This window comes from Gymnodraco acuticeps, unplaced genomic scaffold (assembly GCF_902827175.1).
Source record: "Gymnodraco acuticeps unplaced genomic scaffold, fGymAcu1.1, whole genome shotgun sequence".
Taxonomy (NCBI): domain Eukaryota; kingdom Metazoa; phylum Chordata; class Actinopteri; order Perciformes; family Bathydraconidae; genus Gymnodraco; species Gymnodraco acuticeps.
Window position 1 is genome coordinate 3089672 of NW_022990513.1, and position 72089 is coordinate 3161760.

The 72089-nt window shown below is 43.0% G+C and overlaps 2 protein-coding genes across 4 annotated transcripts; both read left to right on the forward strand.

The window, feature by feature from the left end:
* The first annotated feature begins 18495 nt into the window (after nt 1-18495).
* On the forward strand, nt 18496-47648 carry tango6 (transport and golgi organization 6 homolog (Drosophila)). 3 transcript variants are annotated; one of them, XM_034227111.1, is made up of 18 exons: nt 18496-18965; nt 19414-20051; nt 20146-20268; nt 20964-21219; nt 21422-21528; nt 22264-22426; nt 22860-22927; nt 23043-23155; nt 24485-24661; nt 25108-25234; nt 25530-25730; nt 31468-31611; nt 32136-32624; nt 35472-35529; nt 35662-35820; nt 37243-37394; nt 38614-38722; nt 47270-47648. In XM_034227111.1, the coding sequence occupies exons 1-18, from the start codon at nt 18914-18916 to the stop codon at nt 47278-47280; spliced, it is 3147 nt and encodes a 1048-aa protein (XP_034083002.1). In that variant the 5' UTR covers nt 18496-18913; the 3' UTR covers nt 47281-47648. The 3 variants fall into 3 exon arrangements, with proteins under 3 accessions (XP_034083002.1, XP_034083001.1, XP_034083003.1); XM_034227110.1 differs by having other exon boundaries at nt 18497-18965; nt 38609-38722; XM_034227112.1 differs by having other exon boundaries at nt 18498-18965; nt 19748-20051; nt 38609-38722.
* Nucleotides 47649-55663: 8015 nt separating this feature from the next.
* has3 (hyaluronan synthase 3) lies at nt 55664-69770 on the forward strand. The gene is given in 7 exon segments (XM_034227106.1): nt 55664-55835; nt 64186-64279; nt 64371-64921; nt 65719-65820; nt 67220-67657; nt 67660-67711; nt 67714-69770. Coding segments are annotated over 6 exon segments (1677 nt in total). The 5' UTR covers nt 55664-55835; the 3' UTR covers nt 68154-69770.
* Nucleotides 69771-72089: the final 2319 nt, after the last annotated feature.

Genomic DNA, 72089 nt, shown 5'->3' on the forward strand with positions numbered 1-72089 from the left:
AATTAATTGGTAAATTCCTCGGTAAAATAAGTATTTGGTCACCTACAAACAAACAAGATTTCTGGCTCTCACAGACCTGTAACTTCTTCTTTAAGAGCCTCCTCTGTCCTCCACTCGTTAACTGTATTAATGGCACTTGTTTGAACTCGTTATCAGTATAAAAGACACCTGTCCACAACCTCAAACAGTCACACTCCAAACTCCACTATGGCCAAGACCAAAGAGCTGTCAAAGGACACCAGAAACAAAATTGTAGACCTGCACCAGGCTGGAAAGACTGAATCTGCAATAGGTAAGCAGCTTGGTGTGAAGAAATCAACTGTGGGAGCAATTATTAGAAAATGGAAGACATACAAGACCACTGATAATCTCCCTGGATCTGGGGCTCCACGCAAGATCTCACCCCGTGGGGTCAAAATGATCACAAGAACGGTGAGCAAAAATCACAGAACCACACGGGGGGACCTAGTCAATGACCTGCAGAGAGCTGGGCCCAAAGTAACAAAGGCTACCATCAGTAACACACTACGCCACCAGGGACTCAAATCCTGCAGTGCCAGACCTGTCCCCCTGCTTAAGCCAGTACATGTCCAGGCTCGTCTGAAGTTTGCTAGAGAGCATTTAGATGATCCAGAAGAGGATTTGGAGAATGTCATATGGTCAGATGAAACCAAAATATAACTTTTTGGTAAAAACTCAACTAGACGTGTTTGGAGGAGAAAGAATGCTGAGTTGCATCCAAAGAACACCATACCTACTGTGAAACATGGGGGTGGAAACATCAAGCTTTAGGGCTGTTTTTCTGCAAAGGGACCAGGACGACTGATCCGTGTAAAGGAAATAATGAATGGGGTCATGTATCGTGAGATTTTGAGTGACAACCTCCTCCCATCAGCAAGGGCATTGAAGATGAAACGAGGGCTGGGTCTTTCAGCATGACAATGATCCCAAACACACCACCCGGGCAACAAAGGATTGGCATCATAAGAAGCATTTCAAGGTCCTGGAGTGGCCTAGCCAGTCTCCAGATCTCAACCCCATAGAAAATCTTTGGAGGGAGTTGAAAGTCCGTGTTGCCCAGCGACAGCCCCAAAACATCACTGCTCTAGAGGAGATCTGCATGGAGGAATGGGCCAAAATACCAGCAACAGTGTGTGAAAACCTTGTGAAGACTTACAGAAAACGTTTGACCTCTGTCATTGCCAACAAAGGGTATATAACAAAGTATTAAGATGAAGTTTTGTTATTGACCAAATACTTATTTTCCACCATAATCTGCAAATACATTCTTTAAAAATCAGACAATGTGATTTTCTGGATTTTTTTTCTCATTTTGTCTCTCATAGTTGAGGTATACCTAGGATGAAAATTACAGGCCTCTCTCATCTTTTTAAGTGGGAGAACTTGCACAATTGGTGGCTGACTAAATACTTTTTTGCCCCACTATAGATGGAAGTAGGCGGTCCTTGAAATTGATTTTATGTGGGCGTTAAAGGATAAATCCTGATCAAATATAACACCAAGATTCCTTATAGTCTCACAATTGTATCACTGCTACTTTGAATGATTGTGGAACATAGCCTGATAATAAAGACATATTCATAATATTTAATAAAGAAGTGCTAATTAATGGAAAAACTTCCTTCAACAGCTTAGTTGGAATTGGGTCTAAGATACATCTAGAACTATTAATGAAGAGTAGTAGGCTGCTCTCGCTTTACGCAGTGCTTTCTTATATTCATTGAGAGTAATATGCCAAATTAAACGAGATTCTTCAAGTTTAGTGGAACGCCATATCCTTTCAAGTTGTCTCGACTTTTGCTTTATTTTGCGGGTTTCGGCATTATGCCATGGAGCTAATCTATGAAGGTAGATATGGTGCAAAATGCGAGAGCGTGAAAACCTGATGTGAGCACTTGCAGAAAAAAAATCTGAGTTTGTGTGCATACATTTACACTTGTATAAAATATCCAGGTAACTGTGAACCAAATGTACACTTGTATAAAATATCCACGTAACTGTGAACCAAATTTACACTTGTAAAAAATATCCACGTAACTGTGAACCAAATTTGAAGTCACAGAAGAAAAAAAAAAGTTTTGTAGCTTGTATACAAAAAATGAACTTAGTTATGAAATGTTCACTTGCAGAAAGATACATATTTTTAAAATATATTTTCCATTACAACTGCAACTTTATTTATTACAACCTCTCAAATCAGTCATTACAACTTGACGAATCTGCTCTGTGGCAGTATAAATCGACGAATCTGCGGTCTTGACTTTTGCTACACTTCTTGCGATAAATGTGTTGCAAAAGTAATTTTCACCTGTAGATGTGGGGGGAGGGAGGGGGGTTGGAGCGAAGGGGCGGAGCTATCAGAAGGACGAGGCTCGGGTGACTGGAGACTGCGGGGCAAACGGTTCGTGTCGCTACCAGTCCGCTGACATGGCGCATCAATCAACGGTACATTTTGCCCATTACTTGCCCAGTATTACTACTACTGAATATTATTATTGTGATTGAGGATTAAATCAGTCAGCCAGCTAACGCTAGCTTTGTTGAGTTTATGCTAGCTAAACAAGTAGTGGTTGTAGTCTACAGCAGTAATTAATATATTATAGCCTACTGCTTTGGCACTAACGGTTGATAACCGTTTATGAAAATAAAACCAATTGAACTGTACTGAAATAATGACAAGTTTTATAATTGTCTTGGGCTCCTGCTGTGTTTTTAAAGCCTTTGTAAATTATCCATGCTATTTTCTATTTAGCTAACGTCGAAGTAGTGTATGTGAAATCAGCCTCACAATAAGATGTGTGTATATTACAATTATTAATGTCATATTTCAAGATGATTACTTAGATATTACAATATGGTTGGTTGAGGTGGAGTTCATTATTGAGCTTACACGTTAACGTCACAGTCATCTGAAGAACGTTGTTGTTTTTATTAATTGTATTACCAAATGGGTATCAAATAAACAGTAAGCATTGGTAACACAATTTCCAAAGTTACAGTAAAATAAAAAGGACCCTGACTCGGACAATACACAATCCAACATGTTCAACAGAAGATAATCAGTTATATTGTTTGTACACATGGTTCTTTACATATATATATATATATATATATATATATATATATATATATATATATATATATATATATATATCTGTTTGTTTAAGGTGTCCAGGTGATGCAGACAGGCTGGACCAGAGAGTGAGAGACAGAACTGGACTCCTCACAGCAGTGAACTTCAGCTCAGGTACAAAGACTCTTTTTTCATACTGTACAAAGAATCAAGAAAGATATTGGTTTAAATGAATGAAGTATTGACTTGAATACACTGATATACATTCCATTAAACAATACTAAATACTAGATCACCTACACATCAGTGAAGTTGAGTTTTTTTTCCATGCAAAAGGTTACATTTAGATGTTAACAAGCAATATGACTTTGTCAGCTTTCTAATTTAATGTATTGAAGGCAAAGATATTTAACACATAGTGAGAACTGCTACTATTTATCTCTCAATATTGTCTGTAAAAAACGTGGTAAAAGTTATTCTTTCAGTGAGACAACAGAGCAAGCTTCTACAGTTGCACGACGTTTTGATAACAGTTCAATATTATTTTGATAATAACATATATTTCAATGTTGATGAATTTCATACTGTTCAGTCATAATCTGATTACAATTAAAAAATAATTATATCAACAGCCCCTAAACACATAAACACACCTCTTTCATAAATAACACACTTGTTCTGCAATAATGTTTTATGTTTCCTGTAATTTTTGTTAGCGAAGGACATGCCTGAAAGACACGACATATTCTCCTTCTCTGAGGGTCAAGAAGAACATCCAAGAGGAACATTAAAAGCTGATGTTATGAGATTTTAAGACCAGTACAGGACATTCACTAAGAAACTACTTTTATTGTGAAAAAAAAGATCTGCACACCGAATATTTTTGTAGTCTATCAGGACCATCATTTGTTTGTTACGCTGCCTGCACCTCAGAGAAGAGGTGGTTATAGTCTGGCTTATAAAGTGTGGCGAAAAACATAGTCAGCTGATGGGATGCATCTATTTCCACATCTACACTCCATCAGCTGATTATTTCTATTTGCCTCACTTTATGAGCTTCACATCACCTGTGCCTTGTACCGCAGAGTTTGCAACGTCACAAATAAATGGGGCCAATCTTCAGTCAGATGTGAATGTGTAATCTAACATTTTCAGTAAGAATAATGGACAAAAGGAGTGCAAATACAAATACAATTTATTGAAATGTGAACCAAAAGTTAATCAAATGTTTTAAATAAAAAGCACATATGGACAGAAGGTGTAAACCTATTAAATGTATAAGTAAACACATTTTGTCAAATAAAGTGACAGACTAGGCCTGTGCAGTTGGTATCAGCTTTGCCCAGCATGGGCTCCTCCATCAGGCCTGGTCCTCCTCGCTGAGGAAAGACCCTCAGTCCTCTCCAAACCAACAGACAGGACGTCTATCACACGGAGGTTTCTCCATGAAGTCTCTGCAGCTCTCTGGACACCACGCTGTCTCAATCCGTCCACACTGAATATGAGAGGGGGAAAATGAAAATAATAAATGCTTTAGACAATAAGAAATATAAAGTTGACTGTTGAGTTGCTCAGTTTTTTTAGATTGTCAATACTATTACTGTATAACTAATATCTCAGGTTAAGAGGCACCTTCAAATAAAGATTGGTCCTTAAATACATGTTGTCTTTTGAATTGTTTGTCTAAAGTCAAGGATCTAGAACTGGTACTTAGTTTTAATGATAGTCTGGTTATTATGCTGTTTGGAGGAGGCCTCACAGGTAAGAGCACTAACTAGCTACCATCACATGTACCTTAGCTTGACTTAAATGTATTAAACGTATAGTTCAGTGATGGCAAAATATAAATAACTAATGTCATGCAAACATATTAATATTTGCTTGATTCCAGAGTTGAATTTAGCACAATTGCATACAAACGTTAAGGGATTTTAAGATTCTGAAGTCTTCGTTCTAAATAGAAAATAGCATGGATAATTTACAAAGGCTTTAAAAACACAGCAGGAGCCCAAGACAATTATAAAACTTGTCATTATTTCAGTACAGTTCAATTGGTTTTATTTTCATAAACGGTTATCAGCCATTAGTGCCAAAGCAGTAGGCTATAATATATTAATTACTGCCAGGGCCGCCCCTCCCTACAGGCCAATCACGCAGGCTGCATGGGGCCCCACCTTGCGCAGGGGGCCCCGCCCAGAGGGCCTCAGCTGCTGTGCTCAGTTCTCCGTTTAGTTCTCCGTCATTGCGGTGACAAGGGGAGCACGTCTGTAACCCGACACCGTTGCAATGAATCGACATCTGACCAATCACGGCTTTGATACGGCCACTAGTGCAGGTGAAGAGATGTCGGTGAAAAGACAGTTTCAGTCCGGCGCAAGCAAGAGGGGAAAAAAATAAAACATGAAGTAACTAGAGCATCACTCGAAGGTGGGTTATTGTTTGAGTTAAATGTACAACTTGCGAATGTTGTATAAGTCAAATTGCCAATTGCCATATTAAAACATCAGCTGCAATTCAGGACATGAAGAAGGCAGTCTCTGCAGAGCATATAGGCTAATGGAGATGCAGTTATTTCCAGCATTCTTTATTTAACATTCATTCAAGTATTTTATGCCTTTTATCTGCTAATGTACAGGTGGAAGAGTGATAAACTGTCTAGTTGGCTTATGTAACAGTTAAAGTTTACAGCCTAAAAAACATGGAGCATTTTTTCCCCTTTTATTCATTTTTATGTCAATTTGCACATTTCATGGTGACGCTCAGCCTCTCCCCTTAACTCCTAACAGTCATCATCATGGTGATGCTCAGCCTCTCCCCTTAACTCCTAACAGTCATCATCATGTCAACCACAACACAGAGAAATACTGATAGAAATGTGTGTGTAGTTGTTGACACATTGCTGACAGAGGGAACTACATTTGAATACAGATTTAAGAAATATCAGTTTTTGAGCATGTCATAAGCATGTTTTGTATTACAACTATATTATAATAAAATAATATAGTATTTATATTATTGAATTGATTATGATTATTATTATTAGTAGAAGTAGTTTATTTGCATTCATTATATTTTAATCTTTTTGAGGCTAGTATTTGGCAGGAAATGCAGACGTATTCACCTGTAAACGCATACTGAACGACATACATGCACATTTACCATTTACCTCACTGTATACAAAAGTAACTGTGTTGATAATAATAATAAACAGGAATGATATTTGCAAAGTAGCCTACTTTGTTTCCAAAACTTTTTTTTTCACTCCTGTCGGTTTGGGGGGGGGGCCGCATCTCACAATGTCGCTTGGGGCCCCAAATTGGCCAGGGGCGTCCCTGATTACTGCTGTAGACTACAACCACTACTTGTTTAGCTAGCATAAACTCAACAAAGCTAGCGTTAGCTGGCTGACTGACGTTATTTTGCCGCTAAACTGCACGATATAAAACGGTGGTCTTCAAAACGGATTTAATCCTCAATCACAATAATAATATTCAAAGTAATACTGGGCAAGTAATGGGCAACATTTAGCGTTGATTGATGTGCCATGTCAGCGGACTGGTAGCGACACGAACCGTTAGCCACGCAGTCATCCGGTTCGACGTGACTGACTGTGGCTGTGACTGTGTGACTGACCCGAGCCTCGTTGTTCTGATAGCTCCGCCCCTTCGCTCCAACCCCCCTCCCTCCCCCCACATCTACAGGTGAAAATTACTTTTGCGACACATTTATTGCAAGAAGTGTAGCAAAAGTCAAGACCGCAGATTCGTCGATTTATACTGCCACAGAGCAGATTCGTCAAGTTGTAATGACTGATTTGAGAGGTTGTAATAAATAAAGTTGCAGTTGTAATGTAAAATATATTTAAAAAATATGTATTTTTCTGCAAGTGAACATTTCATCACTAAGTTCATTTTTTTTCTACAAGCTACAAAACTTTTTTTTTCTTCTGTGACTTCACATTTGGTTCACAGTTACGTGGATATTTTATACAAGTGTACATTTGGTTCACGGTTACGTGGATATTTTATACAAGTGTAAATGTATGCACACAAGCTCAGATTTTCATTCTGCAAGTGCTGACATCAGGTTTTACACACTCTCGCATTTTGCACCATATCTACCTTCATACTAATCTATGTTGTTTTATTTTCTTCTTTTTCAAAGGAGCAACAGAGTCCAATTTTATTCGCAGTGCATCTGTAGCACTATCAACAACATGATCAATTTGGGGTGGTGTACATTTTGTATAGGTTTCCTCCCTTACATGCAGACATGCTATCGAGTTAAGTATTGGTGGAATCTCTTCCGGTCTGTGTTTGAGTGTGGGGCATGGGCACTTGCACTCTCCCTGTGGTCCTTAGGGACTCGGAGAGGTGGTGCACAGTGAGCCCATACAGGGCTGGGGATTGTCTCCATCTGCCTATGGGCGGAGGGAGGGAGCCCTCAGCACTGTTTTTCGAGCACACTTTCTGCGAGGCAAGCGCATCAGAGTGTGCTCTGTCAGCCGCGGCCCAGACTTCTCCATGGTCACAACCGGGGTAAAGGAGTGTGTGGGACAGCAGCTGCTGACCAGAGAAGCCGGTCAGGGACAGTGGGGTGGAATGGTATTGTTGGACGACAGTGCACGTGTACATCGGGGTTCCACCCACTGTACCTATAGAGTCCAGTAGAGGGCGGAGCCTGTGAGAGATATAACGCCGGGTTACGTATTGTAACCCTTGTTATATAAGCACAGGTGGAGCCCTCTACTCAGGGCACTGTCTGTCCTATTCCGCTCGCTGAAGAGGTGTAGGATGACGGTCAGGAGACGAGGCCTCCTTTTATACGGTAAGATGCACGCGCATTCAGGTAGGCCCGCCCCAAGGCCGGCTACGTCTATAGAAATCTCAGTAGGAGAATGCTCGCAGGAATAAATGCATATCTGTTAAAGCAGGGGTTCTCAAAGTTTTGATGAGTGAGGGCCAATTTAGGTACCCAATATTGGATTCAGGGCCGCCCAAGAAAAAACGGAACACAAAATAATTCCAAAACAAATCCTTTCTTTATTGTACTAAACAATTACCGCAACTCGCGAGATGCCTAGTTGCCATGCAACCAGTAGTCTAGCAAACTTTCCACAAGCTGTCATTCATAATTTAGGAATGACAACCCAGGGGGCGCAGTTTTACCATTCTTAACCCTCTGGAGTCTAAGGGTATTTTCTCGATTTTTAGATGTTTTCTTAAATCACCTTTTAAATGTATTTCTTCTAACATGGCACCCCATGTGTTAAATATCAAAATGTTCAGGACAATCTCTGGTCTTGCTATATATGCATATTGCTCACCTTAGAGCACTGTTTGATGAGATAAGTAGCTCAAAAGCTTAAAATGTGAAATCCGATTTTTGGAAAATCTTCAAAACTCTTGTGAAAACACAAATTTACTCATGTGATCGAATTGTTTTGGTGTTTTAGATTTGGTTACCAAAGTCCTAGGATCACAAAAGCAGTGCAATATTTGAATTACACTGTATATAAATGTGTTATTCATGTCTAAAATGAAAAACATTCAATTCAAATGTTGAGTAAAATAGGTGTTTATCACTCTACTTTCACCACAGCAGGGACTGCGATACATTAGGACTGAATAATGACTTCATATTACATACCAAGGTTCATGTGATGTGTACAAATACAAATTGAGCATTCAACCTTTTTTTTTTCAACCAACAATTTATTATAAATATGTTTTTTTCAACCAACTATTTATATAAATATAAGAAACTGGAAAATCTCACTATTTACAATATTGAACATCAGAACTTTCAACCAACTATTCATTATAAATATCAAGACAGTGTCAAGGTTTTTGTCTGTCTTCCAAGACAGTGGGTCTGGCTGCTGTGTAGGTGGGGGTGATGGTGCATGGGCTGCTGTGTAGGTGGGGTGTACAAGTGCTATACGAGACCTCCACGAGACCTCCTTGCTGGCTGGGTTGAAGGTGATGGCTGTGGTGGAGCCTTTGTGCTGAGGTGTATCTTGACCTGGTGGCAGCCACAGATGGAGGTGGAGGCAGCTGTAGTGATGATGGTCTGCTGGTCCTTGGTGGTGATGGCTCTGGTGAAGGCCCTTGAGCCACAGTAGATCTTGACCTGGGGGCCGGCACAGATGGATGTTGTGGCTGCTGGATAAACGCTGCCTGTGTAGGACAATAATTACAACTAATTTCATTGAAATAAAGTTCAAGTAAAATGTTGCTCAAGCACAAATAACAATGCACACATCAAAATAAAGTTTGGGAGGTTGCAGAAGGAGTCTCTCTTGATCTCGATCTCTCACACACACACATACACACACACACACACACACACACACACACACACACACACACACACACACACACACACACACACACCACACACACACACACACACTGTAGAGTTATATTTGTATTTATTCATGTTAGCAAACTATGGATAAGCTTAAAATGAGAATAATTTGGGTAAAACTGTGAGCTGCATTTGGGGCCTGTTGACATGTGTTTTTGAGGACAAAGGAAGATGGGGGAAGGTGAGAGCATGTCCTGATTTGCATTCAACTTAGAACGAGCTACAGTGGTTGTGATATTAAGAGAGGTCCCTTGGGTTTCTCTGGTGGTTATCAATAGTAGCAGTTAAGTGAATACTGTTCAAACAATACCTGTTTGTGTTTTATATTGATTTCTCTGTTTTATCCTTTCATAAATGTAAGGACTACAAATGGCTATAAACATTCTGGGCTGGTTGGAGTAAACAGGGTTTTATTGCTCTGTGGGGGAGGTGTAGGTATGCAGGCCTTGAGACCTTTTGTTGTAAAGTGAGCCTGTTTGGTTTCCTGCTGGCCAGCGTTGCATCTCCCAATGAGATGACCTGAAAAGATGACCAACTGACCTAACACCAAACCCCTCCTTCTTACTCTGGTATATATCCGGTGGATCCCTGGCGTTCGGTCTCTCTTCACATGCTGCCCGAGCGGAAGGATCTCCGCAGCACGCGAACCAGGGCAGGAGTAAGCCGGCATTACTCCTTAAGCATTACAATATAACTGTAATATATCATGTTGTATTGTAATGATTGTATTGCATTGTCATATTGCCATTAAAGTAGATTATTGTTAACGGTTACTTTGTAGATATGGATTCCTTCCTGTATTATAACCAGCTTCATAGGAACGCGCGGAGATTTGAAAAGCGGATCAGTTATCCCTTTTAATCTCCAACAACACACACACACACACACACACACACACACACACACACACACACACACACACACACACACACACACACACACACACACACACACACACACACACACACACACACACACACACACACACACACACACACACACACACACACACACACACACACACACACACACACAGGTATTTCCAGTTACTTTACATTCAGTATAAAATCACAGACACACATATACATAGGCTACATCTGATTACAAAGTCTCATCTGTACAGGACGGTAAAATAATAACAGGCACACATATAAATAAATCTATGACAAAGTCTCATCTGTACAGAACAGTATGATAAAATAATCGATGGCAAAAACATGTCACTGTAAATGTCTCCGTTGTGGGACGAATAAATGATTAATTTAATCATCTACACATGTAATCTCACTTTTACACACCAAAATAACGTTAACACAGAGTAAACGTTTGCTAATGGAGTCTATTTTGTCCCAATAAAAAGTTAATGACTATCGATAAAAAATATATATCAATAAACCTATTGTTCATTTTCGCGGTATTCCCCACACATTGCCAGTACACTATTACTCTAATATTTACACTTACCCATGTCCAAATGGATCCTTGTTGTTGTCTTTATATTCTTCTTCTTCAGAAGAGTCGAAGACTTCAGGTTCTGAGGCTCTATCTTCACTGCTGCTAGCGAAAAAAATCTCTAGCGAAGTTGGCAACTGTAACGTTTTTTTTAGCCATTTTATCTGTCTCTCTCTCTCTCCTCACTAAAGGAAACTGATGGGAGACACGTGGTTTATGTTTTTTTTAACTTGGTGGGTAGGCCCGATGTCCATTGGTCATTTCAGACCATGATGGCTGCCGGCCGAGATTTCCTTGACGGACACACAAATCCACCAATCCCACACAGTGTAAAGTCAAGCTGCTTTGAGCGGCCATATTGGCTGCTGTGCCCTGGTTACAGTCTCACAGGAGATACCGCTGGAAAGCTACTCATTCTAATTCTTACTAGATACAACCATGGAGGATTAAAATATAACGCATGCATTTCAGCGTGTCACATTAACTATCGCGGGCCGCCAGAAACATTTCCGAGGGCCGCCATTGGCCCGCGGGCCGCACTTTGAGAACCCCTGTGTTAAAGGAACATGTTAATTTAATTATTTAAAACTTTGTGTATGCTTTCTGAGTTAGCTTCAGGCCTCACTGAGGAGAAGTATTGAGGGAGAAAGCTGGTGAAGCCATTTCCTGCTGTCATTATATTCTGTTTGCACAGGTAATAAACCTGGTTGGCAAAAAGGAAGTCGTTTTCATTCGATCACACAACACAACGCAGAGATACATGTGGCGTCAAACCACACCGGTTACACAGAGAATGATTAGATAAATAGAGAAAACATATATCATTTGTAAGTGAATTTATTAATGTGTTTAATACATTCTGGCTAGAACGACCACACAAACGGCAGCAACTTTCCCTCTGCTTCATTCTTTTCTCCTGTTCAACAGGCTTATTATCTGATTACCAGCTCTGCACAGCGGAGATGGAGCATCAGAACCTGGAGGCTTCTACTCTTCTGAAGAAGAAGAATACAGCAACAACAACAAGGATCCATTTGAAGATGGTAAATGTAAATATTACAGTAATAGTGTACTTGCATTGTGTGGGTGTAACATAGTTAAATAGGTTGTCGTAAAATCCGTAGTACCCCTCAATGCAGTGCGCAATGCCTCAACGTCTCAACGTGGGCGGGAGCTCAACGTGGGCGGAGCTCAACCTTTCTCAACCTTTGAGGCACCTGACGTCCCGACTCCCGTGTTGTGTACTTACCCAGTCACAAAAGTAACATATTATATCTTATATTATTAATATATATATATAATGATACCGGTAATATAATGATACCTTGAGGTCTGTGTTACATTTGAGTTTAAATGCAAACTTTTGAACTAACTTGATGGCGAGTGATCTGTCGCCAGGGCAACGGCATTTTAAAATGTAAAACTCAAATTAAACACATTAACAGCCTTCAAAGCATATTTTAATGTCTATTTGCATGTTAAATGCATCAATTATGACTTCAAGAAAGGGCCTTCATTTGTTTTTTAACGTACACCTTTTTAATTTCAATATAGTCACTGCATTTCAGAGGCAATATTGTATATTTACTCACTTTTTACTGATAAAAAACATGTGATATAAATGAAATCATATAGTACTGTATAGTAAGAAAATGGAAGTCACCTGTCACCATCTTGTGGTGGCAGGGGAGAGGCACGGGCACATGTTTTTCATATCTAGTTAGTTCAATAAAACCAATGCTGTTAGTTTTTTACCTTATTATGGTAATGTGGCATGGTTATGAACACATGAACACAACTACATCATAAGGGAGGGGAGGAAAATATGGGGATTCAAAAAGGAAATGGAGAAAAAGAGAGAGTTTAAAGGAGAACTGATTAGAAGTGGCACAAATAATACTAAGGGTTAGGAGAGGTTTTGGGGTTTGGGAAGGAAGGAAGATGAGGATTAGGTAAAAAGGTAGGGAGTGGTTAGGGTTAGGATGGGGGGTAAGGGCAGGGCCGCCTTAATGCACGGGCTGACCTGGGCTGAAGCCCAGGGGCCTACGGAGATCAGGGGCCTATCATGAGCCAATAAAAAAGTTTTTAAAAATGTTTTAAAGAAAAAAGTTTTTTATTTCGGATGTTTTTAAAAAACATTTAAATAAACAAAGTCTTGGCTTTCAGAATATGAAACTTTTATTTCCAAAATCACACGATAAATACATTTTTGAAGCTTGTAAAGGGAAGATGACAGCTCTCACTCGCCACTCTGCTCTTCCACAGCACCGCTTCCCCTCCCTCCGCTGAAATTATGAATGTAAGGGGTATAGTAATCATAGATAACATGGCAGGGTCTGTTACAGTTTGTTTTCATCTGGTTTCAAATAAACAAAGTCTTGGCTTTCAGAATATTAAACTTGTTTCGGCAAATTCAGATGATAAATACAACTTTGAAGCTTGTAACGGCATAATTACAAGCGGAGAACAGAGTAACTTGACGTCACAGCAGGCATAACAACAGCCGGTGTTTCTCGTGAGTGTTTTCCCCGGGAAACAAACACAATACACACAAACGCAAAAATACACAAACACACATGTATACACACACACGTGAGCTTCCCCCAGACCAGTAATCCAAACGAAAATATCTTCCCTCCTTAGTATTTTGATCATTTGCTCCGCTAATCAATCAGATCGATGGATTCCAGAGATTTTTCTCAAAAATGACAGTCAGTGGGCAGCACTTCACAGCGAATCAGAATGAGAATATGTTTCACATGTGACTTATTCAAATTGCGAGTGATTGAGTGACAGATGAAGGTTGTTTAGGAGAAAAAGTTTGAGAAGAAAACATTTGAGAGTGGCGCTCGGGAAAGGAAATTGTTGAGGGAAAAGGAGTTTCGAGACAAGCAGCTATTACAAAAAATGCAGAAGCTTACAGGTTGTTGTAAACCTGTAGGCCATAATGAGGAGGAAGGAGGACAGATCAGTTCTATACCGAGCAGTAGCGGTGCCGGCCGTGGGGCCTCGGAGCCAAGTAGGCCGTCTGGTTCTGATAGCGATGGAGTAGCGGGAGAGGAAAAACAGACAGGAGGGATGTTGGAGGAGATGGGAGGACGACGAGGACTTGCTACGTGGAGGGGAGCCAACGGCAACCAGACAAATACACAAGGGAGGTCCGATACGTCACTCATCTGGAGGAGAGGACCAGGCGCGCGTAGAGCAGAGTGGAGAAGTGCGATCACAGAGCCTGCCGAGGCTATAAATGACTTTGATTTGTTGTTTAAATAGGGGGCCTACAAAACCTATCAGCCCCAGGGCCTGATGGCAGGTTAAGGCGGGCCTGGGTAAGGGAACGGTTAGATTGAAGGGAGGGAAGATAACTGCTACCCGGGAAACAGGATGCAACGCGTCATCTGTGAAGCTCCGCCCACGTTGAGCTCCCGCCCACATTGAGCTCATTGAGGCATTGCGCACTGCATTGAGGGGCTTCTCTAAAATCCTGCTAAATGGGAGAACTACGCCATCTAGTGTGGTAAATGTGTGCAGGCCTTATTAAGACCGCAATGGATTTTGGGTAATCATCACTGCGTTAAGGATTGCTAATAGAACGTGATGCACAACATAACAGTGTCATTTTTATTCGTTTGTCCTCTGCCATGGAATTGGAGATGGATTAAAGCAGCTGTTATCAAAAACCTGACAATCTCAGAGTGATCCATCAAAAAGAGAAGACATAACACAGGGGTTACATGGGGAATACCGCGAAAATGAACTAGGTTTATTGATCAATTTTTTGTTATCAATAGTAAAGCACCCAGATATTGTTCTAAACTGTATTAAAGTAAACAGGTATTATCTTGAACTGTATTGAAGTGAACATGTATTATTTGGGACCGTTTAAAGTAATCCTATATATCTAAACCTTCTTACTTACACTCCATGACCCAGAGACCCTGACACACACACATGCACCTCCTGTCTCCATGCAGCACACACACATAAACTCCTTAACCCAGATGTCAGCAACACACACACATATGCCTCTGCTTATCAGCATGCTGTTGGAGATCAAAAGGGATTTCTAGTCCGCTTTTCAAATCTCCGCGCGTCCCTATCAAGCTGGTTAATATAGGAAGGAATCCAGAGCTACCAAGTAACCGTTAATCTACTTTAATGGTACAGACAATGCAATACAATCAATACAGTACAAATTCAATACAGTTAATCTTTGGGATCCCGAATTTACCTGCACGTGAGCCAGCCAGAGGAAAGAGGCTGAACACCGCGTGTGTGTCTGTGTTTATACTCTTTGACAATGGGAGGAGTTATCAGATCCTCCCATTTGGACCTCCTTGATTGGCAGCCCCAAATATCCCTAACACCTTAGACCTTAGGTTTCCCCAATCACTGTAGCTAGATCTAAGTTGAATGCAACTCAAAACATGCTCTCACCTTCCCCCATCTTCATTTGTCCTCAAAAACACATGTCAACAGGCCCCAAATCCAGCTCACAGTTTTACCCAAATTATTCCCATTTTAAGCTTATCCATAGTTTGCTAACATGAATAAATACAAATATTTCACTACAATGCACACACACACACATACACTTTCCCTCACTAACACACACACATGTTCTTTTTCCAAGGTTCTTCCTGGGGCGAATAATCAGCACCAATATATCTGTGTACAATGTTTGATACCAATATATCTGTGTACAATGTTTGATTGTTTTAAAAGAATAGTTTGTGTGAAACCTTCCCTGGGAAATTAAAGTAGTTGGGTCCGGTATAAGATAAAAAGTGATTCTGACCTTGTAGAGTTCTAATGCTCTCACGCTCTGTTCAGAAGAGAAATACTTTTTCCCAGAACTCTGATTCGCTGTATTGGGCCCGACCCAAAGTGAATCCAACCAGTAAGAACACCTAGGGGAGTGAGCAACCGACCCAAACTCCTCCCCACGGACTCTCTGATTCGCTTAGGAGTAAAATGGGACGGAAGAGCCGACACACATCTCCGCCCCAAATATGTCCATATATACTGTTGTTTCTTCATGCAAAATGCCCCCTGTTTCTGACTGGCTGGTTCCGATATCTGTATCGCACGGCAGTAGAGCGGGGAGCCCGGAGTGTTCTGTTTCAGGGCACTCTGTATTTCGTATTGTGTTTTTTACTGTATTAAAATCAGATTATTGTTATAACTTTTATGCCGGTGTTTTGAACTCCTTTTATTAAATCTGACCAGGCTCATCTAAAGGACGGCGCGGAGCAGAGGTGGGTTTTAAGCCACCACTATTGTGTTTGCTCCTACAATCGTCATGAACTTTCTCTTGTGACAAAATAGACTCTCCGTTAGTAAACGTTTACTCTGTGTAAAAGTTATTGCTGTGTGTAAAAGTGAGGTAATGAATAACATCAACTTTTATTCATCCCACACATATACACATATCTATGTATTTATATTTGTGTCTGTGATTTTATACTGTATGTATGTAGAGAGAGAGAGAGAGAGAGAGAGAGAGAGAGAGAGAGAGAGAGAGAGAGAGAGACTCCTGTCCCACCTCCCCATTTTATTTTTAGTTGTGCATTGTTATTTGTGCTTGAGAAAAATTCCATTTGAACTTTATTTTAACGAACCTAGTAGTAATTATTATTGTCCTACATTTTTTCAGATTTCACAGCTGCCTGGGCCTAGCAGCAAGAACCTCCATCTGTGCCTGCCCCCAGGTCAAGATCTACCGTGGCTCAAGGGCCTTCACCAGAGCCATCACCACCAAGGACCAGAGGACCAGCATCACTACAGCGGCCTCCACCTCCATCTGTGCCTGCCTGCCTGAAGTACATTTAAAAGGTGATTTAAGGAGACGTCTACAAATCGAGAAAATATCCATATACTCCAGAGGGTTAAGGCAATGGGCAGTGGGTAAGGCAATTTTATTTTTAAGACAATGCAGGCAGGCTATATTGATTATATTGAAAGGAAAATTAATACTTAGTCCCCTGAATCTGGAATAATGTACAAATCACAGTGAAGCCTAACAATGTCAGGAACCTTTCATCTACAGATTGCTTTGGTCTGGCTTTACTCTTCACTGATTGGTTACAGACACTTTAAACATAGTGGCTATGGAAATCAGAAGGAGGGGCTCATTATCATATTAATATTTGCACGGTTTTCGGGAGTTAAAAACCGGGCGAAAAACGCTTGTATTTAGTAAAAACTGGGCGAAATAAACGGGTGAATAGTGGCACTTTGGGCTTTCCATAGTCGCCACCGTGGAGAACGGGGTTGCATTCCAATAGTCCATTTAGCTTACGGAGCTCCTAACGGAGTGAAATGACCCGGAAGTACGTCACTGGCAGCCATGATAAGTGCCGTTCCAATTCTCCAAATGAAAGGAAAGGAGGTTTCAAACTTCCTTTATAACCTCCTTTAGCTTAGGAACCACTGGACCTCCCTAACGGAAAGGAGAGGAGAAAATGCTGCCCCACAATGCATTGCAGCCGCAGCATTTGCCGTCACTCAACAGTCGGCCGTTCACGGACACAAACGATAATGGGAGAAATTATATCATGAAAGTTACGGTGCTTATTACGCATTTTAAAACGTATGTGGTAAGTTGCCAAAGTGCTTTGTTTTGAACGTACATCAGTATTATAATCAAAAAGAGAAATATGAACATTAGTTTTTACTGAAATGATCAAATAAAGTCAACATTTCACTGAGCTGTGTGGGGTTGTTCAACTTTTAAAAGATGTTTGAATGGTGATATACACAGTGATAGATGTTAAGGACTAACGTTTATAATAAATACATTTGTATTTATTTTAAGATCTTTTAATTAGGGCTGTCAAACGATTACAATTTTTAATCAGATTAATCACAGTTTAAAAATTAATTAATCATGATTAATCACCATTCGAACTATGTCCAAAATATGCCATTTATTTATGTATATTGTTGTGGGAATTGAAAGATAAATGAAAGAAGTCGGATATATCCATTTAACATACAGTCGCCCCCCCCCCCCCCCCCCCCCCCTGTCTCTGTCGACTTTCCTGAAGTACTCCCACGTTGATATAAATCAACACGTAATGAATTAAGACCCCACGGTTTGATGATTGATAGGTGTGTGGGTTGTCTTTCATTTTGACACGCAGAACAATGTTATAATAAACATAGATAAGCCTATCTATGTTTATTATAACATTGTTCATAGTTCATACAATCATACGTATTGGGATCATTTGTATTAATGTGGACCGGAGGGAGAGGGTGACGAGCAGTTTCACTTTCCTTTTTTATTTCAATTCCAACTTTGGTCATGAAGAATATGTTTCTCTGTTGTCCACGTTCATAAAGCATAAAGCAACAGCATCAGAGCACGGTGCAGAGTCTCTAGATGAGTTTACAGTAGTCCCTCGTTCTTATTAAACATCCATGTTGTAGTCCGCTGTATAGAAAACTGTAGTTTCCATAGTTTCCCCACAGCAGCAGACGCACATTCATGACGTCCGCTGGAGCATCATAAACACGTCGGATAGTGAAAGTGCATTCGGATTCTCTAAGCACCGCAGTCTCTTCTCCTAAATCCTTTTGAATTCTCCTATCCACTATCCCTTAACACCGTGACGTTTCACTCAGAGGTCAAGGAATAGGAGATAGGGTTAGACGTTAGGAGCTGATTTTTGGATTATCGGAACGCAACCCGGCTGTATGCTCCATGCCCTCTGCTCTGGTCGCTCTTCTATGTATGACGTAACATTTATGGGACGATACTTCTGACGTATAATTTCAGCGCCATTAAGACTCACACCGAGCGAGTTACACACAATACATCATGGAAGTCCATGGCATATATGAAGAAATAGGTTTCTGAGGGTTATAATGCTTTTAGCAGCAGCACATTAAAGACGGAGGTTTCATATGGATGAGGACATTGCATGACGTCAGCTCCGGAACAGGTGACTCGTGTGTGCACGTGTACAGTGTTGTTGTTGGTGTGGTGCAGAGATGACTTCAGCTATCCTCTCAGCGATCTCTGTCCTCACTAAACCCGTCGCTGGTAAGTGTATAACTTAGTTTAACAGCAGAAAGTAAGGCATGGTATGGGACAGAACTTATGTTGCGTGCATTATGGTCTGTAGCAGAAGCATAACGTCCCCTGTGTTTAACTGTCAGCCACACTACAACCATAGAAATGAGCCTCAGTCACCGGAGCTTGGACTCTTAATGGATTATTAATATATTGCAATTATACAAATGAATTGCCAGTCCAGAAATAAATACATTACATTTAAACCCTGTGTGTGTGTGTGTGTGTGTGTGTGTGTGTGTGTGTGTGTGTGTGTGTGTGTGTGTGTGTGTGTGTGTGTGTGTGTGTGTGTGTGTGTGTGTGTGTGTGTGTGTGTGTGTGTGTGTGTGTGTGTGTGTGTGTGTGTGTGTGTGTGTGTGTGTGTGTGTGTGTGTGTGTGTGTGTGTGTGTGTGTGTGTGTGTGTATATATATATATAGAGTCGTCCTTGCATGATGCTCCATCCTCACAGCAGGAGGCCCTCCTGGGGGCCCTGCAGGCCAACAGAGCCCTTCTCTGGGAGCAGCTGCAGACTGAGAGTAGCTTTGAGGGGGTGAGGAGGCTGAGGGAGGAGGTGAGGGCTGGGTCAGACTGGTTCTCCAGCGATACAGAAGATGTCCCCTGGGGCTTTGTCCAGGAGTGTCTCCTCCTGCTGCTCACCTTAGGACGACACCTGTCTGCTGAACTGGAACGGTTCAGGGAGACCCCTCCTCCATCTGCAGCTAAACTCCGCACCCCTGAGATGGCTCCAGCTTTACCTCCTGATGTCCTCAGTGTCACCCAGCAGAAGACGCTTGGAGCAGCTCTTCAGTTTGTGGTTTCCTTGGGACTCTGCCCATACTTGGCCCCTGGAGTGGGCGTGCCACTGGGTCGCAGGTCAGCGTTTGGAGCCATGGTGGAAAAAGCTTTTCATGCTGTTCCGGTGCCAGCCGCTGGGCGCCGCCTTCTGACCACCATGAAGGTTCTCCTGCAGCTGGCAGAGCTGTCCTGTCTCGCCACGCTGGTGTTCACTCGCCATCTGGGGGACGTGATGGCCGCTCTGTGCCAGCTGGGCTACCAGCCCCGGCGGGAGGAGAAGGTAACACATCTGGATACAATGGACAGTTATTTTGATGTGTGTAGGCTAGAGAGATAAAGGGCATCTTCTATTTTGTATTTATTGCAAACTTTAGATGCAGGACCTCAGTCCTGAGGAATGTAAAACTTGCAAGGAGGCCCTCAAAAAGCTTCTAAGACAAGTCTACCAGCCAATCGTTATCACGGAGCTGCTGATCCTCCAGGGCGGACCCAAACAGGTGGGCATGTCTATGTTTGGTGGGGCGGGGGAGGAGGGTTTGTGGGAGACTGTGCTGGAATAAGTGGTTGATGTGTTTTAACAGTATGTAGCTGCCCTCGGTAATAAACACAGCAGAGTCTCTACGGATGCAGTTCCTTTAATACTCTTTCAAGCATCGTGAAAACTAAAAATAAACACAGACATAGGTACTTAATTGTCATTACAAAACATCACAACAAGTACAAAGCATTCAGTTAAACCACAAATGCATTAAATCACGGATCAAATAAACACGTGTAACAAAGTCTCTTTAGTGTCACATACCTCGCTCCGCTCACCGAGGGTGCAAAACTGTGCGACATCAAGCATGGCAGTCCTTATATGCAGTGACTCTTATCTCAATTGGCACTATGAACAGTTGAGCCAAAAAACAGCACACACCATTTTTATTAAAACCTATACAAACCAATACTATCACAAAACGTGACAATAGTGTTCTCAATAACTCACATGTACATTCGAGAGGTCCGTTGCACAAACTAGACCCTGTCGCTCGATACTTTTGCGACACCGATTACGGCAACAGTTTAAACAAGAGTTGTTATGATTCCGGGGTTCGCAGCGTCACACTGGGAAGATGTTTAGAGTGCCCTATATATACATATATACAAAGGCCTGTGAGGCTGTGTTTTATATGTAATGTCCCCTCTATAGTCTGCTGCAGTGGGAAGCTGCAGAGGATCTGCCAGCAGGTCAGCTCCTGGATCAGCTCCTGGATCAGCTCCTGGATCAGCTCCTGGATCAGCTCTGAGATCAGCTCCTGGATCAGCTCTGAGATCAGCTCCTGGATCAGCTCTGAGATCAGCTCCGGCCTGGCTGAGGTGTCTGTGTGGTCGGCTGCTGTCTGAGCGCCTGATGCAGCCTAAAGGGGTCCAGGCTGTAGTCAGAGCTATCTTGGAGGGAGGAATGGGTGAGGAGCAAAAGTCTGAAAGAATCAAGTAGAGAAATAAATAGCCCCCCCCTAATGTATTGTATATAAACCAGTCAACCTGAACAATAACAGCACTAAAGCAAAACATCCGTGTTTGAGTAGTTTTCCTTTTGAAACTTCCTAGAATAGACATGATGTTTCCCCTGCTGACTGATAGAACACTGTTTGTTGTGTCCTGCAGGGGGCGAGTCCGACTGGAGGAAATGTGAAGCTGTGGCCTGGATCCTGGTGACCCCCCCCCAGCAGTGTGCCTCAGCAGACAGCTACTTCACACACGTCTGTCCTCAGGTCAATCTAAGCGAGAATATGATTGTTTTTACATTACATTTGCAAAGTTGTTCTTACTCTCTAAATGCATTTAGTTTATAACCACTGTTCTGGGGCCTCATTTATAAACCTGGCGCAAGCTCAAAAGATGGGTTACGGCAATTTCCAAGTTTCCGATTTTATAAAAAGCAAACTTGACAGGAAAATGTCACCAGACATTTGTACCCATGCGTAGGCACAAAAGAACGGGAGAGATAAGAGACTGCGACAGCCAGAAGCATGAAAAGAGAGAAACATAAATCTAAATATTTCTTGGAGCGGCCCTTTACAAATAAAGTTCATTATCATTATGCTGTTCACCAAGACTTGATGCTTCACATTGTTAAAACACAAGGGGTATGGAAACCAAATGACAGCCTTTTTTCTGTTAAATTGTACTGCTGATGTCACACAACACATTTGTTTTATTTCTTTGAACTGGTTGATGGAGTGGCTGCTGGAGGGTTTCCTGTGATCGTCTTCATGCAGTGCTTCACTGACTATTAAAAGGCAAAAATGGGCGTTACTTGAAGGCCGCAAAAGCCTCGCTGCATGTGGAGTTGATTGTGAAAGGGTCTAGGACGTGCGTGGACTTCCTGTGTTTCGTCCGTCCTCCTGCTTCAGTGCATGTTAACACAGTGATGTACTGCCTGAAGAACAGCTATTATCAAGTACACTTGTTTGTTTGAAGGGGTGCTTTGGTTTTTCCGTCTATAGATCCTTGACCTCCTGCACTTTAAGGACCAGCTGACGGCCCAGCAGTTCCAGCGAGTTGCCACCAGGTCTCTGCTGCTCTTGGTGCAGGAGGAGCCCGGCGCGGCCCGGCAGCACCTGCTCACTCCTCTGCTCTCACCCCTCCACCGCTGCACCCCCGCCTCCAGTCAGTAGCATGGCCAGTACATCACATCACATATTATTTAGCTGACACTTTTATCCACAGAGACTTGCATACAGTTGAATACCGTAGACTGCCCGCCTACAGGAGCAGTTTGGGGTTAGCCCAAGGACACTATGATGCATACTATGTTCAGAGAGTAAATTAGTAGTGTTGTTTATATGGTTGGTATTGGTTAAAACAATGAACTTAAGTATACCTGTACATCTTTATTTATTAAGTACAAGCAATAATTAATTGGGGAAATGGAATTAAAAACAAAAGAGATATCACATATTTTCACCTGAAGGCTTTTGAGCTCACATGCTGTTTATCTTATGTATACTCAAGATGTGCAGCTAATAGATGTTGTAGTGTTGGCCTCACACACAGCATATGCATGATAAGAGCTGAACTGATGCTTCTGTCTGTTTTCCAGATGAGGGTCAATCCCAAGCTGCTGTGGAGGAGTGTGAGCTGTCCCAGTGTGTGAGTGATGTGTACAAGGTGAGGACACCTGAAGGCATGCACTAAACAATACCATCAGGAACCTGAATGTCACAGTGATGATAGTAGCCCCCCCGTGGTGAGTTCATGCTCTCTGCTCCTGTGTCTCTGTCAGATCTGGGTTGTTGGGAACAGTCCGACAGCGTCCCTGCTGACAGCTCTGGAGGAGGTTCTTCCTGTTGTCTTCACACTCTTCTGTTTCACCAAGCAGAATGTGTCCCACCTCCGGTAAGGTTTCCCATCTGTTACATGGATTCCAATTCATTTCAATACAGTATGAACACAAAACATGTGTATCAAATTCCCACTAAAATGATTATTATTTGTCTGCTTAAGCATTCATATTGCTCTGTATCACCTGTCTTGTGTTTCTTTCAAAATAAATATATAAGAAGAAGAACATTTTGTGTTTGGTAGCTTATTTCTTTGTTCTCACAATACTTCTTGGCAATACATTTTATACCGTTGGAAAGCCTGTTTTGTTCCCTTTCCAATGGTGCCACATTTGTGAGGATCGTGCATTTGTGGGATGATCAGCAGAGCTGTGTATGTCGGTTGCGCCCATGACGAATGTGACAAATCTACTCTGCCAATGCCAAACAGCAGCCACTCTCCGGTCTCGTACGGCTGCCAGGAGCCTGCCGTGACTGCCCTTCACCTGTATTGCCAAAAAGCATTGTTACAACAAAGAAATACTCTACCAAACACACATTTCCTTACTTTTTGTGTTAAGTTTATATATATATTTATTTATTTTCTTTTAATTAATGTATTATTTGATTCATGATGGCATCCCCTAGTTGTGCAATCATTGAATGAGAGCCATTAGCCACAGCACAATGTAGAGCACACAAACCTTTAAATGTCCCTTGCTGTCCTCATTGTTTAATAGTGCTAACCACAAGTTGTCTGACCTGACATGTAGGCTGCAGCTCTGTGACTCTGGGTATTTCTCAATGTCGAGGAGGCTTGCTTGGTAGCACATGTACCTCCGAGTGAGTTCCTTAAGAAACGAGGCAAGAATACCTCCTAGCCTCAGAAAACGAAGAGTGGAACAGGCTAGCAAGTGTGCAGGTGTGCGTCATATGAGAGACCTTACATTTTCCGCCACAGATTTGGGGAAATTGGTCCGTGCGCAAAGCATTGTGGGGATTTTAAGACCGCGGAGTCTACACATCTGCAGCCTCGAAATTTCCCGCAACGAAGGACGCCGGCCTCGGTAGAATTCCAAGGATCCTGGAAATTGGATCAATCCTTCGGCGGCACTCGATGACGTAGCATCCTTGAAATAGTGGCTCTGGAGGAGCCTTCCTCGACATTGAGAAACACCCTCTGTCTTTGTTCCCATGAAACACTGGCACTCGACTCATTTATTAAGCATTTTGACAGTATTTTGACTTCAAATATGAATCAATTTGCCAAATGTTTAAAAACGAAATTGTGGCAGCAGGAAGCATTGTGCAAGGCAGGAAATGATATGTACTTTGGAAAAAGGTCAACAGAAATGTTAAGTTTGCATAACTGAATGTGAAAAGAGCCGTGCTCTGCTGTCCACAGCGCCCCCTGTCAGGAGATCCTGCTGAGGTACCTGAGCCACGCTGAGCCGTCTGCAGCTCTGTCAGCCCTGAGGCAGCTCTCAGGTCTGCAGGGACAGAGGAGCGGGGGGGCAGCGGACCTGCTCTTCACCCCCGGCAGTGATGGAGGAGCCAGGCTGAGCTGCAGAGAGCGCTGCAGGTGACGGGGGGGGGGGGAAGGGGTCTCTGGTGAAGCAGGGCTGTCCCCCACAGTTAGACGCTCCAGAGCTTCATGCTATCTTTGGCATTTAGACTCTACAACATTCCAATGCTGTGCAGGGTTAGGGGTTACATGGCCTTTCTGAACAGTTGCAGATAAATATAAGGCTACACTAACATTATAAGCATTATGCTATTTTTACAATTAGATTCCAGTGGTGTTGCATTGGTTTGTTTTCCAAATTGTGTGATCCCAATGTTTGTTAAGTGCAAAATGTAAATGTATTGAAAAAAACATTTGGTACAGCCTTGGCTTTAACAGTATATTTCTTTGATACATAAATCAGTATGGAACATTACATTTACTGTGACTTGGTCCAATCAGCACTGGTTAAGGAGCCACCCTTTATTTATGGCATTCCACCTCTCCTCTTCTCTGTGTGGCAGTGAGGAGGATGATGCTCTGTATGAGAAGCTGTCCGGAGAGCAGTGGAGGCTGGAGGTTCTGATGCAGCTGCTGAATGAACTCAAAGACTCGGACCTGCCCGGAGACTTCTTCCTGGAGCTGCTGCAGGTACAGACATTTTATCCAGAGTAATACATTCTCACATTGTTTAATTTTGTAGAGAGTATGTTGCATGTCTGAGGAGATCAGGGCTGCAGACTCTGTCTTTGCTCTTTACTGACTTTTAAATCACTTTTACTTTTTTCATTACTTTCTATTTATTTTTACACCCAGTTTAAAATCTGTTTAGTTGTTGATTTTAATTTGAAATTTGAGTTTGATGTTAGAGTTATAAATGTGTAGATTGAGTTTCAGTTAGTTGTTCTTTCCACTTGTGCAGAAGGTAACCTTGTGTTTCCTGCAGGGGCTGGCCAGCTGTGCAGCTGCAGTGGAGGAAGAGGAGGATGAGGAGGAGTTGGGGGTGTCGGCCATGACTCTCCTGGAGGTGGAGCAGCAGGTGCTGGGGGCCGCTGTGAGGCAGGGCCACAGACTGGCTCTGCTGCAGGTGCTGGCTATGATGGTGGAGTGTGTGCAGCACACAGTGCTGCTGAGGAAACCTTCACAGGTGAGAGCATAAATACTGACCTGCAAAACCTGTGCTCTTTAATAGGGCTGCTCAATTAATCATATTTTAATCGCGATTACGATTATGGCTGCAACGATTACGAAAACAACGTAATCGAAATAAAACGATTATCTTTTTATTATTATTATTTATATATATTTTTTTTATTTGGTTTTTCGGTTGAATTCTACTTAAAGTTCAGGGTAATCAACTGTTACAAACATACTGTTCACATTTTTTTTCTCCAATAAACGGATGTTTTCAATGTAAATGGATAATCGTTTTTAATAATCGTGATATCAATTATTGACCGAAATAATCGAGATTATGATTTTTGCCATAATCGAGCAGCCCTAGTCTTCAGTACAGGTGGCAATATTGTCAGCTGCTTGCGCTCATCTCTGAAACCAGACCATGTAAACAGGCTGGTGTTTCTAGCAACACATCTTTAAAGGTCCCATGTCATGCTTTTCCGGTTATTACCCGTCCCCTTGTGTGTTATGAATGTTTTTATGCATGTAAACGGTCTGCAGAGTCAAAACCCTCAAAGTACACCCTGTAGCAAGTAAAACTCTAACACAGAAAATACCTCCCCAAAAAGCCTCATTGGAGATACGTCATTGTCCATTGTTTACTTCCTGGGTATTGTGACGTAGGAATGGCCAGTAGCCGCGCCCAGAGCTATGACGCGATACGGTCATGCGTTACCCGGAACCAAATGGACCAATCCGTGGAGCCGTTACGTTAAGCCCCCGCTGATTGGTCCAAATTGACCAATCCACGGACTTCCTCACACACTCAGTGCAGGCAGCTCTGCTGATTTCTCCTCCCTGGCTGCAGGCTAATAACAGACAGTTGGGATCGCGGCGAAATTCTCTCTGCAGACCCATTCTCTCTGCAGACCCATTCTCTCTGCAGACCCATTCTCTCTGCATTCTCTCTGCAGAACCATTCTCTCTGCAGACCCATTCTCTCTGCAGACCCATTCTCTCTGCTGACCCATTCTCTCTGCATTCTCTCTGCAGACCCGTTCTCTCTGCAGACCCATTCTCTCTACAGACCCATTCTCTCTGCAGACCCATTCTCTCTGCAGACCCATTCTCTCTGCAGACCCATTCTCTCTGCAGACCCGTTCTCTCTGCAGACCCGTTCTCTCTGCAGACCCATTCTCTCTGCAGACCCGTTCTCTCTACAGACCCATTCTCTCTGCAGACCCGTTCTCTCTACAGACCCATTCTCTCTGCAGACCCGTTCTCTCTGCAGACCCGTTCTCTCTACAGACCCATTCTCTCTGCAGACCCGTTCTCTCTGCAGACCCATTCTCTCTGCAGACCCATTCTCTCTGCAGACCCGTTCTCTCTACAGACCCATTCTCTCTGCAGACCCGTTCTCTCTGCAGACCCATTCTCTCTGCAGACCCATTCTCTCTGCAGACCCGTTCTCTCTACAGACCCATTCTCTCTGCAGACCCGTTCTCTCAGCAGACCCATTCTCTCTGCAGACCCATTCTCTCTGCAGACCCATTCTCACAGCAGACCCATTCTCACTGCAGACCCATTCTCTCTGCAGACCCATTCTCTCTGCAGACCCATTCTCTCTACAGACCCATTCTCTCTGCAGACCCATTCTCTCTGCAGACCCATTCTCTCTGCAGACCCATTCTCTCTGCAGACCCATTCTCTCTGCAGACCCATTCTCTCTGCAGACCAATTCTCTCTGCAGACCCATTCTCTCTGCAGACCCATTCTCTCTGCAGACCAATTCTCTCTACAGACCCATTCTCTCTACAGACCCATTCTCTCTGCAGACCCATTCTCTCTGCAGACCCATTCTCTCTGCAGACCAATTCTCTCTACAGACCAATTCTCTCTACAGACCCATTCTCTCTACAGACCCATTCTCTCTGCAGACCCATTCTCACAGCAGACCCATTCTCACTGCAGACCCATTCTCTCTGCAGACCCATTCTCTCTGCAGACCAATTCTCTCTGCAGACCCATTCTCTCTGCAGACCCATTCTCTCTGCAGACCCATTCTCTCTGCAGACCCATTCTCTCTGCAGACCCATTCTCTCTGCAGACCCATTCTCTCTGTAGACCCATTCTCTCTACAGACCCATTCTCTCTGCAGACCCATTCTCTCTGCAGACCCATTCTCTCTGTAGACCCATTCTCTCTACAGACCCATTCTCTCTACAGACCCATTCTCTCTGCAGACCCATTCTCTCTACAGACCCATTCTCTCTGCAGACCCATTCTCTCTGCAGACCAATTCTCTCTGCAGACCCATTCTCTCTGCAGACCCATTCTCTCTGCAGACCCATTCTCTCTGCAGACCCATTCTCTCTGCAGACCCATTCTCTCTGCAGACCCATTCTCTCTGCAGACCCATTCTCACTGCAGACCCATTCTCTCTGCAGACCCATTCTCTCTGCAGACCCATTCTCTCTGCAGACCCATTCTCTCTGCAGACCCATTCTCTCTGCAGACCCGTTCTCTCTACAGACCCATTCTCTCTGCAGACCCATTCTCTCTGCAGACCCGTTCTCTCTACAGACCCATTCTCTCTGCAGACCCATTCTCTCTGCAGACCCGTTCTCTCTACAGACCCATTCTCTCTGCAGACCCATTCTCTCTGCAGACCCATTCTCTCTACAGACCCATTCTCTCTACAGACCCATTCTCTCTACAGACCCGTTCTCTCTGCAGACCCATTCTCTCTACAGACCCATTCTCTCTGCAGACCCATTCTCTCTGCAGACCCATTCTCTCTACAGACCCGTTCTCTCTACAGACCCATTCTCTCTACAGACCCGTTCTCTCTACAGACCCATTCTCTCTACAGACCCGTTCTCTCTGCAGACCCATTCTCTCTACAGACCCATTCTCTCTGCAGACCCATTCTCTCTACAGACCCGTTCTCTCTGCAGACCCATTCTCTCTACAGACCCATTCTCTCTGCAGACCCATTCTCTCTACAGACCCATTCTCTCTGCAGACCCATTCTCTCTACAGACCCATTCTCTCTACAGACCCATTCTCTCTGCAGACCCATTCTCTCTGCAGACCCATTCTCTCTACAGACCCATTCTCTCTACAGACCAATTCTCTCTACAGACCCATTCTCTCTACAGACCAATTCTCTCTACAGACCCATTCTCTCTGCAGACCCATTCTCTCTGCAGACCCATTCTCTCTACAGACCCATTCTCTCTGCAGACCCATTCTCTCTGCAGACCCATTCTCTCTACAGACCCATTCTCTCTGCAGACCCATTCTCTCTACAGACCCATTCTCTCTGCAGACCCATTCTCTCTGCAGACCCATTCTCTCTGCAGACTCATTCTCTCTACAGACCCATTCTCTCTACAGACCCATTCTCTCTACAGACCCATTCTCTCTGCAGACCCATTCTCTCTACAGACCCATTCTCTCTGCAGACCCATTCTCTCTGCAGACCCATTCTCTCTGCAGACCCATTCTCTCTGCAGACCCATTCTCTCTGCAGACCCATTCTCTCTGCAGACCCATTCTCTCTGCAGACCCATTCTCTCTGCAGACCCATTCTCTCTGCAGACCCATTCTCTCTGCAGACCCATTCTCTCTGCAGACCCATTCTCTCTGCAGACCCATTCTCTCTACAGACCCATTCTCTCTGCAGACCCATTCTCTCTGCAGACCCATTCTCTCTACAGACCCATTCTCTCTGCAGACCCATTCTCTCTGCAGACCCATTCTCTCTGCAGACCCATTCTCTCTACAGACCCATTCTCTCTGCAGACCCATTCTCTCTACAGACCCATTCTCACAGCGTTTATCAACCCTTTTCTTACTCAATATCAAGCCACACTTATTGTTTTTACTTCGGCTGTGACTTTGTGTGTGCTCAGGGTGAGTTTGGCTGTGTATTGCTAAACAAGGAAACCACACCTCCACGGAGCTCAGCACGATTCACAACGTCCCGACCAATCAGAGCACACTGTGCTCACAGGGAGGGTGGGGGCTATTGCCGTTAAAGGCAGAGAGTGAAATTCAGTGAATACACGTAGTTTACAGAGATGCTGTTTGAGGAACCAATGTGAGTTTGGAACATTGCACGATATAAATCTATTCTAGTAGACCTCAACAATGGAATTATGATCAGTGGAAATGGCCATGACATGGGACCTTTAAGAGATGAGATGAGCAGCATTTGCCATGGTGGCCAAAACATTTTTATTTGGTCTTAAATTGTAGTTCAACATTTATTTCCTGTTACTTCTGGACCATGAAGGTGGGCCAGCCTTTAATGTTTAACTGAGTGGAATATGTTGAATATGTTTTACCAAAATGTTGGCTATATGTTAAGGAGTGTTCAGGTTGTGACAGTGCACTGCAACATGTGTGTTGATCTTGTTTATTGGTATTTATTATTTTGATATTATTTATTTAAATGTGAATATGAATGTATAATTTATTTTATTTTGTATTGGTTTTTCAGTTGATTACCCTGAACTTATAATTCAACAGTTAAAAAATACAAATGATTATTTGTATTTGTTTTAAAGTACAATAAATGGATGTTTTCAAAGTCAATGAATAATCGCATTTAATAATCGCAATTACAATTATTGACCCAAATAATCGAGATTATGATTTTTGCCATAATCGAGCAGTCCTACTCTTTAACCACTGTGACGGAGAACCAAAGCAGACATTAAGTCATCTGTGAGGGTTTTATTTGGTTTTGCACACATCTTTCTAGCTGCAGTCGAGTTGAAGTCTCAAAGGCATTGAGTTTTGAGACGATGTAGATTATCCAATTGGGTTATGAATCAACAGATCTAAATATTGTTAGCAACATCTTAGCAACAAGTAAAGCTTTTTGTTCATCAGGAAATTCTGTTAATCACACAGACTTGAGGCAGAGCAACCGAAAGAGAACCTGAAACGGTTTCCTCCTAAAAATATGATCCAGGTTCCCCGACATCAGTGCGTTACGCACTTCTCGGGGAAGTTCTTACTCGCTCAACAAAGTCACAGAGCAAATATTGTTTGCAGCACTCAATCTTTACAGACTGATTCACCGTGTGAACGGTACTGGTGGCTTCTAAGGTCTGCCTTGGTAAAAAAAAAGCTTGTATCTCTTTGTACAGTGCGGTATTCCCGGACACACTGTGAGCACAGTGCGCCTCTGGGATTAGTCAGTGTCACTGTTCCCTCGTTGGCTTTGAGTGAAACTGACTAACTCCACAGCAGCTTCACAACCCAGATCAGCTGTCCAGCCCACAACTCTCTTTTTATATTCTAACCGATCACATTGTTGGACCTTGATATGCTGACATAAGAACATCTACCTGCTGACTTCAGTTCCAGGCTCGATATATAATACAGCTTTAAACTCTCCAACAAATGTCAACATTGGTCTATAAATACTAAATCGTTTTTTATTATTTGTAATAAGCTAAGCTGTTTACAGAGAAAGAAGGCTCCCTTTTGGCTATCATTGTGAGGCAACAAAATGCTTATAGATTTAGCTGTAGTTATTGGTCCTAAATTCTACAATTTCCCCCTTGAGGTTTAACTTTTGTACTAAACACATTTGAGCCGCTTAAGGTCATATTTTCTTCTTTTTATAAACATTAAAGCCCCAGGGCTGAATAAAAGAACTACGTCCCTACCTTCCTCCCTCGCCCCACACACATCTGAATCTCTTGCTGTGTTATTTGTGCCCATGATTGTGTGTGTCCTTCCTCCAGGTGGTGGACTTCATGGTGTCCCTGCTGCAGAGGGCCTGTGTTGGTCTGGATCAGGGCATAGGTCCAGGCTTGGGGAACCCAGTAGAGAGCGATACGCTGAGTATGGGGGTGGGTCTGCTGGCCACCCTGCTGTCTGGACCTCAGGTACTCAAATCAAGAGGAGGCTCATTAAACAGTGTCTACCTCACCATGTGTGCACTGTATAGTCATGGCAATAGGAATATCAAATACTACAGATACATTTCATAATGCATTAATACATGTATAATTGTAGGACTTAGGAACATGTTTTTTAGCTGAATTCAAGTAAAATTCCCCCTCACACTGCAGTGAGATGATTATGATAACCCCCGGTGGAGAGTTTCAGCTGCTGTTAAAGGGACAGTTCACCCAAACACAGGTAAGAGAAACAATTATGTCTTTTTGATTTTAGGCGGAACTGTCCCTTTTTACTAGCAGCTGAAAATGTGCTCTGGTCACAGTAAGAGTAGTTGGAGTAAGGAACAACTGTATGTAGGATCTCTGCTGCCGCCCAATCAGAATAAAGAACACTGGCAGCACAGGGCTAATACGATCTGAATCATCTTCAGTGTCAAACATATGTTTTCCTGGGTTTCCCTCACAACCTGCTCTCTCACAACCAACCTCTCAATTTTTAAACATTACAGCTTAGTGCCGAGGACTACTCTTCTATGTGGAGACTTCTCCCCCCCCTGGAGACGCTCTCTGAGAAGCACTCCGACGTCTTCGTCCAGGAGTTGGCATCCAACCTCAGAGCTGTCATAGCCACTCACGGTGCCTACCGGCCGGAACACTTCTCTTCTGAGAATCAGCGCTCCAGAAACCCTGAAACCATGTCACAGAACAAAAGTGTGCCTTTAATGAAAAAAGGAAATATACAAACTGAAGCAACAGACTCACAGACTAGCCCTCCTCCATCTCCCTTAAACAGTCAGCCAGCGTGCTCTGAGCCTGGAGGTGGAGGGAGGACCTCTGGCACCAGTAAACCTGGCCCTCCGGTCAAGCCCTTTTCTGATTTGCTGTTGGAGGCATGTGACCCGGACGTGCCGACCCGAGCGTTCGCTCTGAGGGTCCTGACCCTGATGGTACGGAAGCAGAACCCCGAGGCTGCCCAGGAGCAGGAGAAAGTCCTCATGGTGGGTCGCTTGGTTATGTGCTTCGACTTTTTTATTCTTGTGTCAGCATTTAGTCCGTTATTCTGCTCTGAAAATACTGATTAACATTTTATCCAACACCAGCCAACACCCTGAAGGACTGCATCTGTGCTCCCTCACAGGGTCACTCTGATCAACATGCAGTTATTAACTGCCATTAAACGGTGACATCACATCCTTTTTTATGAGCTAGAAGTGCACAGAGAAGGTGAATGTGAGTTCCTTTAAAGGTCCCATGTCATGGTCATTTCTACTGATCATAATTCCATTGTTGAGGTCTACTAGAATAGATTTATATTGTTCAATGTTCCAAACTCACATTGGTTTCTCACAGCATCTCTGTATAGTCTGTGTATTCACTCTGTCCTACACGGCTTGTTGGAGCTCCTGCCCCCCCTCCCTGTGAGCCCAGTGTGCTCTGATTGGTCAGGAAGCTGACAGGCTCGTTGCTGCTCGCACACACACAGACACACACACTGCTGCGGGAGCAGACAGGCTTGGTGATACAGCTAGAACAAGCTAAACTCATCCTGAGCACACACAAACACTCACAGCCGAAGTAAAAGCAATAAGTGTGGCTTGATATTCAGTAAGAAAAAGGTTTATAACGCTGTGAGCATGGGTCTGCGGAAAGCATGGGTCTGCGGAGAGCATTTCTCCGCAATCCCAACTTAGAAGTCCGAAAAACGTTTACCCATTTAAACAGTCGTGGTAGATACCTTGTTTGTTTTAAACATCATAAATACACAAACAACAATGAATACTTACAGGTTGTGTACCCGAATCTCCCACTGGTCCAAACAAAGTAGGAACAGCATCGTTCTTCAGTGCCCTACGCTGTACATATCTGGCATGAATCGCTGAAAGGTTTGGGAAGCTTTGTTTCGTGAAAGGCTGGCAGAGGGTGCGGCCATAGCTCTGGGCGTGGCTACTGGGTATTCACACGTCAGACTACCCAGGAAATAAATGAGAAATCTCCAACGAGGCGTTCTGGGGAGGTATTTTCTGTGTTAGAGTTTTACTCCCTACAGGGTGTACTTTGAGGGTCTTTGACTCTGCAGACCGTTCACATGGATAAAAACCTTCATAACACACAAGGGGACGGGTAATAACCGGAAAAGCATGACATGGGACTTTTAAGGCGGTGGTCAGACTGATGAGAGCACTGCCATTAAAACATGCTTCTGTTCTGCTGTGGGTTTCATTAAGTCCATTGTGTTTGTGCAACATACAGAGACTCGAAAAAGACACAAATGTCGTCTGGCAAAAGGTTGAATGTGGTTGAAATTGTGCAGCAACATGATGTCATGCCATCCAGCCCGTCAGCTCAGGGGAAAGCACGTCAGAGCGAGATTAGGCTACTTTATGATGTGAATTCAGTTTGACTGAAATCAGTTATTTGCTGCTTATCGTTAATTGAACCCAACTTTATAAATCACAGTTTGAAATACTAAGGTTCTATTGGCTGGTGGAGTAGGAGCAGCTTAATTAACTAATGAGCTCATGCTAATGTTCCTGATGAGCATTTCTGGAGTCACGTCCTTCTTCAGCTCGGGTCCAGTAGGGTCTGAGGGAGGAGTTGGGCCGGAGCCTGAAGCTCTGCAGCTACTCCCTCCTCTTTTTATTCTAGACGCCTCTCAGCCGGACACATCTGGATATGTGTAGGTTATTCATACTTAGGGTTAGGGGTTTTGATTTTTGCTTTCATAACAGATACATTTTTCTAGAAGCTCGGTCAACATGCTTCCACATTTGTTAAAAGTGGATGTTGCTGGTTTGCTGTGTGGCGTTGGCCTCCTATTAAACATGTGCTATGGTTGAGTGTAGGTGCTGCTGCGTGTGTCTCCTGAGACGTGAGGAGCAAACATGTATAATGAATGAGGTGAATTGAAGCCCTTCCCCAGGGGGGCCAGAGGGGACGGTGCTGCACTCTGGGACTTGTTAAGGTGGTGTGGGGAAGAAAGGATAACAACTCATTTAGTATTCTCTGTAATCAGAAGCCCACCCCCCGTATGCGCCTTTTGATAACCTTCAGCCCCCTACTATCACATCAGTATTGATTTTTCTCTTCATGCAATGATTCGGTTGAGTTCTCTAACATTGTACAGGTCACCTTCCATATGTTCTCTCCTCCCCCCTTACTTCACCCCAAACTCTGGCACATTCTGTCCCAAGCCCCTTGGTTTCCCCACACAATCAAACCTTTCTCTTCAAAGACCCTTATTGTACCTGAGGTCATGTTTAATTATTCACTTTGACAGTGTTGTGATGTGTTTTTAATTTATTGAGCTTTGCCAGTATTGATCCTCTGTGGTTCCCCTGCAAGTTCCATGTCACATATTTTATGTTAACAGAAGGTATATAACCATACACAGTCTGTGTGTGTAATGATGCTGATGGTATATAACCAGACACAGTCTGTGTGTGTAATGATGCTGATGGTATATAACCAGACACAGTCTGTGTGTGTAATGATGCTGATGGTATATAACCAGACACCGTCTGTGTGTGTAATGATGCTGATGGTATATAACCATACACAGTCTGTGTGTGTAATGATGCTGATGGTATATAACCAGACACAGTCTGTGTGTATATTGATGCTGATGGTATATAACCAGACACAGTCTGTGTGTGTAATGATGCTGATGGTATATAACCAGACACAGTCTGTGTGTATATTGATGCTGATGGTATATAACCAGACACAGTCTGTGTGTATATTGATGCTGATGGTATATAACCAGACACAGTCTGTGTGTATATTGATGCTGATGGTATATTGCCATACACTGTCTGGGTTTTAATCTGATGGCATGTCTTCTCCAGCTCTTCTTAGAAAACCTGGAGCATGAGGACTCATTTGTCTACCTGTCAGCAATTCAAGGTAATACAATTATGCAACTTGCCTAAGTGTGAAGTTTTCATAGAGTTTTATGATTATTGATCTCAAGCTATGGTCTGAAGCTGTTGGCAGTAACTCTTGAAAGCAGACAGACTGAGTGTGAACTGTCTCCAGGTCTGGCTGCTTTGGCTGATTCATACCCTGAGAGGATTCTGGAGAGGCTTCTCAAAGACTTCCAACATGGCCCCTCACTCCCTACATCCATCACTGAGCACTCCCTGGAAACCCGGCTCAAAGTGGGAGAAGTCCTGATGAGGGCAAGTCGGGCAATGGGTGAGCATCATCTCTAGTTCGGTAACACAAATGTTGATTTAAAAGCCATTTCCTGACGCCTACGATGGGTTCAATTATTTTGATGAAAACCCAAAATCATTCACACTGAAGCATTTTAAGAGTAAGATGGAAACCACTCTGATGTCTGTTGAAGTAAGCAGCTGAAGGCAGGACATGGTCGGCCTTGTTAACAGTAGAATGAAAACTGGAAGCTAGATCTGTTCAAAAGTTTAAAAAAACGTATGTAAAACCACCATAACCGTGCTACATGCATAATAAATGAACAAAGGATCCTTAAACGTCATTGGATAACATCACACAGCAGCAAGTTACTGATGCTGACATACAGTAGTGAATGTTAATGAGTGTAGTTACTGTGGCAGCAGTTGACAGGAGGAGGATTCAGTGTGTGCCACATGTTTTAAAACATCTGCCCTTATCTGAATCAAGAAACCTAGTCATTTGTTTTACTGTGAGTGGTAAACATTGTTGGAATGATAAATCAGTATCCATATTTGTTGAAAGGATTATGTGTGTTTGGTGGACAGCTCTCATGCAGGACAGGGCCGGCCTGTTGTCCTGCAGATCTCAGTCAGAAGGGCCCCTGTGTATGAGACCCTTTCCCTGATTAATACCCTGTTTTGTTTTGGTCCCAGCTCTGGTTTTATCTGCCAGATTGCCATCGTACTGCTTCTCTGGGACAATTGGGGGGTTTATATATTTGCTGAGAGATTCGGTAGACCTTCAGTTTGCCGCATAGACATCCAGAGAGCCTCTGTTTGTCCTCAACCCCCAGAGGGGCCGAGATCTGCCCTTTGTCAGGCTGTCCTCTGGAAGTGTGTGTGTGTGTATATGATTCTTAATGAGAAACAGACAATAACAGTTGCTGCTAAAATAAAACGTATTGCTTGAATTGAAAAAGAGAGAAAATCATTTCACACTTTATTTTATTTTCTTAATTAATTCAACATCCAACTGAACACATTGTGCTAATATATTTTTAATTAAAGCACATCACAGCAATTAAAGGAGCTGGATGTATGTTTAACCCAGTGTGACCCTCATCAAGCTAGATATTAGTCTTCATCAATGTTAATGTGAGTGGGTTCATGTTGTTTGCATCAGTGAGCAGAGGGGTGAACGTATGGGTTTTATTTGGTATTACAGACAGCCTGAGAAAACCTACCGTCTGTTGCATTTGATTATAACTGTGTTTTAAATAAGGCATTGCATCAGATCATCATGTAATATGTAAGCTGATGTCACCGTGTTCTCAATAAAAGATGCAGGCCCCTTGGTAATTAGGCCGACATCTTTGTTTACTTGATAAATAATAAGGTCTAGTTTTCCTTACCGTAAATGCATCTCAGATTTATAACCTGGCAGCTAACCACCCCCCCCCCCCCCCCCCTCCTTATCCAGGGGAACTTGCGCCCCACTTCGGGCGTCCTCTGGTGGGAGTCTTCCTGCAGGGAACCAGGGACCCGGACCCTGGCGTGCGGGCCAGCAGCCTGTCTAACCTGGGGGAGCTGTGTCCTCGGCTGGACTCCGCCCTGCCAGCGCTGGCCCAGGAGGTGAGAGGAGGTTTCAACAGGGGACAGTAAACACACCGCCAGGGCTGGGCCCTGTATACATCAATTATAAGCTGCCGCTTTATCCAAAACTACATACAATAAGTGCATTTAGCCACTCAAAATGCAAGAATCCTGCAGCTACATTAGCTTTCAATAAGCCAAAACCTTTGTGAGTAATACTGCATTGGCTTCAACTAAAGCAATCCTTCCTAAGTTGTTAGTCTGCACTGGAAGATGTATAGACTTTCTATATTTTATTTGTATATCATACATAGTCGAAAATATTGTGATATGTGATTTTATCCATGCAGTATCACCCAGCCTAGCTGCAGCACATTGTGGTTATAAGAAAAATCTGTCTTTCAAACTGCTGCGCTGTGTCTGAAATATTTTATCGGAGCTCTTATCTATTAATGGATTTCGTCTTTAAATGTTCCTCCGAAGTGCACCAATATGATGCATTTATTATTAAAATGTAAAAAATCTAAGTTCTGGCTCTCACCTCAGCAGCTGATAGGTCTTTGTGATAGATGGTGCTGTAACACTTACCTGACATAATGATTCCATTATTAGCTAATTGCCTATGACCTCATGTTTATACCACTGTAAATATATATGTGTGTGGGGCGACTGTGGCTGCAAGGGACTGCAGTCATCTTTCAATCTGAAGGTTGTGGGTCTGATCCCAGCCCTGTGCAGTCCACATGTGGATGTATCCTTGGGCAAGATACTTAACCCTGAGTTGTTACCAATGGCCAACAGTGCGTGGGAATGTGTTGTATGATTGTTAGCTTACTTGAGCACAAATGGCACGTTGCACTGTATGAATGAGGTGTGAATGGGTGAATGATGAGTTGTTGAATGCAAAACTCTTTTTGAGGATCGTAGACTGGATAAAAGGCTATATAAGTATAGTCCATTTACGTGTGTGTGTGTGTGTGTGTGTGTGTGGTGTGTGTGTGTGTGTGTGTGTGTGTGTGTGTGTGTGTGTGTGTGTACGAGTATATGTGTGTGTGTGTGTGTGGTGTGTGTGTGTGTGTGGTGTGTGTGTGTGTGTGTGTGTGTGTGTGTGTGTGTGTGTGTGTGTGTGTGTGTGTGGTGTGTGTGTGTGTGTGTGTGTGTGTGTGTGTGTGTGTGTGTGTGTGTGTGTGTGTGTGTGTGTGTGTGTGTGTGTGTGTGTGTGTGTGTGTGTGTGTGTGTGTGTGTGTGTGTAGCTCAGCTCTTGTCTTACTGCTCTGATAAAGACAGAGAAGGAGGCGGAAGTGAGGAGAGCTTCTGTCCATGTCATCACCCTGCTGCTGCGAGGCCTCAGCGACAAAACTACCCAGGTATTTGTGCGCTATTTATTTTTCATCAAACCATACATACTGTACATTTCCCCAACCACACATGTATAAACTAGCTCGGCAACGATTATAATTTTTTATTGTGATTAATCGCATGATTTTCTGCGATTAATCGCATTGTTATTTGCAAAATTCAATAATGAATTCAAAAGTAGTTTATCTCGATTGTATTGCTATATGAACACAAGCACAATAACCATGGCGACCGGTCCACCCCACCTCTTTGCACATTCTACATTGTCATAAAAAATACTTTAATTGTATACGTATATTTTTCATAGGTAAATATGATATAGTTGGTGTCAGTAAAATGTAGGATCTACAATTAAATATCGATTAAAATTGTGTTACGATGTCTAAAGTTACTGATAAGTCACGTGTTTTCAGCCTGGGGTGCAGGAGACTTTGCCCGTTGACCCCTATACAACCATGATCGACCCTCGTTAGAAGTAGGGCTGTCCTGAATACCATTGTTCAGGCTCCGGATATTCGGCCCGGGGGGGGGTGCGTAGTAATCAGCAGCGAACGCTTCAACACGTGTATTTCGGTTTTATTCACGCCATTCATTTTGTTATTCTACAATATTGTTGTTTTATAGTTATTTGTTAATGTAACCCAATTTGTGTTCTTTGAAATTGAAAAGGATATTGCATTGTGTTTGTTACTTTCGTTGCAGTTGTATACGTCTTAAGTGTAATTTGGTTTGGCTTCCTATTTTTTATGGACATGCTTTTATTTTGAAGGAGTGTTACCGCTGTTGACAGGAAGTTGTTGTTGCTATGGAAACAACGTGACGGAGATTAATGGAGAAAAGTAATGTCTACATATAAAGACGGAGAAAGTAAACAATAAAGTTTATGGTTACGTGTTAGCACCCCCCGAAGAGGCACAAGCTCTTACGTTGATATTGGAGATTTCAATAAATTTAATTTAAAAAAAATAAAAAATAAATACGAATATCCGAATATCGAAATTGAAACCCGGATAGTACTCCAACAAACGAATATTTGGATATTTAGGATCAACTCCTGAACAACAACAAAAAGCCGGCGTTTTATCCAGTTTGTACACAACGATGGAGAAACTTAACAAGCAGCAGTGGTCCACTGAAGAGACCAGCTACCTACTGGGAATCTGGTCTTCCGAAGAGGTACAGAGGAAGCTGGAGCACAATCGGCCATTGTTGTGGTCGGTGTGAGTTGTGAGGGGTTTCCGCGCGGTTTGGCTTTATGAAGCAGGCACGCAAACGGTTACGTCATGACGATGACGCAATGACGCAGCACCAGTCGGACTCTGGGCAGTGTGTAAAGAGCCGGAGCTAAACCGAAGAACCGGTTCTGAACCTGAAAAGCTCTAGCACGGAGCTTGAACCGGAGTTGCTTTAGTGTGAATGAGGTATTAGTGAGTGAGTGAGTGACGTTGAGTGAGAGAGAGTTGGACGGAGACGGAGGCCCAATTCCAATCCACACCCTACCCCTACACACTACCCCTCCGTTTGCCCGTTGTCGTGGAGGGGCCGCCACATTAAGTGCTGTTCCAAACCAACGAGTGTGGAGGGGGAGTGGGTTATCAAACCCTCCAATGCCCCTTTCACACCAACGCGGTTCCCGTTCTAGCTCCGTGCTAGAGCTTTTCTGGTTCGGAACCGGTTCTTCTTTTCAGCCCCCGTTTAGTTCACACCGCCCAGAGCCCGACTGGTGCTGCCGCAGCTGCGTCATGACGTCACCGTTTATGTCGTTGATTTTCTCCCCAGCGGCGCTCACTACAACAACAATGGGGGACTGCATCGGGTCGATGATCGTGTTGCTTTTACAAAGCCAGATATATTCCTGGGGAGAAAAAGGTTCCAATTTCTGATTGGCTGTGCGAATTGCAAACCACGCCCCGTAAAACTCTGAAAAGTTTTTGTGAAGCCCCCATTTTATTTCCTTTCCTCTCTCACCAACGGAGAGAGACTGACTTATGGCAACACAAAATAAAACGTGGGATCGGTGGAGTGATGAGGAGGTGTCGGCGCTTCTGGCGATTTACCCGGGGCTTCGGGTGGCGATTTATACGCCACCCGAAGTTGTTTGCGGCCTGTCAGTAAACCTAAAGCAGAAGAAGAAGTGACGTCAGTGGCTTCATTTGCCTAATCCTCCCTCAGGGACTTATTCCGGTGTGAACGCGATTTACTAGGATAGTTACTGGACTAAAGAGTTTGGCGGGACTAAGTACTGGGAACTAAGTACGACAAAGTACTTGGTGTGAAAGCGGCTAATGCTATGGTTGTTTTTCTGGGGTTGGCCTAGGTCCCTTAGTTCCAGTGAAGAGGATTCTTAATGCTTCATCTTACCAAGTCATTTTGGACAATTCTATGCTTCCAACTTTGTGGAAACAGTTTGGGGAAGCATGACTGTGCCCCAGGTGGCCCAATACTTTTGTCTATATAGTATCAGAAAACTCTAAAAAGCATGAACAAACTAGAGTCCACATGGAAAATGCTATGACTAGCCATGTTTGGGAAAGTAAACACAGCTGTCAAACGTAATGAAGGCTACAGGATAAGGATATGTAAGCATAATAAGGAGATTGACAAAAACAGGTACTTCCTTTCTAAATTAATAGACTGTATCTAGTTCTGTGGTGCCTTTGAGCTAGCCCTGCGTTGTAATATGACATATGTTTTTACTTTGTGTATACGTTTGCTTACATTTAGGTAGAGCCCCCCCTGGAGAAAGATGCACCAGCCACTACTGGCAATAACATTTGGTTTGCAAACACTTTAAACAAATAAGGTGCTTTTTAACAGGAGTATTGCATTTACAAAGTAGCAGTTAAAATATGTATTGTAAATCTCAACTTAAACATGAGTTAATGTAATCAAATACAAATTATAAAGCTATTGTGGGGGAAATTTCTGTAGCAATGGAGAGTCAGGACTCAAATGGCGCATTTCCACTACAGGGCCTCGCTCGGTATGGCTAGGCCTCGTTAGGCCTTGTTAAGCCAGGCTCACTTTATGCTGCGTTTCCATTACAGTTTAGGAACTGGGGCAATAACTATAGTAACGCAGTGTATGCGGAGCCGTGATGTCCTCTTCAATGAGAACCACAGAAAAACAACATCAGCCGTTAGCTGTTAGCACTCAAGCTCACAGCTCTTCATATCTGTTCAGAAACTAGACTAAAGTTAAACAAGTACAAACCACAGACTGTCTGTCATGGCGAATACAGTCGCTGGTTTATTTATGTCTGTATCGGCCGTTGTTGTGAGTGTGGACAGTCGGAGCATATATAACGTTAGCTTAGCCAAGCTCCATTTAGAAAACATGCATTTTAAAAGGGTTTTTCGCCTGCCGTCTGTCTGCAGACTTGTCCAAACATTAATTCATGGTTTTTCCTAACCGGTATCAGTATGTTGTTACTTCGGCATCATTTTAAAACGTGTATTACAATTAAATCGCGGTAAAATATGTTCATTTTGTTGTAGTTGTAGCCCCCTTGCCAGCGATTCTCTCTCTAGTTTAGCATACTCAGCCCGACTCAGACTGGTTATTGGCCCGGAAAGAACCTCGATTTTATGGGGCCAGAAAAACTGTGAAAAAGTACCCGCTAGCCGGTACTACGCCAAGTGGAAACGCAACCAAAAACGGGCCGGGCACGGCACGCTTAAAGCGAGCTCCGCGCTGTAGTGGAAATGCGCCAAAAGAGACACGAGGAGAGCTGGAGCTTTGATGGCAAACACTGACGGTTTATTTGGAGCTTCGGCCGGAGAATTCACAAGACATGTCACGGGCCACGAGTTGACCACACGGTTGAGGTGCCACAATCAGTTCTGAAGAGCCCTCCTGTAGCTCCAGGTTTGAACTAGTTCAGAGTGTAATAATCAACATTCTTCAATAGATAGACTAAACAGCTGGTGAAACTGAATCACATTTGTTGTCGCATATGGCTCGGGGTCATCTACACCCTGAGGAGGATGTGCTCAGGTGTCCCACAACAATAACTATCTCTGACCGACAGTTGCCCGGTCATAAACTGGTAACAACAACAAAATGCTAGGGCAGCCCCTCCTTAAGGGAGATAGCGGCTGCCCAAGGTTGGGCATCTGCGTCAGAGGGCAAAAGGTAAACATGTAGACAGAATTATTCCCTGACAGCTATTGCCACTGCCAGGGCATTAACGTTGTATCTAGTTTGTTATAGAAGTTCCCCTCAGAGTCCAGAGATAAGAAAATATAACTTTGCAGTGGTTACAAATAACCCTGGTTCTATCAACTCCTCTGTCTGAAGAGATGTAACATTTCCATGTAAGAGTTTGGTACCTTCCTCCATGTTTCTGTCCCGCCACTTCTTTCTGTTTCTGTTCATGTGCAGTCTTAGGCCCGCCACCTATGCTCTCATTGGTTGAGATGCGTGATGACGCCCATCCTAAGCCAATACTGATCAACATCCCGCCCCTCCTGTGACCCATGGTCTGTCTGTATGTGTATCCAGAGCCAGTGAGCCACGGAACTTTCTAAATAATAATATGAATTTTTTTTAAAAACTGTTAATGCGCGATAAAATAATTGTCGGTGTTAACTTGGCCAGCTTGAGTATAAAGATCCACTGTGAACAAGTCATTTCTGTCTTTTGTGTAGAACCTCGATGTCCTGCACTTGAGCTTTAGGTCAAGAAAGACCTGTTACATTTACATAAACAGAAAAATTACATGCTCATAAATCCTGTAAAATCTTAACAAATGCATTTCTTAGTTTTTGACATTGTATTTGGCAAAAAGGAATAAAAGGGAAGGTGTCTCTTCAGTCCCCAAAGTTCAGCTAACATTACTGTTAGCCTTTTTATTAGGGCCAAAGGTTAGTGAGGACCTTCACAAAAAAAAAACTAATTATGAGGGCGGTATCAGATGTATTTTATTATTGTGTTTAAAGAAATGTAATAATTGAATTGATTGACAGCGGTAAGCGTAGACATGTCTGTGTGTGGACTGCTGGAGGCAGGGGTCCTCTCTGTGTTTCAGAATCCCAGTCTACCTGTGGGTCACACACTAATGTTCTCACTGAGCACAGGAAGGAGACTCACTCGAAACACCGTGTTTCACAGTCTCTGGTTCCTCTCGTGGTGCAGTGTGTTTCCTGTCTCTGCTGAAGTGTTGTTCTTAGATAGTCCCCTTGGCTCGGGCTGATCACATCAGTTCCTCGGCCTCCTAAAATAGACGCAGCAAGCCAGGCTTTCTGAATTCACTGATTACTGTGCAAGTCTGAAGGTTAGACATGGTAGCACCTCTGCCAGTTTATGTATTCAAAGCAAAATATATATATATATATATATATATATATATATATTTGTTGGACGACATTGGATGTTTGAGGTTTAGATACACAAGTATTACTACAAGGTACTATTCATTGTGATATTGGCTCTTTTTATTGTGTGAACTAGTGATATAAGATTCATTCAAATTAGCATTATCCTTTCATTGTCGTCACATCCTTGCTACAGATTAAAATATGTATTGCTCTATTAATCAGCTTGTTGTTAATTCAGCTGGGAACAAAACGCGCTGTCTCTCATCCTTGGACCACTTGGGTTACATACGGAAGAAAGAAAAGGAAAATCTTCCACCTGTGGGGGCTCAGTGCTGTGTGTGTGCTGCTGGCTCCAATGTGACGTGGCTCCTGATTACTCCTGATGCTCTGTGCAGCTGCTGGTCCCAGGTCAGGTCCTGTCATTACAGAGCAGCAGCAGCAGCTGTTGAGGGCTAATGACACACACAGTGACATGGAAACAGATGAGAGGGCCAGAGCAGCACCATGTGAGAGAGGAGGGGGCCAGGTGGGGGGGGGGGGGGGGCTGTCTGCATCTCACCTCTCACTGTTACTGACGCATTTTCCCTCCACTCTGTCAAAACAGATCTTCTGTGAAAGAATGCCCAACATGACTGTTGTCTGGTTTTCTACATGCATTTCTGATGTTGCAAATTGTAGCGTGAACCTCTGTGACGTATACATTGTGTATCTGCCTCACATCAAGTGGCCGTGTGTTTGACCTGAAACATTGGAAATGGTTATATCAGTAAGATAACACACCGTTAACATGCTCCTCTGACTCTCTCTTGACCCTAAGCAATCTGAATATGTACTGTGCAGTCCACCACTGAACAAAAGAAAAGTGGATAGGATCTAATAAGAGGTTTCTTTAATTGGAAGAAAATAAAGCATTGTTTACTTGGCCATTGATCTGTTATTGCTATTCTTTGGATTAATAACTGATCAAATGTGTATTACTATTTTAGAGGTGAGATCTTTGAGTTTCTTGCTCTGTCTGAGTTGTAGTTTATGACCCATTATGAGACATTATACCTGGGGAGCTAGGTATTTTGCTGCTTGATGAAAATCAACCATTTGAACAGAATAGTGTCCGATTCATTTTTGTTTTATTTTCTTTCTGTCAAGTTAAATATAAGTGTGTATTACAATGCTATGCCACTTGCATCGTTTCGCCACACACACACACAGCATGAACATTTGAACTCAGCCTCAATCACCATCAGTTATTCATTCCTTTTCTCTTTTTCCTTTTAAGGATTTAAGGGGAAAGTCTTCATGGATTTACTCTTTCAGTTTAAATATGGCAACAAAAGCCTTGAATGAGTTAAATAACAGTTAGATGTTCAATGCAATTTCTCTTTGCCAAGCTGCAGATTTATTTGTGCTTTATGACGTTGTTGTTGTTTTTACACCTTGACAGTTCATTTCCAAGTTTCCTTTTTCTTGCTTAATTGTACTCAACCAACTTTGAACAGTTACAGTGGGGCAAAACAGTATTTAGTCAGCCACCAATTGTGCAAGTTCTCCCACTTAAAAAGATGAGAGAGGCCTGTAATTTTCATCCTAGGTACACTTCAACTATGAGAGACAGAATGGGGGGAAATAATCCAGGAAATCACATTGTAGGATTTTTAATGAATGAATTGGTAAATTCCTCTGTAAAATAAGTATTTGGTCACCTACAAACAAACAAGATTTCTGGCTCTCACAGACCTGTAACTTCTTCTTTAAGAGCCTCCTCTGTCCTCCACTTGTTAACTGTATTAATGGCACCTGTTTGAACTCGTTATCAGTATAAAAGACACCTGTCCACAACCTCAAACAGTCACACTCCAAACTCCACTATGGCCAAGACCAAAGAGCTGTCAAAGGACACCAGAAACAAAATTGTAGACCTGCACCAGGCTGGGAAGACTGAATCTGCAATAGGTAAGCAGCTTGGTGTGAAGAAATCAACTGTGGGAGCAATTATTAGAAAATGGAAGACATACAAGACCACTGATAATCTCCCTCGATCTGGGGCTCCACGCGAGATCTCACCCCGTGGGGTCAAAATGATCACAAGAACGGTGAGCAAAAATCCCAGAACCACACGGGGACCTAGTCAATGACCTGCAGAGAGCTGGGACCAAAGTAACAAAGGCTACCATCAGTAACACACTACGCCGCCAGGGACTCAAATCCTGCAGTGCCAGACGTGTCCCCCTGCTTAAGCCAGTACATGTCCAGGCCCGTCTGAAGTTTGCTAGAGAGCATTTAGATGATCCAGAAGATGATTGGGAGAATGTCATATGGTCAGATGAAACCAAAATAGAACTTTTTGGTAAAAACTCAACTAGACGTGTTTGGAGGAGAAAGAATGCTGAGTTGCATCCAAAGAACACCATACCTACTGTGAAACATGGGGGTGGAAACATCATGCTTTGGGGCTGTTTTTCTGCAAAGGGACCAGGACGACTGATCCGTGTAAAGGAAATAATGAATGGGGCCATGTATCGTGAGATTTTGAGTGACAACCTCCTTCCATCAGCAAGGGCATTGAAGATGAAACGTGGCTGGGTCTTTCAGCATGACAATGATCCCAAACACACCGCCCGGGCAACGAAGGAGTGGCTTCGGAAGAAGCATTTCAAGGTCCTGGAGTGGCCTAGCCAGTCTCCAGATCTCAACCCCATAGAGAATCTTTGGAGGGAGTTGAAAGTCTGTGTTGCCCAGCGACAGCCCCAAAACATCACTGCTCTAGAGGAGATCTGCATGGAGGAATGGGCCAAAATACCAGCAACAGTGTGTGAACACCTTGTGAAGACTTACAGAAAACGTTTAACCTCTGTCATTGCCAACAAAGGGTATATAACAAAGTATTGAGATGAACTTTCGTTATTGACCAAATACTTATTTTCCACCATAATTTGCAAATAAATTCTTTAAAAATCAGACAATGTGATTTTCTGGATTCTTTCCCCTCATTTTGTCTCTCATCGTTGAAGTATACCTAGGATGAAAATGACAGGCCTCTCTCATCTTTTTAAGTGGGAGAACTTGCACAATTGGTGGCTGACTAAATACTTTTTTTGCCCCACTGTATGTGGTTACATACAACTTGGGTCTTTTTGTAGAAGTTTTTGCTCATTAATTCTAATGATATATACATATAACCCTGTTTCCTGTGTAATGAGCAGAGCAGTGAACCTCTGTCCCTCTCTCTGACTGCTATAGGTTCTCAGTGATGTTCTGTTGGACCTGTACCGGGCTCTGAAGTGGGTGGTGCGCTCCGACCCGGATGACGTTGCGGTGCTCCACGCTCAGCTGGCTCTGGAGGAGCTCGATGACGTGATGAGGAGGTTCATCTTCCCTGAGCAGAAGCTGGAGAAGAAGATTGTTGTCCTGCCATAGAACTCAAATGGTATTTCTGCTGAACCTCATATGAGGTATAGAGGACTTTATTTGTATATTCTCTGCTTATAGGCGGCAGTAGTTCTACCTCCCAGTGACTGCACCAGCAGGCCAAGTCCTTCCTTAAGAAAAAAGTCACCCTTTACCATTTACCGTGTTCTATTGAAATAGGTTACTTCTTAAATAAAGTTTTAAAAACATATTGTTCTTCATTTTTATTATAGAGTATACAAAATTGGTAACATACTGTTTAATATATGATTATTGTCACTATCTATCTGCTTAACACCTTATTAATAATCGCATGTCAAGAAGAACATCCTGAAGCCATTATTGTGTTGTTGTTATCAATGACAAAGGTAAGTGACAATGTGCAGCGAGGTGTTCATTAATGAATCACCAATCAGAATCCCTCTGATGGATTTACCAAATGTACCTTGTTTATATTATTTTGGCAGTGTATTATTTTATGAATCTCTGGAGGAGATTTACCCAGTCCAACCTGATGGTGCATTATGAGAAATGCCAGTGAGCCCCTTTTTTCTGCGATATGAAATCAATGAGGTTCCCCTTTTAATCGTAAACCGTTCCTATTGTGAGGTTAGTTTGTGTGATATTTTACAAACTCTCTTTGCAAGACAAGCTTGTAATACATTTATCTTTTCACCTTAAAGGGGACCTATTATGCAAAATCCACTTTTTAATGTCTCTTCTACATCAACATGTGTCCCCTCTTCTTCATGTCTCTTCTACATCAACATGTGTCCCCTCTTCTTCATGTCTCTTCTACATCAACATGTGTCCCCTCTTCTCCATGTCTCTTCTACATCAACATGTGTCCCCTCTTCTCCATGTCTCTTCTACATCAACATGTGTCCCCTCTTCTTCATGTCTCTTCTACATCAACATGTGTCCCCTCTTCTTCATGTCTCTTCTACATCAACATGTGTCCCCTCTTCTTCATGTCTCTTCTTCATCAACATGTGTCCCCTCTTCTTCATGTCTCTTCTACATCAACATGTGTCCCCTCTTCTTCATGTCTCTTCTACATCAACATGTGTCCCCTCTTCTTCATGTCTCTTCTACATCAACATGTGTCCCCTCTTCTTCATGTCTCTTCTACATCAACATGTGTCCCCTCTTCTCCATGTCTCTTCTACATCAACATGTGTCCCCTCTTCTTCATGTCTCTTCTTCATCAACATGTGTCCCCTCTTCTTCATGTCTCTTCTACATCAACATGTGTCCCCTCTTCTTCATGTCTCTTCTACATCAACATGTGTCCCCTCTTCTTCATGTCTCTTCTACATCAACATGTGTCCCCTCTTCTTCATGTCTCTTCTACATCAACATGTGTCCCCTCTTCTTCATGTCTCTTCTACATCAACATGTGTCCCCTCTTCTTCGTGTCTCTTCTACATCAACATGTGTCCCCTCTTCTTCATGTCTCTTCTACATCAACATGTGTCCCCTCTTCTTCATGTCTCTTCTACATCAACATGTGTCCCCTCTTCTTCATGTCTCTTCTACATCAACATGTGTCCCCCTCTTCTTCATGTCTCTTCTACATCAACATGTGTCCCCTCTTCTTCCGTGTCTCTCCTACATCAACATGTGTCCCCTCTTCTTCATGTCTCTTCTACATCAACATGTGTCCCCTCTTCTTCATGTCTCTTCTACATCAACATGTGTCCCCCTCTTCTGCATGTCTCTTCTACATCAACATGTGTCCCCTCTTCTTCATGTCTCTTCTACATCAACATGTGTCCCCTCTTCTTCATGTCTCTTCTACATCACACATGTGTCCCCTCTTCTTCATGTCTCTTCTACATCAACATGTGTCCCCTCTTCTTCATGTCTCTTCTACATCAACATGTGTCCCCTCTTCTTCATGTCTCTTCTACATCAACATGTGTCCCCTCTTCTTCATGTCTCTTCTACATCAACATGTGTCCCCTCTTCTTCATGTCTCTTCTACATCAACATGTGTCCCCTCTTCTTCATGTCTCTTCTACATCAACATGTGTCCCCTCTTCTTCATGTCTCTTCTACATCAACATGTGTCCCCTCTTCTTCTTGTCTCTTCTACATCAACATGTGTCCCCTCTTCTTCATGTCTCTTCTATATCAACATGTGTCCCCTCTTCTTCATGTCTCTTCTACATCAACATGTGTCCCCTCTTCTTCATGTCTCTTCTACATCAACATGTGTCCCCTCTTCTTCATGTCTCTTCTACATCAACATGTGTCCCCTCTTCTTCATGTCTCTTCATGTCTCTTCTTCATGTCTCTTCTACATCAACATGTGTCCCCTCTTCTCCATGTCTCTTCTACATCAACATGTGTCCCCTCTTCTTCATGTCTCTTCTCATCAACATGTGTCCCCTCTTCTTCATGTCTCCTCTACATCAACATGTGTCCCCTCTTCTTCATGTCTCTTCTACATCAACATGTGTCCCCTCTTCTTCATGTCTCTTCTACATCAACATGTGTCCCCTCTTCTTCATGTCTCTTCTACATCAACATGTGTCCCCTCTTCTTCATGTCTCTTCTACATCAACATGTGTCCCCTCTTCTTCATGTCTCTTCTACATCAACACGTGTCCCCTCTTCTCCATGTCTCTTCTACATCAACATGTGTCCCCTCTTCTTCATGTCTCTTCTACATCAACATGTGTCCCCTCTTCTTCATGTCTCTTCTACATCAACATGTGTCCCCTCTTCTTCATGTCTCTTCTTCATCAACATGTGTCCCCTCTTCTTCATGTCTCTTCTACATCAACATGTGTCCCCTCTTCTTCATGTCTCTTCTACATCAACATGTGTCCCCTCTTCTTCATGTCTCTTCTACATCAACATGTGTCCCCTCTTCTTCATGTCTCTTCTACATCAACATGTGTCCCCTCTTCTTCATGTCTCTTCTACATCAACATGTGTCCCCTCTGTGGAAAGAGACTCTGAAAGTTTCAGGAACAAAGATTCTCTCTCTTTTTGATCCATTTCTATAAAAACCTGTCTGAAAATGAGCTGATCAGATTTTGGCCACTTTATGATCTCATGATGTTTTGTCTTGTGTAACCATTAGCCAATCAGCAACCAAGGTAACCCCCCCCCCCCCCCCCCCCCCCCTTATCACCTGAATCTCCTCCTAGAGCTCCATTGAGTTCTTTGTAACCAAATGTCTCTCAGAGGGGCGTGGGGAGGGGCTCCTTATTATCATCTAAAGTAACAGAGAATCAGCACTTTTGAAACGGGGCTGAAACAGAGGGGATTATGGGTAATGCTGCAATGATCTGTTTGGTGTTTCAGCCAATCAGAGACAGGTTCTGTATATATCTGAGACCTGTGATATATTGATGAAACACAGTATAATAGGGGACCTTTAAATGTAGGGTAGGTAATTTTGGAGAAACCAGCTCGAGTGCGCTAGAATTTGAAAATACACAACCGGAAAAAATCTGTCACTTCCTTACAGAGCCCCTCCTCCAACACACACGAACACGCACATGACCAATGAGGGCACGAGATAAGTTTGTGCACAGATGGAAGGCTGACAGGCAGGTAGGCCATCCAGTTACTTTAGCCGGCTCAGATGATTGGTCGTGCTTTTTACAGCGCCACGGCTTCCACAGATGATATTACTTTATGGATTTTTTGTCAAAGCACTTCAGATATTCATTGCTATCGGGATGTTAAGAGCATTCCATGGAATATAACAAAAAGTGTATCTCGAGCCGGTTTCTCAAACTTACCCACCCCACCTTTAATGAATACCACATAAGGAAGTGCCCTTTTCTGGGATTTGATCATTCATTAGTATAATTTTGATTTAAAGGAAAATGTATCCAAGATTTAACAAAAAAATTCAAACTTTCAGATTTCTTTAATAATCATCACCATTAGGCAGTTATTTTGACACCTGTTTGATATACGTTTATTGCAATTAAATCACAGCCAAATCTATGTGGGGTCATACTGCTGTTGTTAACAGGACTAATTTAGCCTCAACAAATAATAAAGCTCGAATGATCCTGCGGAAAACTGGTGCAGCCATCGTAAGGTTGTCTCTGAGAACATGGTGGCACGCATTAGATCAAATGATTTCTTCTTTAGCTCATAAGAACAATAGCCTGAAGTGGATACTGGACTACAGCTGGACTATCCGTGAACTAGAAGAAGAAAAACGAAGGCACTGGGGTCGGGCAGAGTTTGAACAGTCAGCTGAAAGAGAATGAGACATTCCTTCTTTTGTTAAATTCATTGGGCAATAGGTTAACAGTGTAAGAGGCATGACCTTCTCTGTGTGAACATACAACCTGCAAACTGAAGCAGAGTTAGCTTTGTTTGCAGCCCAGGAATATTTCCCCAAATGCGGAGTCAAGCTATCACTGTGGCAGGCGGAGCAGAAACACAGGCTCTTCATCACAGTGGCAGATTCAGGCCTCCACCACAGTCTGGCTCTCACATCACACTTGTGTTTACTCTGGGGCGTATGTATTTTCTGTTAGTCACCAAAAATAACCTGCAGCAAGGTTTTTACCTCTAAAAATAAATGATATTATGGGTCTGTTTGATCAAGTAAATGAGCTCGAGACTGGGTTGATATATTAAAAAAGATTATCACGGAAACAAACGTAGGACCGTTTAAGTACCTTCAGGTAGTAACATTCCCTTCGTTTCCCTCGCTGCATTGGAGTGAGTGTAAGATGAAGGTGGATTTCACACAGACAAGTCAACAGGATATCTTCCAGGAGTATTTCAAACAGAATCATATTGGCTTCAGTTAAACTTGGTAACATCTTTCTGCACTGTACTTTTCCATCACTAACACTGAAACCACATTTTCAAGGGGTCGCTAAATATTCAGTATTGATGAGGAGTGATTCCAAAAAAACTATTCAATTTCAATATGGACACTTACTGTTAAGACACAATTGAAAAAATGGTTTGTGAGTTTGTACAGTTATTTTCAAAGTGATGTAATTTAATACTAAAGTGGTTGCTCACACTATGTGGCTGTTGTCCAACGTTTCCTAGTTTGCTGGCCTCATTTTTGGGGAGTAAGGCACTGTACCGCTATGTTGGTCCAGGTCCCACTAGATGCTATGGAGAACGACATCTTGGCTGTATAGTTGTAATTCTTTGAAACGTTGTTCCGTTAGTCCCCAATGATCCTCAGAGGATTGGTTCTGTCTTTGGCATTTTGCCTTTGTTGTTCTTGACTCCTGAGTGACTTGTGTTTTGAGGAATCCACACAGAATACCAACCAGGTCCCTGAAGAAGTTTTTGTCAGAAACAACCACAAAAAAACGTTTACTCTGTCTTTACTGTATATGGCTTGGTTTCTTCACAATAAAGAATTGTTTTTTGGATTGTGTCGTGTTATACAGAGCCAGACCATCAAACAAACTGAGCTCACTTTGAAGCGCAGAACAGACGTCCTCCAATGTTTTGTACATGATTCTTTTCTGTGCAGACAGCCAAAAGATGGCAGTAATTAAAAGCCATGTTAAAGTCCCTAGAGAAGGAAAGAAGGTACTAACACAGCATTTTTGCCTTTCAGCAATTCAAGCTCCACACACTGTGCCTGCAGAATAATAATTACTGTGAAGGTCAAGAGGGTGTCTGTGGCCTCCGGGATGGACAAAGGTTTGTTGAATATGAGCTGACATTGTATTTAATTAGGAGGTTTTCACCTTATTTTCTGCAATTAACAACAAAAATAAAATATAAATAAAATAAAATATATAAACCAAGCAGCTACCCCTGATTTAGGAAGTGAAGCCAGGTCAGACATTACATTACATATCATTTAGCTGACGCTTTTGTCCAAAGCGACTTACAATAAGTGCAATACCATAAAGATTCAAACCCCAAACAACAAGGAAAGTGCTGCAGATACTGTATATTCACTGCAATCATAAGTGCAGGTGAATTAGTTACAAGGACAACATTTACTCAAAAAGTGCCCAGTATTTATTTTTTAAATGTATTTTCCAGCAATCATTTAATTGCCAAGGTACAGTCGAAATAGATGGGTTTTCATTTAGCTTTGATATGCAGAGTTTCTGCTGTCCTGATGTCAATGGGGAGCTCTTCCACCATTTAGGAGCCAGGATAGAAGACAGGCGTGTTTTTGAGGGGTACCTGGGTCCCACTCACAGAGATGTAGTAGCAGCCGATTGGCTGACGCCAAGCGTAGTGCACGTGCTGGAGTGTATGGTTTAACCAAGGCCTGGATGTATGGAGGGGCTGGTCCCTTCACAGCTCGGTGGGCCAGTACCAGTGTCTTGAAGCGGATTCTTGCATCCACTGGTTAGGGTTAGTGATAGTGACCCCCCCAGACCCCCCCAATAAAGCAAAAATGCACGTTTCAGAGTGGCCTTTTATTGTGGCCAGCCTAAGGCACACCTGTGCAATAATCATGCTGTCTAATCAGCATCTTGATATGCCACACCTGTGAGGTGGGATGGATTATCTCGGCAAAGGAGAAGTGCTCACTATCACAGATTTTTTCAGATTTGTGAACAATATTTGAGAGAAATGGTTATTTTGTGTAGATAGAAAATGTTTTAGATCTTTGAGTTCATCTCATGAAAAATGGGAGCAAAAACAAAAGTGTTGCATTTATATTTTTGTTCAGTGTATAATGGAAAACAACAGACACATATTCACTGTGGTTTAAACTAACCATTTAATGTAAGCTAATACAATTGAACTCTAACATTTCCATATAGTACTACTAAACCCGGTTTCATGTGGTTTTGAGAGGAACTTGTCGGACAAAAACTCTGATCATGTCATTTGTTAGCTTAAGTTAGACACCATATTTGTATTATCAGGCAATGTCTCTATTTCCCCAAAATAGTGTAAGGAGAAAATGTTATAACACTGGAAGAAAGAAGGTAATGATCATTTAGGTCACCTTGCTGAGACTGTGATGCATGATAAACCCGCCCTATTCCATTAGTTGACATTAAAAACAATTAGTTACTTTTCGATAAGTTTACTCTTGGTTACCAAAAGTAATATGTAATATGTTCACCTTCAGTTAGTTTTCCAAGTGAGAGCCGGAAGGCAGTGCTGAAGCCATGAGGCTCTACTACAGTAAGGAGTGAGAGAGAAGGAGTGAGAGAGAAGGAGTGAGCGAGAAGGAGTGAGCTAGAAGGAGTGAGCGAGAAGGAGTGAGAGAAGGAGTGAGCTAGAAGGAGTGAGCGAGAAGGAGTGAGCGAGAAGGAGTGAGCTAGAAGGAGTGAGCTAGAAGGAGTGAGCTAGAAGGAGTGAGCTAGAAGGAGTGAGCGAGGCTCTGAAGCTGGGGACTGCCTTACCTTTGAGAGTGTGTTTAGGTTCTATCTATTCTAATATTATTTAAATGTGTCTGAGAGGTTTTGTTGGTCATGTAGTGATTGTCGGAGGCGTACTGCAGTTTGTGCAGCCTGCAGGACGTCAGCAGCTCAGCCTCACACAGCAGAGGGAGGGCGAGGGGGGAGGGATAGATAAATAAGCCCATAAAGGATGCTTTCAGAGGTGGAGAGGAGAGGGGGCAAACAGTCCCCCGGCTTGTTGGAGGCTGCTGGCTGCATTGCAGAGAGATAGGGAGCTAGCTGGGGTATCCAGGGAGGGGGGGGGGGGGGTGAGAGGAGACAGAGGGGAGCTGTGGAGGAGAGGCTCAGCAGTGCTGATCAGCCAGCCGGCAGGACGTGTGAGAGGGGTGAAGAATCCGGCTCTGCTGCAAACAGGGGACACAGAAACGACTTACTGCAGAGCAGCATGGGGGGGGGGGGGGGGGCTGGGGATGATTTGTTGCAGGGGGCAAGGAAGAAATCGGACGAAGCCAGGATCGGTGTCCCCATTTTGGCCCGGGTTCTTCACCTTCAGCTTCACCATCACTTTGGCCCCGTGCTCATGATGGAAATCTGGAGAGCAGAGACTCCACCAGCTGTAGCCCCCACCTGTCAGACAGACGCAGGAACATACCAGCATCAGCTGCTGCTGGAGCACCTCTGATCACATCTCAGCTGGGGATAGAGGAGGAGGAGGAGGAGGAGGAGGAGGAGGAGGAGGAGGAGGAGGAGGAGGAGGAGGAGGAGGAGGAGGAGGAGGAGGAGGAGGAGGAGGAGGAGGAGGAGGAGGAGGAGGAGGAGGAGGAGGAGGCGAGGGGCCGGCTCAGGGAGGTGGTGGAGGTTTAAGCTGCATGCTGTATTTTTGGATGTGGGATCTCCTGAATTAAGCAAGCAAGCTGGAATAAAGATGTAGTGTGAGCGAGTGGAAGGAGGGGTGAGGAACAAGGAGAGCGCTGTGCTGAGGAGAGTAGAGGGCTGGACGTCCCGGCTCAACGGACGGAGATCTGGGGGGAGACCAAAGACGGAGGGTCCACTGGATCAGGAAGGTAAGGGTTTTAATAATATGCTTTCTGAGAGACTTTGTTCATAAGATATTAATTCCCCCACAAAGAAAGAAAGATAGGACATATCTGTCTTTTGGTGGTCCTCACTTCTGTACAGGGTGAGTGTAAATGGCTTTAGTATTAGGAACTTCTTCTTCTTGGTCGAATGCACTTATTGTAAGTCGCTTTGGATAAAAGCGTCAGCTAAATGCAATGTAATGTAATAATGTAACTTATAAAATGATCCAGAAGAGGTTTGGAAGTGATACTTGAGGTTTGGCAGGTCGTGTAAAGGTTCAGGAAAGGAGAATCAATAAAAATACTCAAAAGTGAGATCAATTATGATGAAAGTGAATGGAACGTTTTATAAAAATTGAAATGAGCAAAATTAAGTTTAGTAGGAAATTGAAGCACAAAGACTTGAGTGTGTTCTTGTTTGTGGGGTGTGTGTGTGTGTGTGTGTGTGTGTGTGTGTGTGTGTGTGTGTGTGTGTGTGGTGTGTGTGTGTGTGTGTGTGGTGTGTGTGTGTGTGTGTGTGTGTGTGTGTGTGTGTGTGTGTGTGTGTGTGTGTGTGTGTGTGCGTGTAAGTGAGCAAATAAATGTGAGGCAACTAATCACTTGAACAGAACTAAAGAAATTCTGGAACTGAACTGCTGCTCGTTTCTGCTTACATTTTCCCTTGGAAGGTGTAAAAGGACTCAGTTATGGGTTAAGTGTGTATATATGTATGTAAATGATGTGCGGTGTTGGTGTGTGTGTGCTGCCTCCTGGCATGCTGCTTTCCCCTCTGTGGAGGCAGACAGTGACTGTTAGGAAACAGGAACACTCAGAGCGCCTGTTTGACGGCTTTTGGATTTTCCATGGCATCAGTACTGGACCTGCCTGCTCTGGTTGACTTTCACACAAAGCTGCTGGGATTTCAGGTGTGGTCTATAAAGTACCCCACACTCTGATCCAGACAAACAGAAGAATAGGTGATAATATTCAGTTGATGGGTATCATAATAATATGAGGTATTAAAGCAAAGACTAGCATTAGTTATTTTTGAAGGAACAAAGATATTCATCCTTCTACAGTGGTAAGGATGTATTCACACTCACTGATTTGAACACTCAAAGTGTCAGAAAACACAACCCTCTCTCTTTTCCTCCATACCCAAATCTCTAAAAATGGGGCTGCAACGGATCTGATACAGACTGATCCAGATTTGAATAATTTTCTAGGTAGCTAACTTGATCCAGCCACTCCTGGTCCTTTCATCAGACGGGAAGCGAAAGAACGAGCAAGACCCATTGCTGGTATGATAACAACCTGGTACTAAGCACACAGGCATCTTGTTAAAGTTATCTTATCTTAGCCAGCGCCATATAGATAGATTCTATCTATATGGATAGATAGATTCTATCTATATGGCGCTGATCTTAGCTATCTCTTAGTGGAGGAAAACAATTATGACATCACTTACGCGACTCTGGGATTTGTAGTCTTTCTAGTTTGCGTCTTATATTTCAACAGTTTTAAGACAAACTGTGACTTTTTTGACATGTAAATTATTTTTTAAGATTGACAAACATCATATGTGTAATTCATGGCACAATTCAAACGGGATCAAAAGATAAGTTTTCTCTCTCCATTGACTTCAATACATTATTTTTCCGAAATAAGGTCTCATGGACCGGAAGTAGATGGGCGTGACTTTGCCACTCTATCGCCAACTCTCCACCTATCAGGGGAATGTGGGGTTGGGCCACCGCCGGCCATTGCCGCTCGAAAGCGCTGGAGACGTTGTAGTACATATGCCAGGCCTGTAAGTGGTGCTGTAGTCTGCCACAAAAGCAGCGAAGAAGACTTCCCGCGCATGGTTGCCCTTCTGTTTATTCTCCGCTGTGGCTCTTTTTCTCCCTCCCCGAGGCAAGCGTTTGCTCCTGCTGCTGTTATTCATTGCAATCCCTCCCTCGCTGTAATTCTCTACGGTAGTCCACCAGCAGATGACAAACACCCACCTCTCCGCCTCTTCCAAGGGACGAGGGGACCGTGCGGCAGAGGTGGGAGTAAGTCCTACATGTGCACATCATGAGCAAGTCTCAAGTCTTGACCTACAAGTATCAAGCAAGTCCCAAGTCACTGTGGTGAGAGTCAAGCAAGTCAAGTCAAGTCATTGCTCAGGTCAAGCAAGTCAAGTCATACAACATTCTGATGAATAAGCCCAGTTTCCGCATTTAAATCAGTTAAAAGACAATGGTTATGAAAATGGATTCAACCCACATGATCTTCATTACATACACAGTTAATCATTTGAAATCTAATTTAGACCAATGACAATCATATTAGATTCATATTAACCCTAGAACTGTAGACAATATAGCTAGGACTACCATGAATACCAAGTCAAAGTCAAGTCTTTTATCAATGTTAGTCAAGCAAGTCTCAAGTCCAAAAACATGCGACTCGAGTCGGACTCGAGTCAAGTCATGTGACTCGAGTCCCCACCTCTGCCATGCGGCAGAGTTTCAGTTAGATTTTATTTCGCCGGTCAACATGTCCGTTAAAGTTTAAATCTTCTGGACAAAATTAGAAAAGTGCCGGTCAAAGGTCTTCTTTGTTATTTATTGAGCTTTAAAACAAATGAATAACGACTCTATATAAATCATATAAGAATAAAACACGGAGGACGGAGATCTCTTTTTCTCCCCCTCTTCTCCCCGCTGCAGCCTAGCAGCTGATCTCAAAGCACGCACCCCTCTCCTGCAGGGAGGCGTGGTCAGCTGCAGCTCACAGAATCAGCCCCCTGCAAAAACAGTGCTGGAAAGAGCAAATAGAGCAAAATGAGGCATGGCTAAAATGCAGGATCTGTTTGGTATTTTGAAAAAAAAACTATATTTATATACTTTATATAGGTATGGCCATACAATATATTGTTCAAATATAGCATGATAAGTGTCCTTTAATGACTTTGACTTTGTGCCACTGTTACTCTGTGTTTTTGTAAGCCAGAGAGGAACATGTCAGTACATTCAAAGTAAAGGAAACATTTTATCGTGTTTCCTCAGAAGCCCCATCAACGGGGCCAAGAGATGGTCTTATTGAATACACTCCGAGTTTAAACATAACCACAACCACCCAGTGTTGTTGGAGCTGGACCTTTGCTGGGTGTCTTGTCTTCTCCGTCCAATTCATGTGTGCCTCTTTACTGTAACTGTCCAAAAAAAGAAAAAAAATTGCCCAAAAAATTTAAAGGATTCTCATGACTTATAACAGCTGATTTCAAAGCCTAAAGGTATTCTCCATTGGATAAAAGACAAACTGCGTTGCATTTGCATCACCGTCATCACTGTACACACATCTCTTCAGCTGAGAGCATTTGATCAGATCAGCAACACAGAGCCATCTAGTGGCAACATCTTCAGGAGAGTTTTCCTCATGACTAGCACAAGTGAATGCAGAGAAACTGAACATGTAGAGCGTGTCTTCTCAGTCTGTTCACCTTCAGAACTGGCTTCCCTCTGGTGTATACGTCCATAGAGACATTAAACATTTATACATTAAAAGTTAGTACTTTATTACCTTCATAAAGACAGGTTCATAAGATTCATGTGTGAGAAGACTTTATATTAAAACAAACTAGTCTTGAATCTCAGGGAAATGTATAAAAGATGGCATATACTATATGTTCCACCAGAATGAAAAAGGCTGAATGAGCTGTAGCAAAAACCTGATGAACCCTTCACTGAGGGTTAGCCAAATAGAGCTTCTAGTGAAGTCAGATGCTTTCTCCTCTTTTGATGAAACCGAATAAATATACAACAGGTTGTATATTGATACATTCATATTATGTGCCCCCAAAAGTGTCCAAAAAATGTAACCAGTTTAACAGTACAGTTTAAGTATACACAGGATGCCAAATGTATTGTGTCCAAGCAGCACTGTTCCAGGGAGAGGGGAGGGTCTGAGGGAAGCCTGCGCTCACAGTCTACAGCAGCCCTATTTCCTGACACTTCTCACTCCTTCTCTTGCTCCATCCTGACATATCTCCCCATTCCCCTCCCTTCCGCCTTCTCCCTCCCTGTGTAAAGCCCCTGTCCTGAAGCCAAACCGTCCCTCAGCCACACCCCCGACTCCTCACCTGGACCCCCAGCCCATTGCGTCAGAGGGCTGGGTTTCTTCCATGTAACTCCTGGGATATAAATCGGGATACTATTACTTGAACCTGGGACTTTTCTTTACATTTGATTTACATCTATCATCCTCTTTATAATGATCTTACTTTGGACTTGTAATTATCTGCACCCCAATCTGGATCTGGACATAGACGTGTATATGTGGTGGGAGAATTTGACCAGCATCACTTCAGAATCATTTTGGATATGTGGGGGGATACAGAGTGACAGCTTCAGCTTTTATATATCACCAGTTCTGCGAGGACCTAATAAGTCAGATGCCATTTTGACCACGTTTACCCAGGTTGATTGAGTTCCTACCGAAGATCCTAAGGTGATTCGCTAAGTTATTTTTGCCTTTGATCTTTCAAAGTTTCATTAATTAAATTAGAGTAGAAGTACTTGCTGGTACTTGATGGTGACTTGATGGTGACTTGATGGTGACGTTACTTCTGCTGCACTGTGACAGACAAAATCCTTCTTTTCTGAACAAAGAGATACTGGAAGCTCTTGGATCTACCGTTCATTGAAATATGCTTCCTTGGGCTGTTGAGAGAAAAGGAATTCAGACATCTTATAAATGACAACCCCCCCGGCCCCCCCACAAACACACACTGTCCTAATGACTAATACCATACTGTATGGTGACTGTGGCCCATCACACTGTCCATGTTACTGTCTGCTTGTTATGTGGCCCCCGGACATTAAGGCATGCTGCCTGAGATCATCATAATCATAGATCATACCTCAAGCAGAAGCTCAAAGCATATTACATACTATATGTACAATTTAAGTACAATACAAACTACAATATCAATATATACATCTAAATACAAAACAATTTACAATATAATAATATTGAACACAATATTTCCATGTTTGAGCTACACAAGGAAACTGCACACATTAGTTAAAAACTTGGCAAACAAAAACAACATTTTAATTTAATTAATTGTATTTCAGGAAATTGCACTGAATATTCTGAACATGCAGGTTTATCTTCTATTTTTATGTGATGGATTTGTTGTCAGCATTTGATCTGACGTTCTTCTCCAGAATAATTCTGCAACAATTAACATGAACAACAATGGCAATAGAAACAGAACTCTGAGTCAGCAGGATCATACATGCGAACAGAGAGGACTACATTCCACTGTCAGAACCTGCGTGTCACATTTCTCTGGATCCTCTGCTTCAGAACGTAGATGTGTGAAGAACGTGTGATCAGTGCCAGGATGTCAATCTATACATGAACCCCAGAGGAGGAAAACTGTGTGTGTGCCAGTGTCTTAGAGCTGAATGTAACTCCATTAATATCAGGCTGTCTGAGGGGGGGCGGGTGGACGGGGAGGAGGGGGTGTGCGCTGCAGGAGGTAATTTCATGAATGAAAGGGCAGAATTGTTCCTCCAAAGTTTTTGACCAAGCATTGGCCAAACCCTGACTGGCCTTTAATTAGAACTATTAACCCAGAGAGAGGGAGAGAGGGAGCGCCAGAGGGCCTGATGGGGGGGGGGGGGGGGGGCATGAAAGAGGGGAGAACAGATGGGCAGGTGTTGTTCAACCCTTAAGTTCTTTCACCTAAAGATTGCAGTTCAAAGTTCCCTGTCCTCTTCAAACGGTTCTGGGCTGTAATTGTTGCATGCAGAGGTGTAAAGTAACTAAGTAGATTGTGCTGAATGGTACTATTCTGAGATACTTGTACTTTACTTCAGTATTTTAATTTGCTACTTTGTACTTCTACTTAACCAAGATTCAGCTGTGAATGGTGTACTTTTACTCCACTACATGTATTGAATACCTTTAATTACTTCACAGATGTGGATGAATTATATGAAATCTAATCAAGTGTTGAATCAGACTGTAGTTCCACCTGGAGTAAATCCACAAGCTACCCTGCAGTATACAAAGTCATTCAAACTAGCTGCACCTTCACCAGCTTTGAGAACACTTTAATGATCAATCATTATAAAACATATCATAATATTATTCTGAAATGGACCAATCTGTACAATGACTACTTTTACTGTCGCTACTTTCACTATATTTTGATGAGAATACTTTTCTACTACTAACATTTTTGATTGCAGGACTTTTACTGTAACATTCCTACTCTCTGGTACTTCTACGTTGACTTAAGTACAAGATCTGAGTACTTTTCCCGCCTCTGGTTGCATAGTTGATTTTTTTTTTATTACACTTAAATCATACAAAGGAAAATCCAAAATCTGCACTGTACATTTTTTTTAACATCTTAACTAAAGGAAACAAGAATTTTGAATGTGGCTTTATCCAATATTCAGATTTCAGATTAGTACATATTAAATGAGATAACTGGATATTTACACTAACCATTTCAAAAAACTTCGATACTAAAAAGTAATTAAATTAATTGAGTCTGGTGGGGAAAAGTAATGGTGATATATATAAGTCTCCCCTCAGGAGTTTAACTCTTAAAGTGCAGTAGTACTATTCTTTCTTCCTGGTGACTGTTTGCCCCATCAGTAGTACCAGTAGCAATAGTTCTAGTTGAAGTATAACTATATCACCAGGAGTATACTCACATAGTACATAGTCGTATGCAGTAGCAGTAGCTACTGATTGCAGCATTAGTTGTACTGAAAGGCTTCAGAACTATTACTGGAGCAGCAGAAGTAAAATCATATTTTTAAATAGTATTTACTTACAGTGTACCTGTACATGTACACATATGTACCAGGGACCAATATGTACATTTAGGGAAGACAGGGGTAACTCTTTGCAAACTTAAAAATGTATAGGTATTTTTTAACTATTTAGTCAAGTTTGACTATTACTTAGCAACAAACTGGACGGCTGGGTGAAGATGGATGAATACGTTTGGTAGTACATTATTAATCAGCTATTATTCACTGGACCATGACACTTGAAGTACCAGAATGTGTGTTGTTGTTGTTGTTGTTTAAGGTTTTGGGTACTTACAGAGGGTACATATGAGATTTTACTTTGGATTAACACTAACAACTAACTTCTTCTGTTGTTAAAAGTTGTAAATAAGTAGTCCCTGTAATAGAAAGAGTGGAATAGTAAGAATAGTACTGTAGCTGTAATGACTGCACACTGGGCTTTTTTTTCATCTTCTTCTGCCACCATGTTTCCATGATGTCACTGACTGCAGCCGGCCAATGAAAGGTTTCACAGAACACACAGGAAACAGGAAATGACACTTAGGTCAACAAATGAGTTACAAGCTCTCTCTGTCAGAGCCTTCAGTAAGACTCTGAGTCTCACCTCACAACAGACCTGTTTATGCTCACGCTTTCATGTACTTAAAACATGCTCACTTCAAAGCATACAGAGAAAATCCATTCAATAAGTGAGGTTGTTTTAATCGCTGCTGTGATTCAAACAGTTTACACAGGCCCAATTTTATTTGTCTCTTTCCCGGCCTGGCTCGTGTTCTCCTCCTTCACTTCACCCTCTTTGACCGTCCTCTTATTCTTCCTCTCTCACTGTATTCCCACCTCATCTTCACTCCACAAAACCTGAACATGTGTCCTCACATTACACAATTCTAACCTTCACATCTGTTGTGGCCCCCCCACCTCCTCAACCAGGGTTGGAGTTATGTGGGAGCCAATGGGAGCTGAGCTCCCATAAGGAGGGTCTGAGCTCCTATGAAATCATACATCTGTGGGGGTCGCTATTTCATTACCAACAACCATTATTTTAATCACAAATAATGCATGTGTCAATGTAATGAGTATTATTTATACTGTGTGTGTGTGTGTGTGTGTGTGTGTGTGTGTGTGTGTGTGTGTGTGTGTGTGTGCACACGCGTGCGTGCACACACGTTAGTTTTAAAGACCCCCATAAAGCTCAGATTATAACTCGAGCGCTGTCCTCGACTGTGGCGACTGTGGCTGCGAGGGAGTGCGGTCGTCTTTCAACCAGAAGGTTGTGGGTTCGATCCCAGCCCATGCAGTCAACATGTCGATGTATCCTTGGGCAAGATACTTAACCCTGAGTTGCTCCCGATGGCATGTGTGAATGTGTATGCATGTTAGGTCCTAGAGTAACATACACTGCTCTGTATGAATGGGTGTGAATGGGTGAAAGACATGTCGTATGTAAAGCGCTTTGAGGGGTCTTAAAGACTGGATAAAGCGCTATATAAGTACAGTCCATTTACCATTCCTCAACCTCTCCTCTCCCCCAGATGCCCTCTCGCTGCAGGAATGCGCTGAACATCGTGGCCACCACCCTCTTTGCTGCGGTGGTCCTCTTCACCATCCTGCTGGCCTATGTCACAGGTGAGTGAGGAGAGTATAGAGACACATGTACATGAGAATCACAACAAAGGATGCTCATGCAAATCTAACTTGTCTTTTATTTGTATTTCAGGCTACCAGTTCATCCACACTGAGCAGCACCACCTCTCTTTCGGCCTCTATGGTGCGTTCCTCTCCCTCCATCTCTTCCTCCAGAGCCTCTTTGCTTTCCTAGAGCACCGGCAGATGAGGACCCCCGCCCGGCCGCAGCACCTCCGTCGCTCCGTTGCCCTCTGCATCGCTGCCTTCCAGGAGGACCCGGACTACTTGAGGAAGTGCCTGCGCAGCATCCGCCGGATCTCCTTCCCTGGCCTGAAGGTGGTGCTAGTGGTGGACGGGAACCGGCCAGAAGACCGCTACATGATTGACATTTTCCAGGAGGTGATGGGTGGGGCTGACCAAGCTGGCAGTATGGTGTGGAAGGGAAACTACCACAGTGATGGGGGAGGAGGAGGAGGAGTGGGAGATGGAGGAAGGAGCACGGTGCACATGGAGGAGGCTGCACGGGTGGCCCGGCTGGTCAGAGGCTGCCGGTACTCCTGCATCATGCAGGAGTGGGGGGGCAAAAGAGAGGTGATGTACACAGCCTTTAAAGCACTGGGGGACAGTGTGGATTATGTGCAGGTAAGGGCCACACACAGAAAACGTATGCATGCATCAAAGTATACATACAAGGATTGGACCGTAATGTGATCGATGTGGCCCCTTTGCCACATCGATTGCAGAATAAAAAATGTGCTCATGTTTATTGTTGGTATTTATATCGGCCTTGCCTCCTAGCTGGTGTAAACAGATATCACCATTCCTCTGAATACATTTAGACTTAAACCTGGACATTATTTGCAAAATGTAAGCAGTGTGTTTGAAGCAAAACTGTTACTGTAGAAACACTGCAGTGTGCTTAAACAGAACCATAAGGTACATGTGATTCTTTCGTTTCCTTACATTGCCTTTCTGTTTTCTTGAGTCTACAGAGACAAAAATAACCTTAAACTACATGTTAAGGCGATTAACAATCTTAAATCAAAGAGGAAGTAGAACTATATTTGAAACTTCTGTGACTCACCTTAAACCCGTTTATAATACAACAGCAACCCAAGACAACTACAAACATTTGACTTATTGTATTTACCTATATGCCCTCCAATCCAAATGAACAACGCAGCCAGCTGTTGCATGCCCTCTGTGCCCTGGCTTTGGGTCAAAGGTCACGTCCACAGCTGACCCAGTTCCTTGTGGTTAGAATTACCCAGCTGGGATCTCTGTCAGCAGCCTCTCATTTCACTCATGATTTTGAGCATAAATACTACTCAGTGCTCTGAAACACCTGCAGCCTTAATTTGACCAAAGGATGCATATGTTTAGGTCTGTGTGATTCTCAGAATGATTGCACCCTCTGTGTTTGTTGTATCCTGTGTCAGGTGTCTGACTCGGACACCGTTCTGGACCCAGCATGTACCATTGAAATGCTGAAGATCCTTGAGGACGATCCAATGGTGGGAGGAGTTGGTGGAGACGTACAGGTACCTTTCAATTGTAAACATATACAAATGTAAAAGTATATTTAAGCCCCAGGATGTTTAGTCTACAAGTCAACTTAGACCCTCTAAAGCAGTGGTCGCCAACCAGTCGCGAGTGTGGTGCGGGTAGATCGCGGACCGTTACAAAAAAAGTAACAAAAGAAAGAAAAATAAAATAAAAATAATAATGTTTGAAAAATACGTTTTTAGATGTAAACCTATCATCCACCACCCCGTTAGCAGGTGCCACTTGATTGACGTATATTTGAGACACCTCAATAATATAATACATTAACCGTGCTTTACGTGAACCTCATCATGACACAAGAGAGGACGGCAGGAATGCAATTTCCCGTGTTCAGTGAATGCAACAGAAAACACCAGACCAATCAGAGAGTTGCATGGAAATACACGTGTACTTGTGTCATTCAAGCTCGGCTCTGTGTGTGTGTGGCAATAGCGCATTTAGTGTGATAGAGAGAGAGGGAGAGAGAGACAGGGAGAAAGAGGGAGAGAGGGAGAGAGAGGGACCGGTGCTAGCGGGGACTGTCATGTTAGCATCTGGTTAGCTAGCTGCACTAACGGACATAAGGAGCTGTTTCCACAACAAGCTGGAGGAGAGTCCTCCCCCTGTCAGACTGAGGGGCTCAGGTGAGCTAAAGGACTGCTGTAAGGAGTGTTTAGAACGGTTTTGTCACAAATTATTCAAAAGAGTATTTCCGCGGCACACCTTCATATGATCATTATAGTTATACAAACAATAAGAGAATACATGAAAAACAGGTATGAAATACTATATGGCAGTAAAACAAGAATAAAGTTTAAAAGGGGAGTGATTTGTAAAATATCCATAAAGAAAAAGAAAATCTGTTTATAGTTCTGTTTCATCTGGGTGTTGAGAGAGGTATCCATAGATCTCTTCATGTTGCTCTCAAAGTGCACCAGATTGATGCATTTAACTTCAATATTTAAAAAAAATCTTCCCGGGGGAGCATCCCCCCGGACCACCCTAGAGGAGGTGAGGACCTAGAGGAGGTGAGGACCCCCCTAGAGGAGGTGAAGTCCGCCTCCCACTCGTAAAAAAATAGCACTTTACCCCTGCCTATATGCCGTGAGCTGATTATGGAGCCTTCATTGTAACAGTAATTCAGATGCAATTAGTCTATATAAAAAGGCCTCAAATTGGAAGCACTGTCTGGGCCGTCTTTTTCACTCAATTCCGCAATAGGTAGATCTCGCCTTTCACCTAGGCCGAGGTCGGTGATCTTGGGCTTAAAAAGGTTGGTGACCACTCCTCTAAAGGTATGTGTGAAGGCTCCTTACAGCATAGCATGAATGTACAATTATTTTTCCTCGATAAACTTGTTCCGACTGATTTCTCTCCGCTTTTTCCATCCTCCAGATCCTAAACAAGTATGACTCGTGGATCTCATTCCTCAGTAGCGTGCGCTACTGGATGGCCTTCAACATCGAGCGGGCCTGCCAGTCCTACTTTGGCTGCGTCCAGTGTATCAGCGGCCCTCTGGGGATGTATAGGAACTCTTTGCTCCAGCGCTTCCTGGAGCCCTGGTACCATCAGACCTTCCTGGGCTCCAAGTGCAGCTTCGGGGACGACCGCCACCTCACCAATCGGGTTCTCAGCCTCGGCTACAAGACTAAATTTACTGCGCGATCGCAGTGCCAGACTGAGACTCCAACCCAGTATCTGCGTTGGCTTAACCAGCAGACTCGATGGAGCAAGTCTTACTTCCGTGAGTGGCTCTATAACGCCCTGTGGTTCCACAAGCACAGCCTCTGGATGACCTATGAGTCTGTGGTCACCGGCTTCTTCCCCTTTTTCCCCTGGTTGCCACAGTCATCCATCTCTTCTACCGTGGAAGGCTGTGGAACATTCTGCTCTTTCTATGACGGTCCAACTGGTTGGGATGGTGAAGGCCACCTACGGCCCTGTTTTCCTTCGTGGCAACCTGGTCATGATCTTCATGTCACTCTACTCTCTACTCTACATGTCCAGCTTGCTTCCTGCCAAAATATTTGCTCTGCTCACCATCAATAAGGCTGGATGGGGCACTTCAGGCCGCAGGAAGATCGTAGTCAACTTCATCGGCGCTGTGCCTGTCACAGTGTGGGCTATTGTACTGCTCGGAGGTGTGATGTATACAATCTACTGTGAAACACAGGAGCCGTTTAGTGAGACAGAAAAGGTCTTGTTGATAGCGGGGACGATACTCTACGCCTGCTACTGGATCATTCTGCTGGTGCTCTACCTGGCCATCGTAGCCAAGCGATGTAACAAGAGGGAGGAGCAGTACCACCTGCCATACGCTGAGGCATAAACATGCTAAACACATGTCAGAGTTGTACTGCAGTATGACTGTAGCAATGTCTCTGACACTGTGAACTGCTCCTGAGGTGAGCTGTGAACCACATCTTTATGACGAGTGCTAAGAGTTGTGAATCTGAAATCTAAGCAGCAGGAATCCACCCCAGCTGTATGAGACTCAGATGCTCAATGGTGCTTCAAATTGAAAAACCAAACCAAACAGAACTGATTGAGTTTATAAAGTGTTCAAAGAAGTAATAATGCCATGCTCAGAAGAAAATACGGTATTTCATGGGTACTGGTTAGCTGTAACTGTGACAGAAGGGTGCAGACAAGTGTTTTTAATGAATATATAGCAGCACACGGGACAAAATGAGACTAAGAGATATAAAGGTCTTACTTGCTGGTGTTTCAGTTATTCATGTCATTATGAAAGTGATGAGCTGTTATGAAATGTGAAGGAGCTGAGCCTCAAGAACAAACAATGATAAGTAACACAGCAAAGCAATTCTCTCGAGTCCCAGCACTTCTATTACAAACAAAGAGGACCTCAGTCTGATAAGTGTTCGGACTGAACACAAAGCAAATGTGTGTTACCAATACCTACAAAGTAAAGAAGGGATTATACATGACGGATGAAAATTTGCTCTGTGTCACTGTCAACTTGAAATAGAAATATGAAATGAAGAACCCTAACGAGACAGGAGAATGCAGAGAGGCTGGAGTAAGTCATTCCTCAGAGGAAACACACACAGCCTTCCACACAATTTGTGCATGAAGGCCAGCTACAGCTGGAGTCTATTCATATGGTATATTCATTGTTTGTGAACACTGGACACGGATGGTTTGTAGTTTATCAAAAGCCATGTGAAAATCTGGCCCCTTCTCACCATAAAGATAGTATTTTTACAAGTGAATCTTTGTTCAATACTCATCATATGCTATTTTGTACTTTAGATGTGTTGCTTTCTGTAATCATTCTCCTCCATACTGGCCATGAGGTGATGTCTTTTAAAATATTAATCTTTTTCAATCCTATTCTCAGCAGCAAAAGTAATGCTTTACAGTACTTGTTGGACTTTTCCTTTTTTTCACCCGGCCTGTCAAACATGCCTTTACCACCATCCTGGGCCTCCAGCAGTGACAGCCTCCAACTTTATCCACCTTTATCCAACTTTTCCACTGCAAATCAGTCACCCAGTCACTCTGAGATGTTTTATATGGTCACTTTTATATATTTGTAAAGGTGCCAAATGAGCCAAATATTTTACTACAGGAACCTGTTCTCTTAACTTTATACATGTTTAGATGTAATCTTTGTTTATTCATTCCATCAACAATTTAAAGACCGAAGACCAACGAGATTTCTCCTGAAGTGACTCGACAGCTTTGCTCTTAATCTGTTTATTGCTTCCAACATTACAAAATTGGACATGATTTCAGATCATATTCGGTGAAATGTAGCCTGTGTTTCAAAAGCTAAACGCTCACACATTTTGTCAAGTGTGTGAACCATTATCCTCACTGAGGAATGCATTTTAGCTTTGGGCTGTCGACATTTCCTCTTGCGTCATTTAAAGTGGACCTATCATGCTATATTTGAAACATATATTGTAGGGCCATACCTATATAAAACATGTCTGTGAATTTTTTTTTTCAAAATACCAAACAGATCATGCATTTTAGCCATGCCTCATTTCGCTCTATTTGCTCTTTTCCAGCCCTGTTTTTGCAAGGGCTGATTCTGTGAGAAGTCTTCTTCGCTGCTTTTGTGGCAGACTACAGCGCCACTTACAGGCCTGGCATATGTACTACAGCGTCTCCAGCGCTGTCGAGCGGCAATGGCCGTGGCCCAACCCCCCATTCCCCTGATAGGTGGAGAGTTGCCCATATAGGCGGAGCACCCCTTTTCTGACGTCAGAAAAATTCAAATCTGTATCAGATCCGTTGCAGCCCCGTTTTTAGAGATTTGGGTATGGAGGAAAAGAGAGAGGGTTGTGTTTTCTGACACTTGGTGAGTTCCCTGACACACCGGGGACACATATTCATGTATAAAAGACGTACAAAGGTGCATTTTGCATGATAGGTCACCTTTAAGTTGTGTTCATATTGATTCTATTTTGGGCGGGATGTCTAAATTTAAGCTTGAAAGTTAAAAAAGGACACAGATTAAAGGAAACTTTTTATTAGCTGGTTCTGACGTTAACCAGCGATGCAAGAGGCCTAGTCTCTTCTGTCTCAGGCCATCACAGCATACTGACATTTTCAAGTCATTAAAAATGCTTCCTTTTTTAGACACAATCTTCCCATTTATATCAAATAGAGAATGTCTCTATGATTTAAAAATGACTGCATTGAAATTCTCCCTATTGCTATTTTGTTCACTGTATTGTAAGTTTACATGAAAAGATAAATACATTTTCAGGAATCAATGTGTAAACATTAACGGCCTGAAACACTCAGACATGATCATTTACACACAACCAGTTGTAGTAATCAATGCTATTTTGTTACAATCTGCCTAGTGTCATAAAAGAGTTTGGGGTGTAGTAGCACCTGTCACATTTGTTCAGTTCAATTGAGTTTCTGTCTTTGTTGCTAAGGAGCTGAAGCCTGTAATTGAAGGGAGAACATGAGTTCCTCCTACAGAGACACCAGGGAACCTGCAGAGCAACCACAGCGTCTCACTCTCTGAGAGGGGGGGGCTCAGCAGACTGTCAAGGTTGTGAGCAGAGCAGGGTGGACCCAAATGCAGGACACAAAGTATTGTACAACAAAAATACTTTTAATTCCAGGTTAGACAGGCAAATCAGTGGCTATGAAGCAGGATTTGCAGTTAGCGAGGTAACTTCAGGGTTAACTCTGAGTTTTTTGTCCTATGACGCTGGTTCACTTCTTACCGGGGTAGATCTCCATGGTAACTTATGCTGAACACCTAACCTGCTCTGGAGGTTTGGTTCCAGATAAGAGATCAACTCAGTGAAAGCACCGCCTGCTGACCAATCAGAGCTCAGTGTGGGGAATTTAAAGTTATCAAGTCCTATTACAGAATAAAAGAAATACAGTTTAAACTTCCGTATGCAGGAAAGACGCCGACGTGTCTTATCATTCATATCACATCAACAATCACATCATCGATCATATAATATCATAATATATCATATTTCCTTATCTGTGTCAGTTTATCGAGCCGTATCTGGCCGTGCAACACTCACAGTGTCACATACTGTTTGCAGTTAAGTATTATTTTAAGCAACACATTAAGTTGACGAAACACAAGTCAAATGTAATTCAAGTCAGATCCAATCGTGTCTTAGATGGGGCAGTGATATCATACAACTGTTAATGTACGCATCAAACATATTTGTCTAATATCATTGTTTACTTTTCATTCAGGAAGTATGACTCTGTGCTGCTGTCAGTACGCTTGTCCATGTTTGTGATTGGTCAAATGTTGCTAACCCCGCCCCTTTCACGTGAACGCGCTCATAGTGAGTCGCAGTCCCTCCCTATCCGGTGGAACTCCATGGGACCTTATTTCGGAAAAATTATGTATTGAAGTCAATGGCGAGAGAAAAGTTATCTTTCGATCCCGTTTGAATTGTGCCATGAATTACGTAAAAAAAGTCACAGTTTGTCGTACAACTGTGAAGTAACACTTATTTGTGTGTGAAACCGCTCAATGAACTACATCTCTGGTCTCGCACAATACACGTCACCATTCACCAACACCATGAGGTGAAAAGTATTAAAGGAGGTGGAAATCATTACACGTCTGGGCATGTTGAGAGCTGCTATTAAACAAAAGGGGAGTTAGTCGGTTCCGTAAGAGCCAACATGCGGGACCGGCTGTACAAGGTTTCGGGGCGTTAAACGAGTGTAATGTGTAACGTTATTGTCAGCTAGCTAACATTAGCTAACAAGCACAATCTTGTGTTTTTTTTAAGCA

Bases quoted from the DNA above. Each gene is read 5' to 3' on its own strand.
- tango6 (XM_034227110.1), top strand. From the start codon at position 18,914: ATGACTTCAGCTATCCTCTCAGCGATCTCTGTCCTCACTAAACCCGTC. The intron at 25,731-31,467 runs GTGAGAGCATAA...TCCTTCCTCCAG, and splicing joins TGCTGAGGAAACCTTCACAG to GTGGTGGACTTCATGGTGTC. The intron at 35,821-37,242 runs GTGAGCATCATC...CTCCTTATCCAG, and splicing joins GAGGGCAAGTCGGGCAATGG to GGGAACTTGCGCCCCACTTC.